Source organism: Apodemus sylvaticus, chromosome 7 (genome assembly GCF_947179515.1).
Source record: "Apodemus sylvaticus chromosome 7, mApoSyl1.1, whole genome shotgun sequence".
Taxonomy (NCBI): Eukaryota; Metazoa; Chordata; class Mammalia; order Rodentia; family Muridae; genus Apodemus; species Apodemus sylvaticus.
Genome location: NC_067478.1, coordinates 43,310,139 through 43,380,138, shown reverse-complemented (window position 1 = coordinate 43,380,138; position 70,000 = coordinate 43,310,139). Strand labels below are relative to the sequence as shown.

Here is a 70,000-nt window from a genome sequence, read left to right as displayed (position 1 = left end):
TGTTAGCACACATTGAAAATAAATGAACAAGAATGCAGATATGGCCATAGTTTAATGACACAGAAGATTAAAACAGTTAAAATAGACATGCATGACACTATTACACAAAGTATACATACACACAGTTTTTTAAAAAAAAAAATCTTAGAAAGCTTATAAACCTGGCAATAAAAATCCAAAGTTGCAATTTGTCATGTAGACTTAAAGTAATAAATTTTCCTCTTGTTAAGAAATACAGAGCACGGTGTTACAGGTCAGAAAGCTGCAAACCATCAAGCAGTGTCTGGGATTTGAACCAGTGTCTTAGTCAGGGTTTGTATTCCTGCACAAACTTCATGACCAAGAAGCAAGTTGGAGAGGAAAGGGTTTATTAAGCTTACAATTCCACATTGCTGTTCATTACTAAAGGAAGTCAGGACTGGAACTCAAGCAGGTCAGAAAGCAGGAGCTGATGGAGAAGCCATGGAGAGATGTTCCTTACTGGCTTGCTCAGCCTGCTCTCTTATAGAACCCAAGAATACCAGCCCAGAGATGATACTACCCACAAGGGGCCCTACCCCCTTGATCACTAATTGACAAAATGCCCCACAGCTGGATCTCATGGAGGCACATCCCCAACTGAAGCTCCTTTCTCTGTGATAACTCCAGCCTGTGTCAAGTTGACACACAAAACCAGCCAGTACAACCGGGGAACACTGGATCCGGGGCTGTTAACTGCTGGGCCATCAATAACCTTAGTTATCAGGGAAATGCAAATCAAAACAACCCTGAAATTCCACCTCACACCAGTCAGAATGGCTAAGATCAAAAACACAGGTGACAGCAGGCACTGGCAAGAATGTGGAGAAAGGAACATTCCTCCATTGCTGGTGGTATTGCATGCTGATACAACAACTCTGGAAATCAGTTTCATGGTTCCTCAGAAAATTGGACATAGTACTACCTGAGGACCCAGTTATACCACTCCTGGGCATATACCCAGAAGATGCTCCAACATGTAATAAGGACACATGCTCCACTATGTTCATAACAGCCTTATTTATAAGCCAAAAGCTGGAAAGAACCCAGATGTCCCACAACAGAGAAAAGGGTACAGAAAATGTGGTACATTTACACAATGGAGCTATTAAAATCTCAGCTATCAAAAGCGATGAATTTATGAAATTCTTAGACACATGGATGGATCTAGAAAATATCATCCTGAGTGAGGTAACCCAATCACAAAAGAACACACATGGTATGCACTCACTGATAAGTATATTAGCCCAGAAGCTCGGAATACCTAAAATATAATTCACAAACCACATGGAGTTGAAAAAGAAGGAAGAGCAAAGTGTGGATACTTCAGTCCTTCTTAGAAGGAGGAACAAAATACACATGGGAATAGATACAGAGACAAAGTATGGAGAAAAGACTGGAGAAAGTATGGAGAAAGGCCATCCAGAGACTGTCCCCCATCTGGGAATCCATCCCATATACAGTTACCAAGCCTGGACCCTGTTGTAGATACCAACAAGTGCTTGCTGACAGGAGCCTGATATAGCTGTGGCCTGAGAGGCTCTGCCAGTGCCTGACAAATACAGAGGTGGATGCTCTCAACCAACCATTGGACTGAGTACAGGGTCCCCAATGGAGGAGCTAGAGAAAGGACCCAAGGAGCTGAAGGGGTTTGTAGCCCCATAAGAGGAACAACAATATGAACCAACCAGTACCCCAGAGCTCCTAGGAACTAACCCACCAACCAAAGAGTGCACATGGAGAGACCCATGGCTCCACCCACGTATGTAGCAGAGGATCACCTTACAAAACATCAGTGAGAGGAGAGGCCTTTGGTCCTGTGAAGGCCCGATGCCCCAGTGTAGGACAATGCCAGGGCAGAGAAGCAGGAGCTGGTGGGTTGGTGAGCAGAGGGAGGGGGAATGTGATGGGGGGGGGGTTGGAGGGGAAACCAGGAAAGGAGATAACATTTGAAATGCAAATAAAGAAAATAACTAATAAAGTTATTATTAAACATAAAAAAGGAAATACAGAGCAGAGGGAGGTGTGTTTACTAATGAAAAACTTTAGCTGTTACTGTAAGTGAAAGCTTTCATTCCTTTAATTTCTACTGAAGCTAAATTATATGTCGCATGCTCCTCTGTGTATCAAAAGAAAAAAAGAAAGGAAAAAAGTAAAAGAAGTATAATTCTTTTTTTTTTATTATTATTATTCGATATAATTTATTTACATTTCAAATGATTTCCCCTTTTCTAGCCCCCCCACTCCCCGAAAGTCCCGCAAGCCCCCTTCTCTTCCCCTGTCCTCCCACCCACCCCTTCCCACTTCCCCGTTCTGGTTTTGCTGAATACTGTTTCACTGAGTCTTTCCAGAACCAGGGGCCACTCCTCCTTTCTTCTTGTACCTCATTTGATGTGTGGATTATGTTTTGGGTATTCCAGTTTTCTAGGTTAATAACCACTTATTAGTGAGTGCATACCATGATTCACCTTTTGAGTCAGTGTTACCTCACTTAGTATGATGTTCTCTAGCTCCATCCATTTGCCTAAGAATTTCATGAATTCATTGTTTCTAATGGCTGAATAGTACTCCATTGTGTAGATATACCACATTTTTTGCATCCACTCTTCTGTTGAGGGATACCTGGGTTCTTTCCAGCATCTGGCAATTACAAATAGGGCTGCTATGAACATAGTAGAACATGTATCCTTATTACATGGTGGGGAGTCTTCTGGGTATATGCCCAGGAGTGGTATAGCAGGATCTTCTGGAAGTAAGGTGCCCAGTTTTCGGAGGAACCGCCAGACTGATTTCCAGAGTGGTTGTACCAATTTGCAACCCCACCAGCAGTGGAGGAGTGTTCCTCTTTCTCCACACCCTCTCCAACACCTGCTGTCTCCTGAATTTTTAATCTTAGCCATTCTGACTGGTGTAAGATGAAATCTTAGGGTTGTTTTGATTTGCATTTCCCTAATGACTAATGAAGTTGAGCATTTTTTAAGATGCTTCTCCGCCATCCGAAGTTCTTCAGGTGAGAATTCTTTGTTTAACTCTGTACCCCATTTTTTAATAGGGTTGTTTGGTTTTCTGGAGTCTAACTTCTTGAGTTCTTTATATATATTGGATATTAGCCCTCTATCTGATGTAGGATTGGTGAAGATCTTTTCCCAATTTGTTGGTTGCCGATTTGTCCTCTTGATGGTGTCCTTTGCCTTACAGAAACTTTGTAATTTTATGAGGTCCCATTTGTCAATTCTTGCTCTTAGAGCATACGCTATTGGTGTTCTGTTCAGAAACTTTCTCCCTGTACCGATGTCCTCAAGGGTCTTCCCCAGTTTTTTTTCTATTAGCTTCAGAGTGTCTGACTTTATGTGGAGGTCCTTGATCCATTTGGATTTGAGCTTAGTACAAGGAGACAAGGATGGATCAATTCGCATTCTTCTGCATGCTGACCTCCAGTTGAACCAGCACCATTTGTTGAAAAGGCTATCTTTTTTCCATTGGATGTTTTCAGCCTCTTTGTCGAGGATCAAGTGGCCATAGGTGTGTGGGTTCATTTCTGGATCTTCAATCCTGTTCCATTGATCCTCCTGTCTGTCACTGTACCAATACCATGCAGTTTTTAACACTATTGCTCTGTAGTATTGCTTGAGGTCAGGGATACTGATTCCCCCAGATTTCCTTTTGTTGCTGAGAATAGTTTTAGCTATCCTGGGTTTTTTGTTGTTCCAGATGAATTTGATAATTGCTCTTTCTAGCTCTGTGAAGAATTGAGTTGGGATTTTGATGGGTATTGCATTGAATCTGTATAGTGCTTTAGGCAAAATGGCCATTTTAACTATATTGATTCTGCCGATCCATGAGCAAGGGAGGTTTTCCCATTTTTTGAGGTCTTCTTCCATTTCCTTCTTCAGAGTCTTGAAGTTCTTGTCATACAGATCTTTCACATGTTTGGTAAGAGTCACCCCAAGATACTTTATACTGTTTGTGGCTATTGTGAAGGGGGTCATTTCCCTAATTTCTTTCTCAGCCTGCTTATCCTTTGAGTATAGGAAGGCCACTGATTTGCTTGAGTTGACTTTATAACCTGCCACTTTGCTGAAGTTGTTTATCAGCTGTAGGAGTTCTCTAGTGGAGTTCTTTGGGTCACTTAGGTAGACGATCATGTCGTCTGCAAATAATGATAGTTTGACTTCTTCCTTTCCAATTTGTATCCCTTTGACCTCCTTATGTTGTCGAATTGCCCAAGCTAGTACCTCAAGTACAATATTGAAAAGATAAGGAGAAAGGGGGCAGCCTTGTCTGGTCCCTGATTTCAGTGGGATTGCTTCAAGTTTCTCTCCATTTAGTTTGATGCTGGCTACCGGTTTGCTGTATATTGCTTTTACTATGTTTAGGTATGGGCCTTGAATTCCTGTTCTCTCCAAGACTTTAAGCATGAAGGGATGCTGAATTTTGTCAAATGCTTTTTCAGCATCCAATGAAATGACCATGTGGTTTTGTTCTTTGAGTTTGTTTATGTAGTGGATTGTATTGATGGATTTCCGTATATTGAACCAACCCTGCATTCCTGGGATAAAGCCTACTTGATCATGGTGGATGATCGTTTTGATGTGTTCTTGGATTCGGTTGGCAAGAATTTTATTGAGTATTTTTGCATCGATGTTCATAAGGGAAATTGGTCTGAAGTTCTCTTTCTTTGTTGGATCTTTGTGTGGCTTTGGTATGAGCGTAATTGTGGCTTCGTAGAAGGAATTGGGTAGTGTTCCTTCTGTTTCTATTTTGTGGAATAGTTTGAAGAGTATTGGTGTTAACTCTTCTTTGAAGGTCTGGTAGAATTCTGCACTGAAGCCATCTGGTCCTGTGCTTTTTTTGGTTGGAAGACTTTCTATGACTCCTTCTATTTCTTTAGGCATTATGGGACTGTTTAGATGGTCTAGTTGGTCCTGATTTAATTTTGGTATTTGGTATCTGTCAAGGAAATTGTCCATTTCCTCCAGATTCTCCAGTTGTGTTGAGTATAGGCTCTTGTAGTAGGATCTGATGATTTTTTGGATTTCCTCAGTTTCCGTTGTTATATCTCCCTTTTCATTTCTAAGTTTGTTAATTTGGATACTTTCTCTGCGCCCTTTGGTCATTCTGGCTAAGGGTTTATCTATCTTGTTGATTTTCTCAAAGAACCAGCTCCTGGTATTGTTGATTTTTTGTATGGTTCTCTTTGTTTCTACTTGATTGATTTCGGCCCTGAGTTTGATGATTTCCTGCCTTCTACTCCTCCTGGGCGAAATAGCTTCTTTTTGTTCCAGGGCTTTCAGGTGTGTCATTAAGCTGGTAATGTATGCTCTCTCCATTTTCTTTTTGGAGGCACTCAGGGCTATGAGTTTTCCTCTTAGCACTGCTTTCATTGTGTCCCATAGATTTGGGTATGTTGTGTTTTCATTTTCATTGTGTTCTAAAAAGTCTTTAATTTCTTTCTTTATTTCTTCCTTGACCAAGGTATCATTGAGTAGAGTATTGTTCAGTTTCCACGTGTATGTGGGCTTTCTGTTGTTTCTGTTGCTATTGAAGACCACTTTTACTCCATAGTGGTCAGATAGGAGGCATGGGATTAGTTCGATCTTCTTATATTTGTTGAGGTCTGTCTTGTGACCAATTATATGGTCGATTTTGGAGAAGGTACCATGAGGTGCTGAGAAAAAGGTATATTCTTTTGTTTTAGGATAGAATGTTCTATATATATCTGTTAAATCTAATTGGTCCAAAGCTTCAATTAGTTTCATTGTGTCCCTGTTTAGTTTCTGTTTTCCTGATCGGTCCATTGAGGAAAGTGCAGTGTTGAAGTCACCCACAATTATTGTGTTAGGTGCAATGTGTGCTTTTAGTTTTAATAAAGTTTCTTTTACAAAAGAGGGTGCCCTTACATTTGGGGCATAGATGTTCAGGATTGTCAGTTCTTCTTTTTGTATTTTTCCTTTGACCAGCAAGAAGTGTCCCTCAGGGTCTCTTTTGATGACTTTGGGTTGAAAGTCAATTTTATCTGATATTAAAATGGCTACTCCAGCTTGTTTCCTGAGACCATTTGCTTGTAAAATTGTCTTCCAGCCTTTTACTCTAAGGTAGTGTTTGTCTTTGACCCTGAGGTGTGTTTCCTGTAAGCAGCAAAATGTAGGGTCCTGTTTACGTATCCATTCAGTTAGTCTGTGTCTTTTTATTGGGGCATTAAGTCCATTGATGTTAAGAGATATTAAGGAATAGTGATTGTTACTTCCTATCATTTTTGACGTTATTTTTTAAATTTGAATGCTTAACTTCTTTTGGGTTTGATGAAAGGTTACTATCTTGCTTTTTCCAGAGTGAAGTTTCCCTCCTTGTATTGGTGTTGTCCTCCTATTATCCTTTTTAGGGCCGGGTTTGTGGATAGATATTGGGTAAACTTGGTTTTGTCATGAAATATCTTAGTTTCTCCATCTATGGTGATTGAGAGTTTTGCTGGATATAGTAGTTTTGGTTGGCATTTGTGTTCTCTTAGAGTCTGCATGAGATCTGCCCAGGACCTTCTAGCCTTCATAGTCTCAGGTGAAAAGTCTGCTGTGATTCTGATAGGTCTTCCTTTATATGTTACTTGGCCTTTTTCTCTTACTGCCTTTAGTATTCTTTCTTTGTTTAGAACATTTGGGGTTTTGATTATTATGTGACGGGAAGTATTTCTGTTCTGGTCCAGTCTGTTTGGAGTTCTGTAGGCTTCTTGTATATTCATGGGCATCTCTCTCTTTAGGTTAGGGAAGTTTTCTTCCATAATTTTATTGAAGATATTTGCTGGCCCTTTAAGTTGTAAATCTTCACTCTCCTCTATGCCTATAATCCTTAGGTTTGGTCTTCTCATTGTGTCCTGGATTTCCTGGATATTTTGGGTTACAAGCTTTTTGCATTTTGCATTTTCTTTAACTGTTGAGTCCATGGTTTCTATGGAATCTTCAGCATCTGAGATTCTTTCTTCTATCTCTTGTATTCTGTTGTTGATATTTGTATCTCTGTCCCCTGATTTCTTCCCAAGGCTTTCTATCTCCAAAGTTGTCTCCCTTTGAGTTTTCTTAGTTGTTTCTACTTCTGATTTTAGATCCTGGATGGTTTTGCTTAGCTCCTTCACTTGCATGTTTGTGTTTTCCTGTAATTCTTTAAGAGATTTTTGTGTTTTCTCATTCATGAGCTCAGCCTGTTGACCAAAGTTCTCCTGTATTTCTTTAAGAGATTTTTGTGTTTCGTCTTTCATGACCTCAGCCTGTTGAGCAAAGTTCTCCTGTATTTCTTTAAGTGTTTTTTGCATTTCCTCCTTGTTGGCTTTTGTATTCTCCTGGATTTCTTTCAATGATTTTTGTGTTTCCCTTGCAAGGGCTTCTACCTTTTGATCCATTGTCTCCTGAATTTCTTTACGTATGACCTTCATGTGTTCCTGTACCAGCATCATGACCAGTGATTTTAAATCCAAATCTTGTTTTACTGGTGTGATGGGGTATCCAGGACATGTTGGTAGAGGAGAATTGGGTTCAGATGTTGCCATATTGCCTTGATTTCTGTTAGTGACGTTCCTGCGTTTGCCTTTTGCCATCTAGATCTCACTGGTGTTAGTTTATCTTGTCAGTGCTGGACTCACCAGTGCAAGCTGCCCCTTCCCAGTTGGCCTCTGGTGCACAGCTTACCTCCTGCACTGCTTGTAGACAGTGTGCTGCTGCCCAGGCTGTTCAGATCCCAAAGCAGGCACCCGAAGGCTCCCGCTGGGGCCCGCTGGATTCACTGGAGCACACTGACTTCTCCCAGCTGGCCGCCCGGAAGCCCAGCTAGCCACTTGCAGGACTTGGAGATGTAATGCTGCCGCCCAGACTGATCTGGATCCGGAAGCGGAGAGAGTAGAGCTAAGGCCTTCTGCCTGAGGCCTTGCCCCAGATTGTGTCTGTGGAGCAGATGGAGCCCGTGTGCACTCCCAGGGAGTGCCGACGGTGTATGCTACTGTGACCTCCCCTGAGTTCCGCTCACTCCGCTGGGCAGCCGATCTGCCAACCGGGCTATCGCACACAAGGTTAGCCTGGCCGCCCAGTCCCTGAGTCCAGGCAAAAGCCTGGGAGGCCAAGGTCCGAGCAAAGTTCCCCTACGGCTTTGACTGTTAATTGGGTTTGCCAGGTGACTAGGATGGCGGGCGTGTGCGCCCGCGCTCCCTGAAAGCGCCGGGAGAGTCTGCTTTGCTAACAATCACCTGGGCGGGTTGACTCACAGATGGCCCACCAAGCCGCCCAGTTCTTGGGGTCAGTCCTGTGCCTTTTGGGGCCTGGACCCCCGCTTTGTTAGCCTTAGGCTATGCCTGTTACAGGTCTGCCCGCCTGAGCTCTCTGTCGTCCTGCAGGCAAAATGGCGGCGGCGCGCTCGCAGGCCTGGGCAAAAAACCTCCTGGTTGGGTTGGCACCCCGATGGCCCCCCGACCCGCCCAGGGCCTGGGTGCAGGCCAACGCCCGTCGGGCTCAGACCACCGCGGTGTTGGCCTCGGATTATGTTTGTGTACCTCAGTCTGTCCGATTCCTGGAGTACGGAACCAAGATGGATCCTCCTCTCCTGACTGGTGGGAGGCCGAGTTCTGAAGAGAAGTATAATTCTTAACTGAAGCATTATCCCCTGGCCCAGTGTCAATCTGGGATATAGTTCCTTTCCCAGTTCTGGCAGTGCTAGCCTGTCTGTCTTTTATCTTAGATTATACAAAACAGGCCTGTCTCATGTACTCATTTCCCAGCATGTGGTCATTACTAATGCTCAGGTCGATATTTTCCCTCCCAGCATCTCTAGAGGGCTTTGGGTCAAAAAGCATTGTGTCCAGTGTAAAGACATAAACACTAGCTACGCTATTTTTCTTCTTACAAAGTTAAAATACATGAATTTTAACTTACCTATTTAGATTTTAAAAGTTGCATAGTAAGAGGAAGAAGTAGGGACTGCACTCCTTTCTAAGTTACTAGCTTTGCAGAAATCAAAGACAGAAGGAAAGCAAAGAGACAGAGAGCACTTTTAAGATTTCACTTTAACACACACACAAACACACACACACTATATCTGAAACAATCCTGAATAATAAAAGAGCTGCTGAGGTCTCATTGTCCCCAGTTTCAAGTTGTATTACAAAGCTATGGTAATTAAAACAGAATGGTATTGACACAAAAACAGATGTATTGATTAATGGGATTGAAGACCTGGATAGAGACCTATGGACACCTGATTTTTGATTAAAAAAAATAGCCAGAAATAATACACAATAGAAAAAGAAAACATATTCAACAAATGGTACTGGTCAAACTGGATGGTTGCTATTAGAAGAATAATTGCCATCACCCTGCACAAAACTCGACTCCAAATGGATCAAAGACCTTAACATAAAACCAGATACACTGAACCTGATAAGAGAGGAAGTTGAGGATAGCTTTGAACTTATTGGCACAGGAAAAGACGTTCTAAGTAGAATACCATTAGAGCAGGAAGTAAGATCAATAATTAATAAATGGAACCTCATGAAACTGAGAAGCTTCTGCACAGCAAAGAACAGCAGCATTTGGCCAAAACAGCAATCTACAGAATGGGAAAAGATTTTCACCAAATACACAGTGGATAGGAGGCTAATATACAAAATAAATGCAATAACTCGGAATATTAGAAAAGGACACTTAAGAATGGGATGTAGATCCTCTTAGAGTCAAAGGGGTGGGAGGATAGGATGGGAGTTTGTAGAGTAGAGACTTGGAAGGCGGACAACATTTGACATGTAAATAAATAAAATAATCAATAAAGAATAAAATAAAATGGGATGTAGATATAAACAGAATCCTCAAAGGAGGAGCTCCAAATGGCTGAGAAACATGTATATAGAGCTTGCTCTTTACAAATGGAGAGTAAGCCCCATTGATGAAGACAACACTTGCACAACTAATTGACTATAGAGAAGTAGAGCTGGCACCTACATAGAACCTTCACTCATACATTCCAGGTCGTTGGTAGAGTAAGGTACGTTAGCATCCTACCTAAGGAGAAATCTAAACACCAAACCAGCCACAATCCCTTTGATATACAATGGGGTCCATGGGGTACTACCTGCACGATATGCTAGGAAAATGGAGCCACAAAGTTTGTGGGAATAGTTAACCAATATCTGATTTAACTTAAAGCCTATACCATGAGATGGAACCCATGCCCAACACTGCTTGGGTGGCAAAGAACCTGACAATAGACAGCCCAGGGACCTAGGGTAAAGCCAAATACTACTATTTTTAAAAAAATGATTCCTAATGATAGTCTTCTGTATTCATAGATTAGCATTTTGTGTGGCCATTGTCAGAGAAGCTTCCTTCTATAGCAGATGGGAACAAATACAGACATTCATCTAAACTCACAGAGATGGAGGCAGCATACATAGGTATGTACAAGATGGGGTCCGAGAGCTGAAAGGAGAAGCAGACACAAGTCATATCCCTAACCTAGAAGTAATATTCAATTGATAACCACTTGCAAAGAAAATTTAGTTTCCTCCAAGGTAGTCTCACAAGGTAATTAAGGGTAGGCCATAGGCCTAGCAGTAGATGGCCAACAGGAAACAAACTCAATGGCACCTTTGGAGGCTCCGTGTCTCATAAAACCATATCAGGACTTTCCCTTTTTTTTTAATTTTATCTTATTATTTTTATTTTATACATATTTTGCTCTTTCTTTTTTTAAATTTTTTTTATTCGATATATTTTTTATTTATATTTAAAATGATTTCCCCTTTTCTAGACTCCCACTCCCCGAAAGTCCTTGCTCTTTCTTTTTACCCTACAGTTCTTTTGCATATATACTAGAGCTTCCAGTTTAGTGATTTATTTTTATGGAATTCATGAGTGTTCAAATGAGTAGGCCTCTGTTTCTTGTTCTGTCTCTCAGGTTTCTTGTTTATTTGCCTAATTCCAATGTGCTAGTGTTTACTTTATCTAATTTTATTATTATCTGTAAATTTAGCCTATCTGATTAAGATAAGAGACAAAAGGGTATAAACAAATGGAAAAGGACCTGGGAACGAAATGAGAGGAATGGAGGAAGGGAAAATCATAATTAATATATACTACTTGAGAATAATTTTTTCAGTAAAATGAAAAATATAAAGAAGTTATTCTGAATAAGCTTAGAAGTTATTCTGAATAAGTTTAGGATCACTGATCAAATCTTTTAAATTTTTTCCAGGCACTAGTGGAACATGTTGGGCCAATCTTCTGAAATTCTTGAGGAATTAAATGTGTAAGAGCTGGAGATACGCTAAATAGTGTTTCTAATTATACACAAGAAGACTTCAGTTTAAGAGAAAATACAGGAATAGTTTTTCTTAATGAGCTGCTTTGGGGTAGCGTTGTCCACTGTGTGTCTGGTTGCTCTCTTGGAGGCAAAGGACTGGCTTAGGACAACTAGCCAATCAGCTTTTGTAACTAACGATGTCTCACAGGAGAGCTATGGGCTATTCCATCATATCCAGGTACAGAGTCCGACAGTGACGCAGACATTGAACACACACTATGTCGTAGGTCTTTAGCCAGAAAAACAGACGCAAATGACTGCAAGGTAACACGCTCATCAGGGTAGATCAGCCAGTGGCAATGGGAAAACTCATCAACAATGCTTCAAGGCAGGCCTCAGGCCTGGGAAACATGAGCAGCCAGGAGACAGCCAGGTTCCAGGGACCAGCAGCCTCCTTAGCAGTCGGAGGAGTTCCCTAAGCTTGAGCACCTTCAGCTCAGGTGAAACCAGAGCTGTATCTTCAACACTAAAAGGCTTTTAAGACTAGTTAGTATAACAATGATATTTTACTGTAGACTGCAGCATAAAGGTTAAGAGAAGAGATGATCAAAGAAAAACGCAAGAGATATCCAAGTATGAGTATAGCTTACCAAGGGTAACTGCCCTTAATGAACAAGAATCTGTGTGTGTGTGTGTGTGTGTGTGTGTGTGTGTGTGAGTGTGTGTGTATGTGTGTGTGTGTGTGTGTGTGTGTGTATTAGTATCTTTCCCCCTGGTTCCTAAAGCAGGTCAGAGTCTTTTCTTTGACAGTGAATTTGGCTCTTTTAGGAAACAGTAAAAAGCCAGGGTCAGAAGAGATAGGAGTAGGGGTGTTATTCTTAAAATGTATCCTTACGTTTGATGCAATCGTTAAAATTTGTAAATTCATTCCTTATATATATTTAATATCTCCTTTTTACCCAATACATATTTTAGACCTTTTTAGACTTTTACATTACCATTAAAGAAGGTTGCTCACTTGAGATTTTTAAGATTTTTTTGTTACCTAGGAATCTTAGTTAAGCACAAAAAATAACATAAAAAAATAAGTGAGAGATAATAAATATGCCCCATGAAGAAAACGCAAATTCAGCTTACCTTTGACTAGACTTCTTTTACTTTTAAATACTTATAAAGTGAATTGATATACTAAATATTCAGGTACAGTACTAAATATTTACACACCCATAGCTAACAAAATTTAGATATTTCCCTGGTCATTACATTAGATATTAGGGAAGTATCCAAAAGATGATATTTTTAAAAGGACTGTCAGCAAGTTTAACAAACAAAGGGTCAGGATCCAAATGCCTCTTCACTTTATTCAGTGGAAAATACATGCCTTTCCAGTATGATTGAAAACTGTGTATGACAATGGCTGTCCACCTTATTTTTGAAGCATGGAGTGGCCCTGCTGTGACAGCAAAGCCAAACAACATTTTAAGCTATAAAGATGACACAGCCCAACTCAACACGTGGTCAGCATTGCATCACTTTGCATAGATGTTCACTACTGTGAGTGTCATTGTGTCTAATAACTATTATATATTCATGTGGCAAGGCTTTCATAAGATCAGAAACAAAAATATTTGTTATTACCTCCTTCAATCTCACTGTCTTTGAAACGATTTAATGTTTTCTCAAAGAAAATGATCCTCCAAATGAGAATAATTTCCAAGTTTTTTCACTGGAGTTGTGCATACTGGAACTTACCACTTTTGGTGTGGTGGTTTGAATAAGAATGGCCCCACAGGCTCATGTATTTGAATGGTTAGTGATCAGGGAGTTGGTAGTACTTAAGAAGTTATCTATGTGGCCTTGTTGGAGCAGGTGTGGCATGAGTATGGGCTTTAAGATCCAAAAATCAAAGCCAAGCCCAGCATCTAACTTTCTTAGAATCCTCAACTACTCCTCCAGCACCATGTCTGTCTGTCTGCCACCACGTCCCCCGCCATGATGACAATGGAGTAAACTCCTGAAACTGTAAACCAGACCCAATTAAATGCCTTTTTTCATAAGGTTTGCCATGGGCGTGCTGTCTCCTCACAGCAAGAGAACAGTGACTAAGACGTTCAGCAAGCTATCTTGAAGGATTTTATTAAGCACAAGTTCCATGAAAACTCAATGAATGATTAGTACTGCAATGGTTAGCTTTAATGGTGAATTTGACTCAGCCTAGAATCACCTGGGATCGGATTCTTAATGAGGAATTACCTACAATTTGTTGTCCTGTGGCTATATGGGAAATAGTCTTAATTAAGTTAACAGATGGAGGAACACTCAGGCGTGGGTGGCATCCTTCAACAGGAAGCTTGTCCTAAACTCATTGAGATCACACAAGCCAGCTAAGTAAGTAGCATGCAAATACCCAATTCTCTCGGCTCTTTTCCTTTTCTTTTTCTTTTTGTTGTTGTTTACTTTAGATTGTATTTTAAATACATCTCTCTCTTTCGTTTCCTCCCTCCAAACTATCTCATATACCTTTCCCAGGTTTCCTTCAATTTCTTGGCCTCTTTTTTTCATCAGTCATTAGAACATACAGACATGTATTTGCATATACATATATATTTCCAAATATAGCCTGTTGAGGCCATATAATGTTAATGTTAATTGTGTGTGTGTTTTCTGAGCTGACCATGTAGCACTGGCAATAACTTGGGGTGCTCTTCCCCATTTCACTCAGTTGATTGTAGCTCTTTGTGTAGCGTTGAGGTCTTGTGGGCTTTTACAGGAGTTTAGCATGTTTATTTGTCTCTTCCTGTGTCACCTCACCTTTCAGTGGTCAGGCTGATGAGACTGGACAATGTAGCCTCTGATGTTACCTGCCGATACAATCTTACAGACAAGTGCCTGATCCTATGGCTCTTACAACTTTTCTGCCCCCTCTTCTACAATGTTCCCTGAGACCTAGGCATGGAAGGATTTTATAGATGTATCTTTTGAGACTGGGCTTCATGGCTCTGCATGTTGATCAATTATAATTTTCTGTACTTGTCTCTGTCTATTGTAAAGATAAGGTGCCTTGATGGGGGTGAAGACTACACTTACTTATGGGTATAAGAACAAATATTTATAGATTATTGTTAGGGATCATGCTGGTTCAATTCATCACTGGTTATAGGTTTTCATCTAATAATTATGATTTCACTAATAATTACTTAGCTGGTCTCCAGTACCATATATCTCTCTTGTTGAGTAGAACTTAAGTCTAATTGCAGAGCTGTTGATTATTGCCAAAATATATGTGCCACTACTGAACCCGTAGGGTTATTGCGCCGTGCTGGTCATTTTATTTTACTTTTTTTTTGTTTTGTTTTTGTTTTGTTTTTTTGGATTTGTTTTTTTCAAGACAGGGTTTATCTGTATAGCTCTGGCTGTCCTAGAACTCACTCTGTAGATCAGGCTGGCCTCGAACTCAGAAATCTGCCTGCCTCTGCCTCCCAGAGTGCTGAGATTACAGGTGTGAATCACCACCGCCAGCATGTTGGTCATTTATATGGCCTATAGCTATTGTAGTTGGATTAACTTTTGGTTGCCTCTCTTCTTTGGAAATGTGCTTGGTGCCTTCTGGTACCATGAAAGCAAGTCCACTGCCTTACAAAAACTTTGTAATTTTATGAGGTCCCATTTGTCAATTCTTGATCTTAGAGTGTAAAATATTGATGTTCTGTACAGGAAATTTTCCCCTGTGCCCATGTCCTCAAGGGTCTTCCCCAGTTTCTTTTCTATTAGTTTCAGTGTGTCTGGTTTTATGTGTAGGTTCTTGATCCACTTGGAGATGAGCTTAGTACAAGGAGATAAGAATGGTTGATTTACATTCTTCTGCATGCTGATCTCCAATTGAACCAGAAGCATTTGTCGAAAAAGCTATCTTTTTTCCATTGGATGATTTTAACTCCTTTGTCAAAGAACAAGTGACAATAGGTGTGTGGGTTCATTTCTGGGTCTTCAATTCTATTCCATTGATCTACCTGCCCGTCACTATACCAATACCATGAAGTTTTTATCACTATTGCTCTGTAGTAATGTTTGAGGTCTGGGATACTGATCCCCCCAGAAGTTCTTTTACTGTTAAGAATAGTTTTAGCTATCCTGGGTTTTTTGTTATTCCAGATGAATTTAAGAATTGCTCTTTCTAACTTTATAAAGAACTGAGTTAATGGGGATTGCATTGAATCTGTATATTGCTTTTGGCAAGATGGCCATTTTTACTATATTAATCCTGCCAATCCACAAGCGTGGAAGATTTTTCCATTTTCTGAGGTCTTCTTCAATTTCCTTCTTCAGAGACCTGAAGTTCTTGCCATATAGATCTTTCACTTGTTTGGTTAGAGTCACACAAAGATACTTTATAGTGTTTGTGGCTATTGTGAAGGGTGTCATTTCCCTAATTTCTTTCTCAGCCTGCTTATCCTTTGAGTATAGGAAGGCTACTGATTTGCTTGAGTTGATTTTGTAACCAGCCACTTTGCTGAAGTTGTTTATCAGCTGTAAGAGTTCTCTGGTGGAGTTTTGGGGGTCACTTAAGTATACTATCATATCATATGCAAATGGACAAAGCAGCAACCAACAAATTGGGAAAAGATCTTCACCAACCTTACATCCGACAGAGGGCTAATATTCAATATATACAAAGAACTCAAGAAGTTAGACTCTAGAGAGCCAAATAACCCTATTAAAAATGGGGTACAGAGCTAAACAAAGAATTTTCACCTGAAGAATTTCGAATGGCTGAGAAGCACCTTAAGAAATGTGCAGCATCATTAGTCATTAGGGAAATGCAAATCAAAACAACCCTGAGATTTCACCTCACACCAGTCAGAATGGCTAAGATTAAAAACTCAGGAGACAGCAGGTGTTGGTGAGGATGTGGAGAAAGAGGAACACTCCTCCACTGCTGGTGGGATTGCAAGATGGTACAACCACTCTGGAAATCAATCTGGAAGTTCCTCAGAAAATTGGGCATGACACTTCCGGAGGACCCTGTTATACCACTCCTGGGCACATACCTAGAGGATTCCCTGGCATGCAATAAGGACACATACTCCACTATGTTCATAGCAGCCTTATTTATAATAGCCAGAAGCTGGAAAGAGCCCAGATGTCCCTCAATGGAGGAATGGATACAGAAAATGTGGTATATTTACACAATGGAATACTACTCAGCAATTAAAAGCAATGAATTCATGAAATTCTTAGGCAAATGGTAAGTGAGGTAACCCAATCACAAAAGAACACACATGGAATGCAGTCACTGGTAAGTGGATATTAATTAGCCCAGAAGCTCTCAATACTCAAGACACAATTCACATATCAAATCATTCCCAAGAAGAAGGAAGGAGAGGGCCCTGTTCCTGGAAAGGCTTGATGCAGCATTGTAGGAGAGTACCAGGTCAGACAAGTGGGAGGGTGTTGATTAGGGAATGGGTGGAGAGAAAAGGGTTTATGGGACTTATGGGAAGGGGGGAACCAGGAAAGGGTAAATCATTTGGAATGTAAACAAAGAATGTAGAAAAGAAAAAAAGAAAAAAGAAAAAAGAAAGAAAGAAAGAAAGAAAGAAAGAAAGAAAGAAAGAAAGAAAGAAAGAAAGAAAGAAAGAAAGAAAGAAAGAAAGTCCACAGGGAGGAGCATTCAGGGTGGTTCCAACTCAGGAGCCTCTTAGCCTGGTTTCTGAAGTGCAAGGCTTCTTCAATAATAGGGCCTTAGCTTCAGCGAGTAACTACTGGTAATAGCAATAACTTGTATGTTTAGAGAGTCTTCTCATGTCTGGGACTAGGAATTTGGTTAGACAGTCTTTGGGTCTTTGAAGGAAGCACCAACATCTCTGGTGACAAACATCTTTTAAAGGTATGTAAGTATGTTTATATGCATAATTGCATGTGTTGTAGCTTTTATGGTTGTTGCTGTTTTAAGTAAATAGCTAATAGCATGGCTCTTTGTGATTTCTCCTGACATCCATGTAGTTATTTTACTGATGCTCATCCTTCTCCTGTATATACCTTCCTCCCAGTCTCCCTGTCCCATAAGTTGCACTACCCCTGACTCTCAACTGCAAGTGTGTAGGTTCTTGCTTCAACTTCTCCACAGTGATGGACTGCCAAATAAATACTTTTCCCCTCAGATGCTTGTTTTCAAGATACTTTTTCACAGTAACACAAAGGAAACTAGGACATGTAGGTAAAGAGATAGGTAGAAATGCCACTTCCAGCTCTAACTAGAAACCCCAGCATCCTTTCATCCCGTCTCGGATCTCAGTGCATTGAGTAAGTACCTTATGAAATGAGTGGCAGATACTTACAGCACATGAATACCCAGACTTCAATTAAACCTTTTCTCACTGAAAATCTATCTCCTTTAAAGCAGAAGAGAAATTCCTTAAGAACAGATGATCATGAAGAAAACGTCATATGTGGCTACTCTAAAACTCCATGTGAGCCCAACAATCTTTCCTTGACTCCTAGGTGTCTGTCCTAACTGATATCGTAAATCTAAAATAGGAAAATAATTTATGTGACAAAAAACAACAAACATAAACAATTAAGTAATCTCATTTGAAATTCAAAACTGATGCTAGTTAAAGTAGCTCCAATATCAACCAAAAGCTTGTCCATTTATCTCAATTATCTGTTTAAGGCCACGTAGTAGAAAAGGTGCTAATATGCAGTGAAAAGGTGGCTAATATGCAGTCATTTAATGTTTTACTCACCCATAAATATCAGCAATGATAATTGGAAATAATACTTTAGAAATCTAAGTTATGCACACACACACACACACACACAGTCATACCAATTTGAATAACTGGGATCAGCTGTAGCTGCCGGGATTTACTATTAGGAAATTTTTCATAAGAAAAGTGATATCTTGACTGGGTATTTCCAATTTCAAATAAAATACTACAGCTGGAAAAATATACATACTGGAATTCATAAAATTCCCATGAAAACAAGAAAGGAAGTCTCCTTGCTTGAAGTCAATGTGGAAAAGGCATTAGATACTGTCATAATCTAACCTGAAGCCTGATATCTTTACCCTGTTATTAATGTGGAAACAGTGACTTAGCAGGGCAAAACAATTGCAGAAGAGCAATCTTCCACTTGTAAAATACTAGAAACTAGGCATCCAGAAGGAGCATTAAAAATAAGAAAATAGTATTGGCACCACTAAAGAGATGGCCTTTATATAATCTTTCTTTATAAATGGCGAAGAGGCTCCGACATGAAATAATCAGCAAAGGGAGAGAAATGCCTCTTTAAAGGATAAAACTGTCACAAAAATTAAGACATGTTTATCAAGCCCACGGGAGTCTAACTATGAAATATGTGTCATGAAATCCTGTCCAAGGCAGGAAGAAGGAGTAGGTGAAAAGGTGATTATTATCTCAGTAATTTGTATTTTGATTCTACAGCTCTCAAGAATTCAGTGACAACCACTTTTAAACATTAATAAAAGAATCTGAAATTCCCTGAAGGAATAAAGGCCACAGAGGAAAAGTAGTGTTTATGGATAACTGAGTATTGCCTATTAGACCTAGCCAAGAGCATCCCCCAAACTGAAAAGAAATAAGAGGAGAAAAACCACAGGTTTTGGATGACCTTTTTACCAAATCTCAGAAACTCAATGGTAGAAAAGAAAGTGGACTGAGGATAAGAATTCAAAAGACAAGAAAAAAAATCTACAAAAATGAGTCATAGCCTCCACTTTCAACCAAAAGGGTTGATTTTCTTCTAGCTTAAAAAAAAATCATTTATTTGTGACTCAAAAAAGTCATGTTAATAAGCCTATTTGACTCGAATTTTGCATACTCTTTCCAATTTTACTGAAATTCCCAGTCACCAATTTATAGATTATCTATAAAAATATTCTCTAGGATGAAATCAAGTCTTAGTATTAAGCACACAGGCTTCTCTTACAGAAGACCTGTATTCAGGTCCCAGCACCTACAGACTGCATACAAGCCGCCATACCAGTTCCACAAGATCCTCTGGCCCAAGTGGGTGCCAGACACACACACAGTACACATACATATATACAGGCACTCACATCTACACCTTATACAAAAGCAAATCTTTAAAACTATTCTCAAATTCGTATTAGTTTTGCCGAACTCTTACAAGCAGGCTTCCAGCTTTGTTTAAGAAACTATTAATAATGAGATTACATCCTCTTCTCTCCACTGTGGCTTATGCTGGCAGTGAGCGTGCTAACCAATATTTATTACTTATTTTTGTAATTTATTAGTTTCATGAGGAGAAATATGGCCTTTGTGTTATATAACCCAAAGATCTCCCTTTGCTATGAGGCAAGAGTTCTACACGGAAATCCATATACCAGCCTCCCACCTAGCACCCATGTGTTGGAAGTTTATTGCTTACTTCCATTTTTATCTGACTCTCTTCTGAAGATATGTCCAAAATGATTGAGTATTTAACATTAAAGAATCCTGCATTTTTCTTCTTTTAACTCAAGGGACTAAGTTTTCCCAAGAGTTTTTTTTTTTTTTTTTTTTTTTTTTTTCTGCCCTATAACCGTCCTTTGGGATAGATTTCACTGTTCAATTGTACCAACACACTTTCATGGTATTTTGCTTCTCCTTTTGTGGTGAGACAAATGCTGAGGCTTTTTTTTTTTTGTCCTGAAGAAGTTGATAAAAATCCTGTTGGGGGATGCGTTCTTTCTGAAGTGGGAGGACTCTTTAAGGAACTTAGTATTTCAATGCCTCCAAACAAGGTACTCTTCCTTAGCCCTCTTCCTTAGTCCTCTGCTAATTAGTATGGATAACAAGCCTATACTGGCTGGAAGGAGCCAAGAAGACTGTGTTTAAGTCTAAGAAAGATGAAATCTGAGTATTTGCCGAAGTGAATTCAAGATTTATTCATCTCTAAGCCCGTGGGATTGTCTCTCTTTGGAAGTTTCTACCCTGTGCACATTCAAACTGTCTATAGACTGAGGCTTTTTGAACTCCATCTTATGGACAATATCACAGGATTCTTGAAAATATTCTTTAATCTGTGGACATAATAAATTTACCAAAACTATAGATGGCAAACTATACAGGATTGTGATTTTTTTTTGCATAATGAGAATGTTCATTTAAAACAAAACACACATAGCATTCTGGTATTCTGTATAAATCTAAACAATAATTGCTTGAAAGTAAATGGTTGGAGGTATTTAGTAATCACATATAATTACAGATAATTATGCTTATCGATGATAAAACTGTGCAGGCAAATGAGTAATAACCAGAATCTTGTGTTTCCACAGGTGACTCAAACCATCAATTTATCAGGATTTTACTTCTAAGAAATCCACGTACATGGTATTTTGAAGTACACTATAGAGGAAGTTACCATGAGTCAGTCCCTGATGAACTCTGAAATCTTGAAGGAACAATTTGATTTCTCTAGACATAGCTTTCTTTTATCTGGAAAAGGGGAGCAATACCAAATTCATAGGATTATTCTAGAAATTAAATGATGCTAAGGCGGATGTTGTATCGAAAAGCCATTCATCAAGTATCCTATTTCTTTTCTATATTCTGTCCTTTTCTAAGATCAAAACTCAAAACAAAAACTATCTCTACTTTGGCTTAGTAGATGATTATGGGGCTTTTGAAATATTTAACTTGTAAGATCTTGGGCTTTTTCTCACTTGACTGAGGTATGGATACTGAGGCTGAAGAAAAATGTGAATCTTTATATATGCATTGCAGGGGTAGAGTACCAGAAGGTACACTTAACCCTGTTGCTCCCCTGTCACCATCCACCATCACTTGTCACCAACCTCAGCTGCATCAATGTCACTGCCCACTGGACTAACTTACAGACACCCGCTGCTTCCTGAGATCAGCTCAAGCCTTTTGACCTCATTCCTCACACTAGCTGCTGCAGTCCACTTTTAAGGTCTACATCACAGCCAATTTTCCCTCTTAAAATTGATTTGTCTCAGAATAGAGTTTCTCTATTCTGAAAGATTGACGTTAATCTTCCCCTTGTACCTCCCACTCCACTTCAGTCTCAAGGAAGTTTCCAATGGCTGCTGCTTTGTCAAATCCAAAGATGATTCAAATCATCGTGGTCAAGGAAAGAGTTGACTCAGTTCGCCTGTCCCCTCTTGCAGTGATATCATCCGGTGAATTCTAGAAGACCCACAGCAATGGCTTTTCACAGCTGGCTTTCTTAGCTTCTGAGATCAATTAACATCAATTCCTTAAACATTTCCGGTTCCAAAATTCTTTCCTTGATCTAGTGTGCAGCACCTTCCACTGGAAATCCCATTCAATCCTGGCATTAAATACTTTGTTGGGGCTTGTAATTTCAAATGTGAAATCCCTCCCCTGAACTGCAGACCTTTACATTCTATATTGTCTCTTCCCATTTGTAGAATCTTCACTTAGATGACTAAGCATCTGACTTAATTCACCAAAATTCTAACTCCTATTATAAACATGAAATTGAACCCCTAGTTTATCCCCTCTGGGGAGATGGCAGCTTTAGTCACACTGTTGTGAACACTTGGGATCCTTAAATTCTCTTATCTCCCTCCTCATATCTAATCTGTTGTGAACATAAAGAGAGAAGGAGGTCTGAGAATATGTTCTACGGAAGTGTGGGGGAAGGGGACACCTCATTGGGCCCATGCTGAGGCCTCCCTTTCCCCTGAGGGACCAGACACACACTGATATAGTATAGAATAGAGTTTATTCAGGGCATGGGGTAGGAGTTAAAGGGGTAGTGGAGGCTGAGAAAGGCAGAGAGAAGGAGAGAGTAGAGAAGCAGAGGCCGGCCATGGCCACCTGGGAGAGGAGGGAGATATGAGAGCCCAAGAGGGGCCAAGAGAGAAGCTGGGAGTGGTTGAAGAGAGAAGACAGTAAGAGTGGTCAGAGAGTTAAGAGATGTAAGAGAGGAGGGGCTGAGCAGCCCTCCTTATAGTAGACCAGGCCGACCTGACTGTTGTGAGGTAACTGTGGGGTAGAGCTTAGACAGAATCCTAACACAAATCCATCACCAAGTTCTGTTGGCTCTACCTTGGAGGACTGTCCAGAATCTGGCTACCCTCTTCAGTGCCACCACCTTGTGCCTAGGAATCATCATAGCACTCTTGGTTTATCTTAAGTGTGTTCTTTAATGGTTACTTCTCTGAACTAGATGATCCAGAACACATGGGAAGACTTCTGAAATGACATTGGCTCAAAAAGTTATATAAACTTTCTATAAAGATTAAAGTCTTTTGAAATGCCTTGAGGGAGGCTGTCTTCCCCTTGCAGCTCATACTTTCTCTCTTTCTTGGCTTGATTTTTGCTCCATACCATTACATAAATCATGTGTTTATTTGTTCACATAGATACATGTATACATGTATATGCACATGCACACGCACAATCCAGGAGTATTTGTCCTTTCAATATTTCAGTTCATCAGCATAGACTATGTGAAAAAAAAACAGGAAAAAAAAAGAAAATGCAAGTGTCTGGAATGCATTAGAAGTTCAGCAAATGTGTATGCAATTAATAAATAGATGGCTGAACTTTTGTTTAAAGAACTATACACACTATATACATTTGCATGCTTGACATTCCTGGTCATATATCAAATTTTTAGTAGCTTATCTTATGTAAAAATTGTATTATCCAAAACAAAAAATAATACTATTGTAAATTGGTTCACCTATTTTCTTTAAAGATTCATTTATTTTATATTGAATTATGTGTGTGCACATGTGCATATAAGTGCAATGGCTCTCGGAGACCCAAAGACATTGTGTCCCCTGAAATTGGAATTCTAGGAGGTAATTATGAGTCACCACACGTAATTGGGTAGGAACAGTGCACACGCTTACCAATGAGCCATCTCTCTAGTCCTTCACCTTAGTTCATATTAAAAAATGTATTTTATCACAGGAAATGAGTCAAACATCCAATTTTCTTCCAGAGAGGACAACAAAACCACAGAGCATGGAATTTACCAGAACTGAGTTTTCTGTGTGGCCCTACAAATTATAAATCTATTCTTTACATTTCACAGTCTTCTTCAGAATGCCTCAGTCCTCACCAGTCTAAAAGAGCCTCTAATCTCTAATACTCTTTTTCCTTGAAGGTTTCATATGTCATTGCTAATATTCCTCCAATTGAGTGAGCCTGTATCATCAGCTCAGTGTGTAAGTAAACAGTAACATTAACATTAATAGAGCCAACTAATCCTTACAGAGCATTTGCACCAAGCACACACATGTCATTTAACATTCACAAAACACCCAAAAGAAGGAAGCACCATCAACCTGATTTCACAGAAAAGCCACTCAATGCTTAGGCAAGGTCAAATAACTTGTCATGTCAGTCTAGTAAATGGCCAACTCTGTCAGTCTTCATAACTGCCAGCTGACATAAGTCTTACTAAAAAGATTAATTTTTCCATACACTTAGCAGAAGGTCCTCATTTATTAACATGTAGGTTGGATCTGGGGACATGTGCTTCTAACAAAGTACCCTACCCAGGTGATTATTTTATAATTCTCAAGGGGCTACCTTAATTATTGAGTTGGGCATTTTGTTCATTTCAAATGGTAGAGGGTTGGGGGGAAGACACAATCATAGAAAAATATGCTCTACCATGTCCATCAAGATTAAAAATCCTTGCCAACCTTTCCATGCTACAAAATTCTCTCTCTCATTCTCTCTCTCTCTCTCTCTCTCTCTCTCTCTCTCTCTCTCTCTCTCTCTCTCTCTCTGTGTGTGTGTGTGTGTGTGTGTGTGCTTTGCTAGGTTTCAGTTTCATTTCTTTTGCATATTAGCAGCAGTCAGCTAGTTCTTTCAACACATTCCACTTTCCCTTGATAGACTTAATTAATGTGATAATCAAAATTGAAGTTGAAAGGAATAACAATGGTTGTAAACCAGTGTTCTCACAGGAGTTAGTTTGTTTTTACTGAAGTTATATCTTTCCCTTCTGCCAGTGGGCAGCTTATGCTCTCCCATGCAGCACCTGGAAGGACTTGCATGATCAGCAGCAGCCCAAAGAATGGAGGACAACAATCTGTGGCCAGCCTGCCAAATCAGTTCCTCACTGTGTAGACATTGCAAAAGACATAGGTAGCTGAAAGAACACAGGGTATTGATTATGTAAAGATACACAACTATATAAAACATAATTAAACAAATAATTCAGTTAATAACTGACCAAAGGAATTTTAAAAAATCACAATCCATTATTTAAGAAAGCCAAAGAGGGAAGGAAGCAGAGCAGGAACCTGAGGCAGGAACTGAAGCAGAGGTCACAGGGCAACCACCAACACCTGAAAGCCATGTTTCAAAGAAATACTAATGGCCCAAATTATGTTTGAAAAGTATTCAATAATCTTTAGTCATCAGGGAAATGAAAATTAAAACATCACTGGATTTTCATCTTACCTCAGTAAGGATGAATAGTTTCAAGAAATAGGATAGCAACAAATGTTGGAGAAGATACAGGGAAAGTGAATTCATATATACAGCTACTGGGAACATAAATCCATGTGGCCACTGTGAAAATCAGTGTGCAGGTTCTTCAAAAACCTAAAAATAGAAGCTTTATAGGATTCAGCAAAACTTCTGGATATTACAAGAAAGACTAAGTGTACCATAGTGATATCTATGTATCCAAAGTTACTGTGGCAGTGTTCACAGTAACCAAGATGTAGAATTAGTCGAGATGTCCATCAACCAATGAACAGATAAAGAAAACCTGGTAGCAATGGGGTTTACTCAAAACTATGTAATTTGTAGAGAAATAGATGGAACTTGGACTCATCAAATTACAAAACATAAGCCCAGACTCAAAAAGATAAATATCACATTTTGTTTTCAGTCATATGCCAAACTTATATTTAAATGTATAGTATATATCCTAGCTGTGATAAAACTCTGACCAAAACCAATTTAGGGGAGGAAAGAATGTATTTGTTTAACACATCCAGATCACAGTCTATCATTGAGTGAACCCAAGACAGAAATGAAAGCTTGGCATGAACCAGGAGGCAGGAATGACACAGAGGCCATGGAGCATCTGCCCAGGAGTAGCACCATAGTGGTTAGTCCCTCCCATGTCAATAATTCACCAAAAATAACTCCTCCACAGACTTGTCTGCAGATCAATCTGATGGAGGCAATTCCGCAGTTAAGATTCCCGCTTCCCAGTTATCTTAGCTACTTTTAAATCTCTGTGACAAAACACCATGACGAAGGCAACTTAAAAAAGAATGTGTTTAATTGGCACTAAGGTTTCAGATGGTTAGAGTCCATAATGACGGAGCAAAGATGTAGTGTCAGAAACAGCTGAGAAACTCACATCTTGATCCTCAAGCAGGAGGCAGAGAGGGAACACTGGAGTTGGCTCAAGTCTTTTGAGACTTCAACACCCAACCCAGTGTGACACTTTCCCTCTGACAAGCCACATTTACTAATCCTTCCCATGATGTCAAGATCCTTCCACCATGGGAACAAGCTTCCGGGTGATGAGAAATCGCATGAACCAGAGGCAGTGGAACCAGAATAGTGGTCCCAACAAGGACCCTAGAAACATAACAAGCTCAGTTGTTGACCCATCACTGACAGACCATATACCAACCAGGTCTAGACCAGCAAGATTCATGGGCTCATAGATCAATGAGAAATGTCAGATGATTATGGCTGTAAGTTAAGATTTATGGCAATTCCTTACATAGTGAAAGGGAAATGATTCACATGAGAGGATTAAATATAATACTATGTAAGTACTTATATGAAAAAGAGACAACTTTAAAAGTGAACTGATCTTCCCAACTGGCAGCAACTTGAACTCTGCTAGCTGTGCTGGCCTGTGCGTGCTGGTGAGAGACAGTGTCCCAGGGGCTGGGTACTTTAAGCACTGAGACTCAGACCTCTGCAGTCCCCAGTTTTTCTATGCAAATGAGGAGCTTGAGAGCAGATGCTTGTCTAGTTCATGCTAAGACCTCTCCTTAACTTGCTAGATGGGATGAGATACAAACAATAAAGGACAGAGAAAGCCGTCATCAGTACCTTCTTCTCAGGTGCACAACTTACCATGAATCCTGTACATCACACAGTTCTTTTTCAGAGATGGTGAATATATTTTCTAATGAGCAGGAGTATCCTGGAGGTATTTGTTCTCCCCAGGCCAGTAGCTTAGAAGCAGCCACCCCACTTGGCCAGAAGCCCAACGTACTTATTCACATGTAATTAGAACTTCATATAAGCCACAATGTTATTGTGTTGTGTCTCAACACATATGTTCCTACTAACAAGAATGTCCTTTCCAATATATGGTAATGCAGGGAAATCGTCCTATGCCTGACTATGAGCTAATAGATGAGTATCTTGCCAAGTTAACTCGTGAATTTCATCACAATGCTCTTGCCTTGCCTTTGTTAAATTTAGTGCCTGGGTATTCCAAAGTCCTTCACAGAGGATCCATATGTGCTTTGAAAATAACCACACACATATTTTTTATGACTTCACTCTTTATGGTTAATGTTTTCTTTCATAGCTATGAAATTAATTACAAAACAAAATGGCTCTCTCTTGCTTTCCCTCCCTCTTTCTCTCCCTCTCTGTCTCTCTTTCTGATTGTAAGAAAATTTAAATTATGATTTCTATTCCAATATATTGTACTTTCTAAATAAATTTTCACATCCAAGAAAATGTTTGCCTTAAGTAAAATGTTTTTAAGGAAAAACAAAACTTTTTAAAAAATAGCAATAACATCTGTCATCACTTGAAGTACAGAACAACATCTGTTTTCCTTCACATTAGATTCTACCTCCTAAAATTTGGAAAACTATGTGTCTTCACACACATACAATATCTCTTGGGCAAATAACAATTAGGGGGATTTATAGTTATAGCATACAGAAATATATCTGTAAAATTGAGACTGAATAATTTAGTTCTGGAAACAATATTATATATATTTATAGGACATCTTTGCCTTGGAATCCAATATAATTCACCTACAAACCTATGTATAAGGTACTAAATTCACACAAACAACAAACGAAACCAAAAATCTTCACTGGCCAGCCTTTCATGGATTGGAAGAGATCTAACAGAACAGGATGTGTCTTTCATAAGACATTGATTTGCCCTGGACGGTTTACCTGCACTGAGGAAAGATATACAAGGATATTTTGTACACACACCACTGGATGTTCAACAGTTCTTCAGTTCTTCTGACACTCTGTGACCTTCCTTAAATTATTTTTAGAAATCCATGGGAAAGTGAAAGTTCAAATGGCCCCACTGACCTCCCATTCATGAATAATTAATTCCTACAGTCTGTCAAGCAGTTGATCCCAGGGATAGACCAAATGCAGGAGTAGGACTCTTTTGCCTGGATTAACAGGATGAGAACTAAGAGAGAAATACTCAAACATCTGAGAGTCCTGAGAGAGGTTCAAAAGCATCAGAACCTGACCCTATTATTAAAGGTTCTCCCAAATCACCCTTTTCAAATCTAAAGCCTTCAGGGCCCTGCCTCTCTGCCCTTCCTGCGCTTCCCTCCACCACCTCTAACTTTATTCTCTGTTAATTTCTTTTTTTTTGCCACAAAATACTTTATTTCCATATTTATATTGATTCATTTCACATCAGTTATGATACTATATAACTCTTTGGCAATTGGACAGTCTATTGTTAGAGCTTTGAAATCCAACAAGGCATAGACACAAAATTATTTTTAATTTTTAAATTTAACTTAACATTTAATGTACACACATGTTTGCTTGCATGTGTGCATGTGTACCTCATGTATGTCTACTACCCATGGAGGTTAGAGTATCAGATTCCCTGCAACTAGAGTTATAGACATTTGTGACCCATCACGGTGTCTATTCACAGCACTAGGAATCCAACCCAGGTTCCCTATAAGAATGATAACTGCTCATAACAGTTGAGCCAATTCTCCAGCCCCCGAGTTTATGTTTTATGTATAAATGTACATAACACACACTTCTCTGTGACAAATACATTGTGAGTTAACTATAGAATAATTTTCTCCCATTTTGGCTATTCTTTGGTAGGCTTGGTCACGTCTGCTTTTTTTTTTTTAATTCGATATATTTTTTATTTACATTTCAAATGATTTCCCCTTTTCTAGCCCCCCACTCCCCGAAAGTCCCATAAGCCCCCTTCTCTCTTTGCCTCTTGCCACACTTGTGCCCTTGTCAGGGCATAGTCCTACTGCATGGAAAAGGTCTAGAACATTTCCTCCTGCCCCATGCCCTTGTCTCCTTCAAGCTCTACTTCAAAATTTATTTTCTCAATAAGGTACCCCCACCCCAGTTTGAAAGTTCAAGCGTCTCCCCCATGAAAGCCATCTCCAGCAGTGGGTTTTCTGGAATAGTTAGCATTTATCATCTAGCATACCTTCTTCCATGTTTGTTTTGTTCGGTGCGCGGGTCTCCACAGAATGCCAGTTTCATGAGCCCCATTGCTTCCGTCTCTGCCATTTCTGCCTGCATAGCAGCTAACACTGCCTGGCACTTACAGATGGACACAGTGAATGAAAAACAGATGCCAGAGGAATTAACAAGCTACGAAAGAATCCATCTTAGGAAAGAGCAGCAAAACAGGACTAAACACTGATGGCCAATCGTAAGTCAACTTGAACCGGCTAGAGTGCTCTTCAAGGAGGGAAACTCAATTGAAAAAAAAAAATGCCTCCATAAGATCCATCTGTGTGTGAGTGATTGACGGAGGAGGACCCAGCTCATTGTGGGTGGGGCCAGCCTTGGACTGGTGGTGCTTGGTTCCATAGGATAACAGGCTGAACACGCCATGAACTGCATCAGTACCTGCCTTTAGGCTCCTGCCCTGTTTGACTTCCTGCCCCCACTTCCTCAGTGATGAACTATTACCTGGAAGTACAAGCTTTGGTTCAGGTTGCTTTTGATCATGGTGTTTCATCACAGCAATAGTAATCCTAACCAGGGCAGACATCAATCCATATCCTCTGTGTACAATTCAAGCAACATGGCAGAAGAATGTGAAAGACTTGTGAGAGTAATGAAGCCAGCCTGAAACCTAAGCCTACTCACAGCTCTGAAGACCTTGGCTACGCCAAACTAGACCTTCTCTTAATCTCTGATCAAGCATTGATTGGCATTTCAGTTTTATAGATAAGAAATGATATGCAAGTGACTAAAAGAAAAGGTTGAAGCTGGAAGCTAGAAAGATGCTAAGATCACCTTTTGAGGCTGGGGGTGTATCTCAGTGATAGGAGAGAGCACTTGCCTAACACCCAACAAGGGTCCTCCATCACTAGCTCTGTCAACAATTTGAAGCAAACAAACACCAAACTCTACCTACTAGATTTTTCAAATAGTTACACTCATAGAATTGTACTCAGTGTTAGCTCCTCTAATACCAAACTTTCAAAACACTGATCAGTGTGCCCACAGCCTTTCAGATAAATGCCCAGACATTAAAAAAAAAGTATACTATTAGTATCAGCTTATCTGAAGTCCATCTCTTGTTTGGCCTTATGCTTTTATAAATATTATTCTGAATTCTCTGAAGAGCAGTAGAACAAGATACTTTTTGATTACCTGTAAGTATGTGAGGTGGTAAGACATGTATGAGAAGTGGGTTTCTATGTGGAATGAGGTGCGGGTAGGGTACAGGTGAGGGGAATGGTGTGTGTGTGTGTGTGTGTGTGTGTGTGTGTGTGTGTGTGTGTGTGTGTTTCTTGGTTTGGTTTCAATTTGAGAGGAATATCAATCTTGAAAGGCTTCAGACTCACTTTGAACAAATCTGATCATTCTTTAAAAATATGCAAATTAAAAAGCAACCAATAAAGCAAAACACACACCTTAGGGGAAACTAAACAAAAAGAAGCAAGAAAGGGAAAGGAAGCAACTTTAAAAGATGAGCTAAAAATAGTCCTAAAATTACCTGTCAAATTCTAATAATTTTTAATACTGCCCTCCCTGCTGCTGTCATTGATTGCTCAAGGAAACAATATGTCTACAAATACAAAATCTTAGTAAGCAAAGAGCTTAGCCTCCCTCATTCACATTAAATCTGTAGTCAAAAGCATAAAGTGGAGAATTCCATCACTAAGTTCTTTATGTGGGTCCCTAAGGGTGCAGTATCTGATAAGCAGGGATCATGACAGCCCCAAGGGCCACCTTACCTTCTCATAGGCTAGCATCTGTGTAGAAGGTGAGCTTCATTACACTGAGGAAGAGTGGTGGGAGGTTTCCAAAGACTTGTAATCTAAGCAGTCTCTAATGTTTTCATTTGTCAAACAATTGGTTTATATGTCTTTGAGCTCAGACATTTATCAACCCCCCCAAAAAAAGAAACACCCCAGAGCCTGAGAACCACACTGCATGAGGACAATCATGTCTAGGAGAGAGAGAGGGGGGGGGGTTCCCCTACTCACCAAGATTCTGGTGAAATCATTGTAAAAGTTATCAATTGGTAAGAAAGTAAATTTGAGTTATAATAATGTACTTGAAAGAGAACAGTTCCTATGATACTAGCAAAAGGAAATGTCCCCTGGTTGGTTGTTCCAGGAATGTGATGTGCATTCAATTTGTAAAGTCTGACTTTCTCCAGTTGCTTAAATACTGCTTAAAACATGTCTCAGATAGAAAGGCGTATCTCCTCTTAAATACACTTCAGTGAAGGACAAAGACCTTAAGTGTTTTCGCTGAGACAAGCAATTATACGTACTTGTAGGACACACATGAGCAAGAAGAGACCTGAAATTCATCAGATCTGATGACCAAAAATTAGAAAACCTAGGCACATAAAATATATTCTAAATACTTGTTATAGTTTGATTACCTAATCTCCCCAAAATTCATACCTCAAAATGCACCCCCTCATGGTAATGATGTTAGGAGACAGAACCTTCTGAATAACTGCGTCATAGGTGCAACATTCTTTTGAAATCTAACTAGAAGTATCTCCCAGTCATGACAATTACAATAAGATCACAAAGATTCACAAAGGTGAACACTAAACAGAAGAAAAGGAAGAGGAGGAGGAGAAAGAGGAGAAAGAAGAGTTGTCATCTGGATTCTGTTTTACATTTAATGCATTTACCACAAAGTCAAGAGTCTTTCAGGTGAAGACATTAACTTGGGACAGTTTGTTTTAAGGTTAAGAATTTAGTCTGAGGCAAGGAAGTACATTGCACAACAGACAGGAAGCAATTTTGCCAAAGCTATTGTCATCAAACTGGAAAGCCAGTTGTGTTATAGGAAAGCCTCTGAGCAGACTGTTCACGAATGCCTCAATTAGAGAATGTAAGAGCACAGCAGATCATCTGCAAATCCAACAGCCCTGAATTTGTCTTTTACCGACTTAATCCATATGGCCATGGGTTGCAGTATACTTAGAGGAAATCTATAAATTTGGAGATCAGAAGCAGGTTTTGGTTGGGTGGGGTAAATTAGTGTATTTAGAGTCTTTTTTTTTTAAATTTGTTTATTATTCACTTTAAGTCCAGCTCAGTAACCGCCTGCCATAATCCTTCCCCCCATCCTGTCTCTCCCCTGAGCCAGTGTGGGCCCCCTGGGAATTCTCCCATCCTGTTACATCAAGTCTCTGGAGCTAGGTGCATCCCTTCCCACTGAGGCCAGACAAGGCAGCCCAAATAGAATCTTTAAAAAAAAATAAGGATTAAGGGGTGGGGGGTAAAATAAATAAATAAATAAATAAATAAATAAATAAATAAATAAATAAATAAATAAAATAAGGATTAAAAACATAAAAGAAAATCCCCTAGATCACAGACTCTGGCAAGGTCTCCTCTGGCCTCAGTACCTTACAATGTCATTATATTAAGACAATTTTGGAAGAGAAAAATCAGTTACCAATCATGGCAGACATTACTGGTTTGAAAGCCAGTAATGGAACAGTTGAAACATTATAATATTTGTTATAAAATTTTAGTTTTACAGTTATTTTCTTAAAATTATCTCATATTAAGATTCAGATAAATGGAGAGATATCCCTCCCCCCATTTTTAGAGCTGAAACACAGAAATTCATCTTACTGGCACACCTGATTGAAAGAATCTGATGGTATCCACCTTAAAAGAGTTAGAAGGAAATAAACATATATTTAATGAAATTTAAGCTTGGCATAGGAGAGAAAGGTAGAATCAATACCTTGAAGGTATCATGCCCTAACAACTGCATGGAAAGATGTAGAATCACAGGAACTCAGAAGAACACCAGCTATGCTTCATTTCCCAGACATCAGCATCGTTATCAGACCATGCATGAAGAGGTCTAAGACATTGATGGAGGAAAGATACCTTTGCTCTACTGAAGTTGATGGAACTGTAGCTGTTCTGTCAAACTTCAAAAAGAAAAGCAAATACTGGTTTACTGCTTTAATTTTTATTATACTTATAATCCTTATTGTGCATAATGAAATTTAAGAATTCCATTATATAGTTACATCTATATATTATAATTATATAATTTCATATCATTTTATGTAAATAAATATATTATATTATATATTATATACAATTTATATATATTATATAATTTATGTATAATAAAGTTCATATAAGTTTTTGTAATATATTATTGTATACTGTGAATTATAAATTTAAATTATATAGTTATATAATAATATATATTAATGGGCAAAGAAGAAATGTCCTGTTTTTTCTCACTCTTATATCGTACTCTAATGTATATTGCTATGTTTGCATAAATTTTCATTTATTATATATGCAATTATATAATACACATATATTGTTTAAATAATATATAATAGAATTATACAATAAAGTGATATAAGTTTATATGCAAGCTACATTTTACAAATATGATATATGTAAACCAGTAGAAGGAAATACTGTTTTAAACTATCAATATGGGAGATAGTTTGGTACATACCAATACATGAGTGGAGTACAAATTGTATCGCTAACCACAGAAAAATTTAAGCTTCATTTAAAAACAGCAAAATGAGGAGACTCAAACTTCTGTGTCACATACCCACAATGACTACTTATTGTATATTCAACGGCTTTATACATACTGACTACCCACATGTGCTACACATACATGTAAACTTTTATTTCTTAAGCTTTTATTATTTTTATTTCATTGTGTATGAGTCTTTTGTCTGCACGTATGCCTGTGTATCAGCAGACTCAGGGCCTATATGGGCCAGAAGAAACTACTGTATCCTCTGAGACTAAAGTTACAGACAGTTGTGAGCCATCAGGTAGGTACTAAGAGTCAACCCCAAATCTTCTGGAAGAGCAGACAGTGCCCTTACACTGAGCTGTCTCTCCAGCGTCAAATATAAGGATGAGAAAAAAGCAAAACAGAAATTCTAATACTGTCTCCAAGTTTCAAAATGATTAGCCTGCTCATCCAACTTTGAAAACTTCTGGCACCAGTTCGTGCGCAGTTTAGGTTTTGGTCCTGCAGCTCTAACTGATTAGATAACTTGTTCATCAGGAACAGATTGAAGGCACTAAGGGTGGAGGAAACATGTCATTTGTATAACCTTTTCTTTTAATAATTGATTTAGCAAACAGCAGACATTTAGAAGAGAAGACCTTTAAATGTTTAGCTAAAGATTTCTCAACTCCGATGTCACCTACGCAAGGAATATGTTACAAATACCAATGAAAAGACAGCAGTTTAAGCATTCCTCCTTTAATAAGTCCACGGATCTCAGGAACTCTCTGTAGCTGGTGATATCTGGTTGGTCTTTGCAGTAGTGATTGGGAAACAGTGATGTGCAGTGGACAAGGTCACCAGGTACGATGCTGTATCTTGGTGGTTAGATCTTCTGAAATGAGCTCTTTGCGCCTCTATTGGTTTAGTTTATTTTCCCAATGCTGTAATATAATATTGTGATAAAAGCGATTTAAGAGAGAAAGGCTTGACTCTTGATCACAGTTCAGGGACTCAATCATGACAGGGAAGTCTCAGATTCAGAAACCTGAGAGAGCTGGTCACAGCATCAACAGTCAAGGAATGGTGACAAATGTTTGATCATCTCGCCCACTTCACTATATACAGTTCAGTATTCCCCATCCAGAGGATCATTAGGCCCATAATAAAGATGTGCTGTCCTGCACCCCACTTCAATTAACATAATCTAGATAATCCCCCCATGGGTATGCTAGAGGCCTATCTCATCAAGTTGAGGACTAATGCCAGACTGGCCTGACCTTCAAAATTGAATGATATCTGAAGACTGAGAACCGATTTCTCATAGCATAGCTGTTGATGGGCTAAAGTGGAGGAACGAGAATAAAAGAGGTATAATTCCTCAAGGAGTGAAGAATGTTCTGCTCTGTGGGAGAAAGAGGTCAGGAGAGTTCTCCCATTCTTTCTCACTTCTGTATAACATTCTAAGGTACATCACTCCCTTCAAGACATCCTACAAAATCTTGCTGTTTGTGGGAGCCTGTTGAACTGCTGTTTGAGTCTTCTATAATATCCTAAGGTGCAGAAATTAGCATGCTAACACAATGTGTCATAATGAATTACATCTGCTTTTAAACTCAACATTTTGTGCTGGTTTCCAGCAAATAAACCATTAGAACAGTCATTGCTTCAGGCTCTCCTTTCTGGGGGGATCCAAGCCAAAGAGCATATATTCCACATGACCAAACCTATAAACTAGAGGTTCTCGGCAGAGTTGCACTCTAGAAATATTTTGTAAAAATTATAACTGATTTATCTCATCCAAGACTATTAAATAATAATTGATAAGGGTTGTGGCTTGAAATGCATGTATTCCCTTAGGCACAATTTTTAAATGCATCAGTTAAGATAAATAGCACAGGAGAATTAGATCCACATGTCCAATACCCCTCGTACCCTCCAAGGAACATGTCACCTACAAGGTAACAACGAATTTTACTGGTGCTGTGTTAAGGAAATATTGCTGCATCTTTGCATAGTTCCAGGGACTCCAACCTGGCTGTGGCTGTCAAAGCAATAAAGAAAAGGACAGACATACAGCCAGAAAGCTGGAATGGGGTAATGTAGGCTCACTGATGGAGAAACCACAGCACCCCAACTCAGTTGTTTATTATATCAAATTTAATGGAGAAACGGATTAAGTGTACATAGATGAAATAAGGAATCAGGTTATTACATACAGATAATAAGGACGTAGAGTTTGGGGTGCACAGTTGGATCAAAGGGGACATGCTTAGCTAATCTTGGTAGGAGTAGCCTCTGTCAGGGAGCAGTCTTAAGGTTGTAGACAGATCAGGGGAGAAAGTTATAGAGAGGAGACCTCTTCGCATACTGTCAGTATCCACACATGGACCAGAAGGGGAGGCTTTGCCATTTCTATCTGGGTCTGATGCTAGGGTCCTTGTCATGGCCACACCTATGTCACAAACAATACTCAGGACTTAACATGCTCAGGGGTTCTTCTACTCCCCACAGAAAGTCTATGTCATAATTAAGGGAAAGTCACAAACTATAAGAAAAGTATCAAGGAATGTGTTGGAGGCAGCATACAAAGCAGGTGTGATGGGCACACAAACAGGATTAATGAACACTTCAGAAGTTACAGGAATGCAACCTGAATTTTGTAAGAGATTAGAAAGACTCATTACACTCTTTACCTTTCTTTTCAGGCATTTTGTTTTTAAAAAAAATTCAAAAAATATTCAAAAGCACTGATCTCAGTTGAGTGGCATGTGAGTACGCAATGATGTGAGACAGGCTAATTGATCACTTTTGAAGATTAATTGGCCCATTCTCTGTACTATGGCCTACAGAACCCAGCCTTGTCAACATTGATGTGGTTTATTGAATTTTGACTGCCAAGTAAAAATTTAAATCACGCTTATTCTTCAGAAGGGAATCCACCCACAATAGGCAATTTGGGTGATCTCAGCTGTTAAGAAAAATCTGATGCTCTTCCTGAACCTTCCATGCACTATATGCTGTTACGTTTTGGATGTTATGCACCTGCGTTTTGGATGGATAATTGGTATGAAATGGGTTGTTGAAGACACACTTTGTTTGTGTGTTTATGACAGAAATAGACTTTCAGCATAATCACTGAATATGTTTAAAAACCTTTATATCTAAGCTATATACAAGCTCGGACTTTCCAGGGCTTTTTTATCTCTACTCCATGGTGAGATAATAATGTGATTTAATGTATCTTTTAGGATTATCTTGATAACTTAATGGAAAACATAACTAGGTTATCAAATCATTTCAAACATGTGCTTGCCTTTAAAACCTGTTGCTAATATCTGTTTCTTATGGCCTGGACTGTCTTCTATTGGAGTTGTAGAGGACTCAAAACAAAACGACCTTGATAATCCATCGGTCAGAAAGAGAAGAGAAGTGCAGGGTGGACACTTGAAGAATGGAGAAAAGAAGTATACAATTCAAGACTACCTTTGTAGTTCCCCTTGCTTTAGAAGAGTTTGGACCAATCCGACTCCGTTCCTATCAGCTTCCATTTCCCATTTACTCAGGCAGGAGAAGCAATGTCTACCACTCTTCTGGTTGGTGATATAGAGAAGCAGTTCTCATCCTGTGGGTTACAGCACATTTGGGGGTCACATATCAGATATCCTGCCTATCAGATGTTTACATTGCAATTCACAAAGTAGCAAAAGTATAGTTATGAAGTAGCAATGAAATGATCTTATGCTTGGAACTGTAATAATGAGGAACTATATTAAAAGGTCACAGCATTAGGAAGGTTGAGAACCACTGGTGAGAAATGTTCAAGTAACTACCAGTATCAGCCAGACAAGTATCTGCATTTAAGGATTTGAATGCTACCAAACCGCAGGACCAAAGAAGATTCTTTGGATGGTCTTGATATCAACTAACATATATATTTCTTTCTTCATATGCTTAAAACTATTGATTCAAAATTATCCAAGAACCTGAAGAGGCTCCATTCGTCTCTATGGGCTAAGGAAGTTTTGCAGTTAGCTATACATAGGGTTTATACAAATCAAGCAACTGAAAATATTAAAAAGCTCATTCACTGACTCTACCCAGGTGCTGTGGTAAGAGCAAGAATTCTTGGCTTGGGTTATTTCATGTATCAGAAAATGCAAACCCTTGAAGAAAAGATGCTGACATGATATTTTAAAATTAAATCTATTTTATGTGTATGAATGTTTTGCATATAATGTATCTATATGCATATGTGTGTGTGTATATATATATATATATATACATATATATGTATACACACACACACACACACACACACACACGTATGCATACCACATGTTGCCTGGTGCTCACAAAGGTCAGAAGAAGCCATTGCATCTCCTGGAACTGGAATTATGCATGGTATTGAACTGCCTTTTGGTTCTGGAATTTAAAACCTCCATCTTCTGTAAGAACAAGTGCTTTTAGCTGCTCAGCCATTTCTCCAGCCCTCAATGTTACTTATTAAGATTCATGTTGATGAATAAAATGAGCTCTTTGATTGAGATCAAAAGATTTTTTTTCTCCTTTCTTGAGGGTGTTGTATTGCCTACTGAGTAAGAGGTTTAATAACAAGAAATCAAATTAAGGCAAAAGAAAGATGCAATTTAAGGATACCTGAGAGTGTCAAAATGTCCACACCTGAAGCCACTGTGGCAAAATTAGTTCTGAAGAGGGCATCAGAACCGTCCCTTCCAGAAGTATTCACAATGTGATAGAGTATCACATGTTTGGGTGCAACCTCAGTGTCCAAGACAACCACAACCAATGAGTTGAGTATGTTTCTGCTTGCCTTGAGGACTGGTTTGAGGACATTTGTGTTTAGGTGCTCTCTCTCTCTCTCTCTCTCTCTCTCTCTCTCTCTCTCTCTCTCTCTGTGTGTGTGTGTGTGTGTGTGTGTGTGTGTGCAGGTTTGCATGTGAGTGAAGGTCAGAAGACACCTTGGGTATTGTTTTCTGGGTGTCATTCATTTTGTTTTGGAAACAGGCCTCCCACTGGGCTAGATCTTGCTAACTTGATGGAGTTTGATAGAAGGTGAGTTCCAGGGATCTACCTGTCTCTGCCTCCTCAGATCTGGAAATATGAGCATGTAGAACCATGCTCACCTGTGTTGCATATGTGCTGAGTATTGAATGCAGATCCTTGTGCTTGTGAGGCAAACAATTTACAGACCGGGTCAACTACAGAGCCCCTTGGACAATCTGTTAAAATAATTTATGGAATATTACTTACCAAACTTCTTATAACAGAGATTGTGTGAGCATGGATGCACAGATATGTTAACAGGAAATGTAAAAGACTCATACAGAAGTGGATAGAGGTATTTATTTCATGCTTATGAACATGAGTAAAGCTTAAAATAGATTGAAATTGATTCATTGTGTAGATTTCTATTTTGTTGCTGTGTCGTTAAAATAATTTTAATATCCCCAAACCACAGGGTACTTGCAGTGTTAGGAAAAAGATAAATTAGTAAAGTCTTAAATGCATGCGGTACACTGTAAGGATTATAAATGTTAAACTAAACAAATTACATAATGGAGGTGATTCATCCTTTGTGAGCAAGCTGATTTGGTCAAAAATTAAATACAAAGTTTGATAGAACAGGATGCTTCATTACATTTGGAAACTTGTACACCCAAACTTATATTCCATCACAATAACATGCCCATATGTTACTAAAGTAAATACACACAGAAAAGGGTGGTATATATAATCTATAAAGGTGCTAGGTTAAAGAACTTAATTAAAGTCTGATTCCTTCATATTTTTGAGGTGGCCAGAAAATATCACACAATGTGGAAATTTTGTTGTTGGTTTTTCCTTTTGTAAATATAAAATAAACTTATAAAATCAGAACCTTATATGTGTTGTTTTTGTTGTTTTTGTTGTTGTTGTGAGATAATTTCTCACTATGTAGCTCAAACTCACAGAGACCCACCTGGCTCTGCCTCCCAAGTGCTGGGATTAAAGTCATGAGCTACTAAGCCTGGTCCCTGGCATGTCCTGTAAAACTAATAGAGAACTGTCCATTTTTGGAAGTGACAAGTCTATACCTCGTTATATTTCCTCGTGTATTTCCTTGAGGCTCCTGAACACCAGTGAAAAGTCTCACGTCTACATTCTTCACAGCGAAAACATTACAGTGAAATGTGCAGTACTTTTTCCAACTCATAATAGAGAACTTTGCTGTGCTGTCCCAGTCTCCCTCCCTCCCTCTCTCTTGCGAGGCTCCCTGAAGTCAAGTATACAACAACTTTGGGCAGGCACATCCTCCCTGGCTTTTACATATACAGAAGCCAAAACTGAAGTTTGAGAGCCATCTTACAGCGTTTCTATCTATATTGCTTTATCTGTGAATTCAGGATCATCATTGCACCAGATTCATGACAACAAAGCAAATACAAAATAGCACCTGAACTCAAAATCATTACTCAGTGTGATACAATAACACAGAGAGGTCTGGCTGCAAGGAAGAAACTAGGACACCTCAGGGAGACCAACAATAAGTATAATTCCCCAGAGCAGGACTGCTCCCCAAGATTTGAATAGCTAATGATGCGCATTGCTGCTTTTCAAAGGGGGTGAGTGAGTTTGTCTTCTTCAAATAGCAGCAGGATCACAATCCTGCCAGCAGTCTCAGCCTTCACTCTGCACTTTTAATCCTAGAAAATTCTCTCAGAGATATTGTAGTTATAAGAAGCACAGGTAGCATATGATGATGAGAGAGGAGAATTGGGGATGGGAGGGAAGAGGTGGGGAGGAAAAGGAGAGGAGAGGACAGAAGGGGAGAGGAGGGGAGGGGAGGGGAGAGAAGAAGGGAGAGGAGAGGAGGGGAGGGGAGAGAAGGGGAGGGAAGGGGAGAGGAGGGAGGAGGGGAGGAGAAGAGGGGAGGGGAGAGGAGAGGAGAAGAGAGGAGGGGGGAGAAGGGAGGGGAGGAGAGGGGAGGGGAAGAGAGGAGGGGAGAGGAGGGGAGAGGGGAGGGGAGGAGAGGAGAGGGAGAGAGAGTTTGGAATACTGGCGGAAAGCCCAGCATGCTGGAAGATGTGCCATCTATCATTCTTGTCTCTGAGTATAATCCCACAACAGATATGGTCAACATAGGCTACCATAGGTTCTCAGCTTTTTAATCTGATGAACTTAGAAAAAATGATACTGCTTTCTTTGTAAACATTCTTTTTTTAAATAAGTTAATTAATTTAGTTTTTTACACTCCATATTTTGTTCCCCCCTCCCTGTCCACCCTCCAACTCTTCCACATCCCATACCTCCCTACACCCGTCTCCATGTGGCTGTCCCCCACCCCACCCCACCCCACCCCACACCTGACCTCTAAACTCCCTGGGCCTCCAGTCTCTTGAAGGTTAGGTGCATCTTCTCTGAATGAACACAGACCCTGCGGTCCTCTACTGTATATGTGCTGGAGGCCTCATATCACCTGGTGTATGCTGCCTGCTTGGTGGTCCAGTGTTTGAGAGATCTTAGGGGTACAGATTAATTGAGACTGCTGGTCCTCCTACAGGATTGCCCTTCTCCTCACAACAACAATAAAAATAAACTCCTTTGAGAATATCCCTTTCTTACAGTTTAGTGATGCAAATGCGATAAAGTCCGGAATTTCTCTATTTGGACTCTGTGTCTTGTACTGAACACAGCTCCTGGTCATTCTTCATCTTTTGGACATGTTACATGTTCATTAATGGTTATGAGTTGTTGACTTCCTTAAGGAATTTCTCCACAGGATGGAAGGAAACCCCTACATACCATGCAGTCAGCAGACAGACACTGACTCGAAAGAGAAGCTCATCGATAAAGTATAGGAGTTCAGGAACTAAGAGTGCAGTACAAAAGGAGACAAGTTTGAGGCTGTATTCATAGGTCAGGGGTTAAAGGCACACCACAGTCTTCTCAGCAGAAAATAAATTCAGCCAGATGGCTCAAAAACCCTGTAGCTCCACTTCCAGGGAATCCAATGCCTCGGGCCTCTACAGGCACCCCATACACACTTACTCATAATTAAAAGTAAAATAAGCATTGTAAAAATAAAAAAGTAAGTCACTATTTCTATAGAACATCATGCTAGGATGAATAATAAATCATAAATTTATAAAGTGATTTCAGATAATCATAAATGTGATTGTAGAATGTATTTTGAAATGTTTTGGTTTTGTTTGTTTTCTTCTAAAATTTTAAGTAGAAAGGTCAGGGAAAATCTTTGATAAATTAACATTTTATCAGTAATGAAAGCTTAAAAGAAAAAATGGAATCAAAAGATGTAGGGATGTAGGGCTCAGGATAGACTGGTGATGGTTACACCTATTATTATGTTTGAGAACCTAATGTCCAATCCCCAGTACCACTACTGAAAATGAGAGAGGCAGAGAGACAGAGAGAGACCAAGAGACAGAGACAAAGAGAGGACAAAAGAATAAATTTAGAAGAGGGCAGTATACATACAAAACTCACAAGTCTCCCTGTCCCTCTCTCCTTCTCTCCCTCTCTCCCTCCCTCTCTCCCTCTCTCCCTCTCTCCCTCTCTCCCTCTTTCCCTCTCTCCCTCTCTCCCTCTCTCCCTCCCTCCCTCCCCATGTCCCAGCTTAATTCTACATTGAAGTTGTTTCTAAACTTCCAGATTTCCTTCTGTGAAAGAGATGGCAGAAACAAGCACCTTTCCATGAAGGTCTGGCTTGCTAGCTTTTGGTCGCTAACCTCTATTGAGAAAATGCCTCCAGAATATTAGCTTATAGACTTGGGAGTAACATTGCCTTGATTAATAATTAATGTAAGAGCGTGCAGCCCCTGGAGGCAGCACCACCTATGGACAGACAGTCTTGGGCAGTAGTAAAAACAAATTGAATGAGCCTTGGAGAGCAAGCCAGTTCTCAGATTCTCCCAAGACCTTTGTATCCAGGTTTCTGCTGGAGATTTCACTCTAACTTCCCTCAAGGATGGCTTACGTCAGGGAAACAGAAGCCAAATAAACTGTTTTGTCTCCTACCTGTGTTGCTTTGGTCATGGCGTTTACCACAGCAGTGGAAGGCAAACTAAGACAGGCATGGAATACCTCAGATGCACAGAGTACAAATGAGCTTGGCCTTGTTGCTGTGGATTTGGCTGATAGGTCAATATCCCTGTTGCTTTACCTTGTTTTTGTCTGTATATGGGTCTGGGTCACTTTTCATTTACAGTTCATAGTAAAAATAAGCCAGGTTTGTGTAGTTCTAGGGCACCAAGAAATCTGAGTCTTCTTTAAATGTTTGCTAAGGTTGAGGATGTGTAATGATTTCTCTTACAATGCAGCTCAAAAGGCTGTATTAAAAATCCCTCTTTAAATAAGGCCTCTACTGACAGTGTCCTTTGCCTTACAGAAACTTTGTAGTTTTATGAGGTTCCATTTGTCAATTCCTGATCTTAGAGCGTAAGCTATTGGTGTTATATTCAGGAACTTTCCCCCTGTGCCCATGTCCTCAAGGGTCTTCCCCAGTTTCTTTTTTATTAGTTTCAATGTGTCAGGTTTTATGTGGAGGTCCTTGATCCATTTGGAGTTGAGCTTGGTACAAGGAGATAAGAATGGATCAATTCACATTCTTCTGCATGCTGACCTCCAATTGAACCAGCACCATTTGTTGAAAAGACTATCTTTTTTCCACTGGATGCTTTCAGCTCCTTTGTCGAAGATCAAGTGACCATAGGTGTGTTGGTTCATTTCTGGGTCTTCAATCTTATTCCATTGATCCGCTTGCCTGACATTGTACCAATACCATGCATTTTTTATCACTATTGCTCTGTAGTAATGCTTGAGGTCTGGGATACTGAATCCCCCTGAAGTTCTTTTACTGTTGAGAATAGTTTTAGCTACCCTGGGTTTTTTATTATTCCAGATGAATTTGAGAATTGCTCTTTCTAGCTCTATGAAGAACTGGGTTGGAATTTTTATGGGGATAGCACTGAATCTGTAGATTGCCTTTGGCAAGATGGCCATTTTAACTATATTAATCCTGCCAATCCACGAGCATGGAAGGTTTTTCCATTTTCTGAGATCTTCGATTTCCTTCTTCAGAGATCTGAAGTTCTTGTCATAGAGGTTTTTCAACGTCAACCAACAGATTGGGAAAGGATCTTCACCAACCCTAAATCCAACAGAGGGCTAATATCTAATATATACAAAGAACTCAAGAAGATAGAACCCAGAGAACCAAATAACCCCATTAAAAAGTGGGGTACGGAGCTAAACAAAGAATTTTCACATGAAGAACTTCGGAGGGCTGAGAAACATCTTAAGAAATGTTCAACATCATTAATCATTAGGAAAATGCAAATCAAAAGAACCCTGAGATTTCACCTCACACCAGTCAAAATTGCTAAGGTCAAAAATTCAGGAGACAGCCGGTGTTGGCGAGGATGTGGAGAAAGAAGAACACTCCTCCACTGCTGGTGGGATTGCAAGATGGTGCAACCACTTTGGAAATCAGTCTGGCAGCTCCTCAGAAAACTGGGCATGACACTTCCTGAGGACCCTGCTAAACCACTCCTGGGCATATACCCAGAGGATTCTTCAGCATGCAATAAGGACACATGTTCCACTATGTTCATAGCAGCCCTGTTTGTAGTAACCAGAAGCTAGAAAGAACCCAGGTGTCCTTCAACGGAGGAATGGATTCAAAAAATGTGGTATATTTACACAATGGAGTACTATTCAGCCATTAGAAACAAGGAATTCATGAAATTCTTAGACAAATGGATGGAGCTGGAGAACAACATACTAAGTGAGGTACCACAGTCTCAAAAGATCAATCATGGTATGCATTCACTGATAAGTGAATATTAGCCTAGAAACTTTGAGTACCCAAGACATAATCCACATATTAAATGATGTCCAAAAAGAATGGAGGAGTGGCGCCTGGTTCTGGAAAGACTCAATGCAGCAGTATAGGGGAATTCCAGAACAGGGAAGAGGGAAAGGGTAGATGGAGGAACAGGGGGAGGAAGAGGGCTTATGGGATTTGCGGGGAGTGGGGACACAGAAAAGGGGCAATCATTTGAAATGTAAATAAAAAATATATCAATAAAGAAAAAATAAGGCCTCTAGTGGAGCTAATGAAGCAGGCAAATTGACCACCTGCTTTGCAGAAATCGGGAGGGGGGATAAGGTTAGAGTACAAACAGTGCATTTGTAGCATTTAAAGCAACTAGAAAGGTAACTTTACCACCACAGAAAAGGCAGCACAGATTAAACTCTACTAATTCCAAGATGATAGTTAAACACATTGTTATGTAAGAAACATTCAAGGGAATTTAATGAGCTGCCCCAAACGGTATTATAAGGCAATAAAACCTCGAGGTACATTCTAGTTAAATCCTTGAGATTTCTGGGCCTCTTGGAAAATGGAATGCAATTGTTCACAGCCTCAGAATTGTTACTTCAGCAAAAAGTTGAAAATATCCGATGGCCTACTCATGTTACAAAACAAGCAGAAGGGCAAATACCTGGTACACAGGGGTCACCTTTGAGGGGCTCAGCCTCCAAAACCTCCCAAGAAGCCACACTGCAGGGGCTTTCTCATCTCAGAGTTTCCCTAGGCCACAGGGGTATAGCTCCTCAGTCAAGAGGAATTAACCTCGGGGTATCTGAAACAAATGAATTTTCGACCACTGAGTCCTTGGAAAAAGAGCCTACCTTTCTTTTTTTTTTAATTTGTTTTTTTTTAATTTATTGATATATTTATTTACATTTCAAATGATTTCCCCTTTTCTGGACCCCCACTCCCCGAAAGTCCCATCAGTCCCCTTCCCTCCCCCTGTTTTCCCACCCAACCCTTCCCACTTCCCTGTTCTGATTTTGCTCTATACTGCTTCACTGAGTCTTTTCAGAACAAGGGGCCACTCCTCCGTTCTTCTTGTACCTCATTTGATGTGTGGATTATGTTTTGGGTATTCCAGTTTTCTAGGTTAATATCCACTTATTAGTGAGTACATACCATGATTCATCTTTTGAGTCTGGGTTACCTCACTTAGTATGATATTCTCCAGTACTATTCAGCCATTAGAAACAATGAATTCATGAAATTCTTAGGCAAATGGATGGAGCCTACCTTTCTATAGAGCAGCATAGCAAGCCTTTCAATGCTCAAGTCCCAGTCTTATTTAGGTATAATACACAAATAAAATCTGTATTATTAAAGCTGTGTCTTGTATTACTTTGATATATACTACATAAAATGTAAATATGTTATGTATATAAGTAATTAAATATTTATACAATTTATATATAATAAAATAATTATGTTTTACAATAATTAAAATTACCATAACAATTATATTAAATATAGTATAAACAATATTTTTATATTATATAATTTTATATTTATATTATTATATGTATGTAACTGCCTGCAGTTACATCGAACAGGTTACCTGGAAGGGAAGCTGGGGATGTATGGGAAGGCGACAAAAAGAGATGGAGACCAAGATAACACCTGCTATTCAAGGTCTCAAAGTTTAATGAAGAACTCCAAATATATAGGCAGGTAAAACCCTTTCCGAAAAGGCTGGAAGTTTCTCAGCAGAACTGGTTCAGTTGTTCCACAGGTGGCTAGTGTTTCCCAGGAAACTGCAGGTCCTTGAAGAACAATGGGCTTCACCTTGGTCTGAGCGCTCTACCCTAGGTGGAGGGGATTATGGCTAACTCAGGAGTTCCCACTCAAAGGCTGGGAGGGAAACTTCACATTGGTGGATGTCAAGTTCCTCCTTGTGACATGGCACCTCAATAAGGCTCTCTCTCTCTCTCTCTCTCTCTCTATATATATATATATATATATATATATATATATATATATATATATATATATATATGCATTTACACATATACATATATATGTATATATACATATATATTTATATATTATATATAAATAAAAATAAATATATATTATATAAATAAAAATAAGTAGATGCGTACATGTTATATATATTAGATTGTATTATAAGTATTATTTTTATTGCAAAAATAAAAATTATAAAATAATTACTATATTTATTGCAATATTATTATATTTATATAATAGTATATATAATATATTATATGTCAAAGTATATATACATATATATCACAGTAACACTATATATATGTTTACTAAGGTTGAGGATGTGTAATGGCTTCTCTTAATAGGCCTCTAGTGGAGCTAAGTAGGCATGTTGTACCATGACAATACCTCTAAACTTCAAGTATACACACAGTAATTTTCATCACCATTTGTACATTAGGTCCTCATTTTCTGTATGTCTTATGTGAGAAGTAAGCTGTTGAAAGAGTGTTTGGTTTGGATGTGAAATGTCCCTGCAGGCTTTTATGTGTGAACACTTCGTCCCCAACTGGTAGCACAGGTTTGGAATGTTCTAGAACCTTCGGAAGGTGATGGCCCTGTTGAGGAAGTGGATCACTCTGATAGAGGCTGAAGATTTTTCCCTCTCATCACTTCCTGTCTGCTCTCTGCTTCCTTAGCAGAACAGATGTGACTGCCTGCTGGCTTCAGTTAATGCCTTTCGCCCTGCTATGGATGGCTTGTGCCCCTTCTTAACCGGCAGCCAAACGAAACTCTTCCTCTCCTAGGCTTTCCTGCCAGAGATGCTGCTACAGCAATGAGAAACATAAATCTTCCACTTAACATAAATGGGTCCACCTCAGCGCTCAGCACAAGGCTAAATGCATAAAAAGCATTCATTATCTATTAAAATGAATGAATGAGCCATGTTTCCGAGGGTTGACTGCTGTAGTGCTCTATGATGATGTCATTGAATGGCACACAAACATTAAGTAAAACAAACTGTAAAATATCCTTTACTCAAACTGTAGGAAACTCTGTGTTAGGTGCCGTGAGTTTAAAGTGGGTTTTCAGTTTACTTCAAGAAATGCAGGACTCTCAGTGAAGTCTGACTTTCAGATATATGTAGATAGTATAATAGTGTACGCACGAACCAAATGTAACTTTTCATAAAAGACCACTATTGATATGAAGTTTGTTAGGATGACATACAGGATATCCTGCAACTTCATTTCTAAATCTGACAACTCTAGCTTCAAGCTTTGAATGTAACTGGATTTGTTATTCTTTTATCTGGTGCCTGACACCTAGAACCCTATTAATGTACTTTAATGACTTTTAATTCTCTCCAGTTAAAGAGCACATAAGACGTGATCTCCTTGGCCTTGTTTGAAGAGATATAGAAAAAACTCCAGACCCTAATTAATGACGAATAGATGCATAGAACAAGCAGCATTATCTACCATGCCCACAGGAGCCTATTATACTGAATTCTGGTTTTAGAAAAAGGATAGCATTTCAGCCTTGTTCTAACGACATGGCCAGATAATGCCACAGAACCCTGGCATCACTAATAAGTACACACTGTCCTGGAAAATCAATAGTTTCTGAAGGGGATCCTGAGGGGATTTTCCACAACTTACCACATGCTCATAAATCCCTGGAGTTCAGGTGCATTGCATCCCCAAGCAAGAAAGCCTAGGTCTCAACCAGCTTCCTAAGCTGCTGGGCTGGGATGTCTTTTAGCTTTGCTAAAGGCATCTACTCATAGACACCATTTTTAACTGTTTCAAATTGCAATTATTGCACTAGGAAAGGAAATTTAAGCATAGACACTGCTCTCTCTAAAGAAAGCCTGCTGTCTGACGAGATAAGCATACATAAGCATATACATTTTGGTGTTGTTTATTAATAACAAAGAATAACCCACTACCACTCACACTCTGTTGTTCAATATTAGACTTGTAACACTGGCAACAATGTTATCATGATCTCTTGCAAAGAATCTCTAAGCAACCTTCAGGTGAACATTGCTGATAGTTTTGGCTTTCTTTAATTATATTCTCCCCTCCCCCAGAATGTCCAAGTAAGGCTTCTCTGACATGTTTGAGTGTGTGTGTGTGTATGCGTGTGTGTGTGTGTGTGTGTGTGTGCTCAAATATATATATGTATATATATATATATGCTCAAATATATATACTTAAATATATATACTCATAAATACTCAAATACATATATATACTCAAATACACACACACATATATATACATATATACATTATATTATACCTTCATATTATCTCAATATGATGTGAACATGGTCACTACAACATTCATTATCCTTTTGACAAATGGAATCATTGTATGGAACTAGTGAGGAAAGGCTGCCTGGTTTTTATAGTTCATAAACACTTCGGGAATAATTTCAGATTAAGAGAAGATTATGAAAATCATAGAGCTCTCCTAGCATCTCATGGACCTGTTTCTAGCTTCCCCTAATGTTGTCATCATACATCAACATGGTATGCTCATCACAGCTGGCTAAGCAGCATGGGAACATGACTAGTCCAGGATACTACACTCAAACTCACTAGGTTTTTACTTCAAGGTTTGTGTTTTGTGTTTTGTTTTGTTTTGTTTTCTGTTACAGGAACTTGTCCAGGATCCCACATTACATTTGGTGCCATGTCTCCTTTGTGATTTCCCATGCTTTGGGTAGTTTTCAGATTGTCTTTGTTCAGTGATGAAGGATTGTTAGCCTGGTACTAAGTAGAATGACTTCTCCTCAAGTTTAGGTGTCAAGTGTGCCCTATTGATGTTGACCATGATCAGCTGTTCCATATAAGGTTTGTCAGGTCTCTGTATTAGTTGTAGAGCACAGGTAGACTGTCCATGCTTAGGAGGTGGAGTTAATATCTTTTTCATTAAGGGTGCAGTATTTAACACAGATTATTTTGGATACGACATGAAGAACCTGCAAACTCACCTGATTCCCTGTGTTACTTGAGTCTTTCAGATCAGTGCTGCTGCTGCATTGATATTTTATTATGTTGGTTATTATCCAAATAGTTATTGATTTTGCTGTGCAATCCAACTTCATCTGCTGGAGCTCTGTCACCGCCCCCATCATTATAATCTGTTTTTAAACTTTCCATTGTTTCTGAAGTCCCATGTTCCTTATGCATATACATTTCCTTCTCTGTCTCTAGGCTTAGATCCAACCACTTCTATTGGAGTGCAGCATCTGAAACCAAGATGTAGGCCCTGGCTAGTGAGAGCCACTGTGCTCTCAAATGACTCCTCCGCCCACTCTCCTGCCTGAATGCATTTGTCAGGATATTCCTGTCATTAATTTAAAACTTTGTTCTGAGGAGCAAATTATGGTTTCATTTCAGAAATATACAATGGTTTTAAATTAACCATAGCAGTATGGCTTTAAAGACAAGTATAATTTCCATTTTGATTATTAATCACCATGTTTTCTTTTTCTTATTAAAGGAATTGAATATTTAAAAAAATGAGCTTCCTAGGGAAAAAACAGGTTAGCTAAGTGCAGCCTGGCATTCGAATAGAAATGGCAGGGTGTAGGCATAGGAGGAATTTAATACATACTATCCTTATCCAAGTCTTATTTTTAAAAGAACTAAGCTATGGCCAAAGAAACGTGAAGGACTAGTTGTGGGAAAATGAAAAGGTTATAAGAACGGAAGAAGAGAATGACACACCAATGCCATTATCTAACCAAATAGCTAAATAACTTGTGTTGTGTGTGCTTGATGTGTGTTGTGGGTGATGTGTGTGTGATGTATGATGTGTGTGATATGTGTGTGATGCATATGTGTGATGTGTGTGATGTATGATGTGTATGATGTATATATGTGTGTGATGTGTATATGGTGTATGTGTGATGTGCATGATGTTGTGATGTGTGTGAGATGTATATGATGTGTGTGTGATGTGTGTGTGATGTGTATGTGATGTGTGTATGTGATATATACATGATGTGTGTGTGATGTGTGTGTGATGTATACATGATGTGTGTCATGTATGATGTGTATGATGTGTGTGATGTGTGTAACATATATATGATGTGTGTTATGTGTGTGATGTGTGTATATGTGTGAGATGTATGATGTGTGTATATGTATGTGATGTTTGTGTTATGTGTATGATGTGTATGTATATGTGCGTGATGTATATATGTGTATGTGTCGGTATGATGTGTGTATAAGGAAGGTGTTTTTAAAACCAGAAGTGCTCCTTTCATAGACAATATCAACCACGTGTTCTATTCACCATCAAGGCCTTGCCAGACTCTTAGAACCACACATACGTCCTGTTGTAACACAAGTTTACCAAACTCTCATACTAGTTAAACAAGGCTCCAAACTCCACAAAGAAAACCTATACCTAATAGTGTACAACCCCCACTAATCTTTAGAGAGTTCTTTAGTGCTTGCCCAAAGGCTAGTATTTAGTAATCTAGCACCTAGAGAAAACTTACATGAGTGTGTGCATAAATGCATACACACACATACACATACAACTCTTAATCTTTTTTCTACTTCCTCTTCCCATTGTTGATTATCAATATTTATTCCTTACACAAATTAAACATCCTATTGAATATCATAATTGTGCATCAGATAAATGATATTTAACTAACACTGATAATGGAATCAAAGTTGTTGGGGGACTCATAAAGAGCCAAGCCTACTCAAAACTGCCAGAATCCTGAAGCTCAGAGCCGAGAGTCTGGAAACTGCTGATACTGAAAACAGCTTTGTCTTCTGGGTCACTTAACCCTGCTAAGTTTATACCCAGACAAACATTTTTGGCATCGAATAGCTAGTTTCTTTTGAAGCTGTTTGAGTCATTTAGATGGCCTGGCTGGAGGTTGGACACTGTCATTTCTTAAGCTGCAATATGCTTTGGAAGGCTGGTCTGCTCCTTGTGTATGCCTCATGTTTGACAGTGTACACAGTTTGGGGTTCAGAGGACATGATCTTTAGGACATTAAACACCAAATAGAGCAGACACAGATCAATAGAAAAAAATAACTTCTTTTTATTTACAAAAACAAAAAAATCCAAATATTGGATGCTGTAAACAAAATTCACAATCTGTTCCCTCTAGCACTGATACAAACATGTCAGTTTTGAAGAGTCCATTTCCCATCAACTCCTTTCACTGCCTGTGACACACAATTGTCAAAACATTCCAAGAGTGACCCAGGGTGCGGCTTGCGGTAGCAGAACAACTCAGAGTAGGCAATGGTTGTAGGGAGGTGGGAGGGTGGGTCAACAGTACACAGAGCCTCTTACATTCTGTGAAGCTTTGCAGCAAGTCTCCCCAAGCCCCTCAACACCGTCCACTTCGTACGGTTATCACTTATTTCTTAGCAAGCCATTACCATGACAACACGTGACACGGAGATCCCTCCACAGCACTGAAATGGTGATGCTAAAAGAAATATTAAAGAAAGAGTATATTCAAATAGGTTCTATATATGAAAACAGGATATTTTTGGCTTTTTTTTGTTTTTGTTTTTATCTAACACACATTTTTCTTTCACAACAAAAGCTTATTTTTGACAGCTGCTGACAGCTTTTTAACATAATACATTTCATTTACAAAATAGTTCACAATATTTATTTAACAAGCATTGCATTAAAAACAAGGATATGCACGGTAAAGCAACCAACAACAGCAAACGGAAGGGGTGGCAAAAACCGGTATGCTCACTTCTCATCTCATGTCCTGCTTGGCTTGAATATTCTGCCCATCCTTGTGTTTTTTTGGACCCAGGTCAAAACAGTCTAACTATACCAAAGAGCGCCGCAAGCTCTCTGTTCAATATTTGAAAGTCCATCCCCCTGCAAGAGTTCTTGAGGCAGTTGAATTTACTGCAGATGAAGTAAACTTTAGAAAAGGACACAGTCACAGGCTAAGTGTTCTCTGACATGCCACACTGGACGCATGAGAAGCACCTCCAGAATGCAAAACTTCTCCCTGTTCCAAAGTAACAGGACACTAGGCCAGACAAACACAAGAGCAAGCAAACTGTGGGCACTGATTAGATGCAGAGAGAGCTGGCCTTTGCCCTGACATTCAGGCTGTTAGGCCACACATCCACAAAGAGAGACATACATTCCCTTGCATGTTCAACTACAGATGCACAGGACTATAGTATGCACAAAATAGAAATAAATTATATAAGGCTTAAAGTAAATGCCACAAGTTGCCTTGAACACTGCCTGTTCTAGCTGAATGCCATGTGCTGGTACTTTTGATTAAGCTACCAGCCAGAAAGTAAGCAAGCAAGGAATAGAAATACTTGAGAAAGTAAATGAAAGACAGATTTCCTAATAAGGCCCCTTCAAACAAAAACCTGTGCTGTAAATGAACAGCAGGTCGCGACTATGGCAGAGCCCAGGGTCTCCAGACTTTTCAAAAACAGTGGGCAACTCATATACGCAGAGTTAGCAGGAGTAGAAACTAGGTCACCAGATGAGCCTCTGCCCCCCCCCCCCCCCCAGCAGTCCAGGAGAACTTGCAGGAGAGCTAAGCAGGGCTGGATTGTGGTTTCTGATAGGTGAGTTCCAGGCTTCATCTGCAAGCTGAACAAGGTTTCCTGGGACTTTGCATATGATCTTTCAAATGCAAGGAAGTGAAGGGGAAACCTGGACCACCAGGGAAGTAAGATCAGTTCCCCATAAAACAGAGTGGCAGTGTTGGGGACAGTGGCAGCTTGGTGAGGCTTCACAGGGAAGCTGTTACACCAAGCCAATCTGGTTCCTCGTAAGGCTTCAAATACATATACACAGAAGGGTGGTCCAGAGACATCAACCTGGACTAACCTGGCCAGGAGAAGTTGAGAGATGCTGAGAAATGACATCTTTGCCAATGTGAGAGTGTTAAGTTTACCCCAGCTTCTCTGTAACTGACTGGCTCTGCAGAGGAATTACCATACTTAGCACTCATTCATGAAGGTTTGAGGGGGACTGTGTGATTGTTTCACAGGAAAAGGTTTTTAATGCATTTGTTTTGTTTTTGAAATGTATGTTTTCAGAGACCAGTGTCTACAGGGCTGGGAAAGGAGTTAAGTTTAGCTGTCCCTGAACATGAAAATATCAGTTCATGTCACAAAGGTAAACAAATGGTCTCTTGGGAGAGAAAACTAAAGTTGGATTTGATTGAATACAAAGTGATTTAATTTATGGTACAGTACTAAATATTTCTATGCAGTGTGACAACCAGATCAAACATATTTCATATTGGATAAATTTATAAAATGTATATATATAATATATATATATATCCTATATATAAACTTTATGTAGTTGTGCAAATACTCTTTAAAAAGGGTCATTTCACATTTATTAAATTCTAGTGGTCCAAAATGTAGAATGCAGTCATTTGTATTTTCATTTAAATATTAAGAAGTAGTGTTCAGAATTTTTTCCCCCGCAGTCATGGATTTAATTATCCTATCTCGGGTCCATGATCCACAAGTTCTAAGCCTTAAAGGCATGTGATTCTATTTATTTAAGGGGGAGGGGCTCAAACTCTCAAAATGTCAGGTCAAGTCAATTAAAAAGCATGCTACCAAATATTCTCCCATTTGTGAAGTTCTCTGGTACACTGAAAATTAGAAAAAAAAACTCACTAAAAATGTATAATCTCTGCTTTTCCTATCAAATATATTACTCATTTTCCTCCACTTGTCTTATTTTTGTGGGTTTTAAATTGTCATTGCAGTGTGCCCATGTCTTCTAAGATTCTACCAAAAACATAAAAAGCACTGTATTTAAAATTTTCCTATTTGATACATTATTTTAGGTCATAGACAAAGTAGTGTGTATATATACATACATATCACATATATATGTGTGTATACACACAATATATACGTACCTATGATGACATCACACCAAACAATATCAACTTTATATAGGTATTTGCCAAAAAAAGGGCATTTCCTCCACCATTCACAAGCTTATATGTTCTTTTAGGTTTTTTTTCTTGAGTCCCTGATAAAATAAAATAATTATTAAGCCATAAAATAACCTTTTCCACTTCAAATCTTCTGAAAGCAACAGGCACTTTGATGTGTATTGGTGTGTAACAAATATAGTAACTCTTTATATATCCTATTTTATCTCTTCTGCTTGGGAATTTTTATCTGTTAAATCTTTGGTCCTTGAGCATATTTTCTTGGCTACAGCTGTTTTTTGCTTGCGTCTTCACATTTAAAATAAAATAAAAAAACAAAACAAAACAAAAACACCGCAAGCTATGCACGAAGCTGGAATTAATGGTTCGTGCCATCCTTAAGTCCTGCTGGGTTTGTTATAAGGACAGCATCGACCTACCTACTGTTGATTTGGATTGATCTGTTCCTATGAGGAAAACAAGATCATTCCAAAGAGAACACTCGGTTCAAGACAGATGGTAATCCCTACCAGTAGCCCTGCTTTCTCCGGGTTACTTTCCGACCTCCTCAAGTGACAGGCAAGGTTCTCTTCCTCTTGTGTATTTAGCCATTTGTGAATGCCATCTTAAAAGTGTTTCCACCATCACCCTTCCCTAAGGCAGAGCTATGGGAGTAGCTACTGCAAACCCATATTGTCAAGAATCAAGCCTTTATTTTTTTCTTTTTTTAAATTCTCTTATTATTTTGGGAGAATCTGGCTGCTTTTACTAACAGGCCTCTTTTGTTTCATGACACAATCCAATTGGGTAGAGACCATAGGTGGGGTGGGTGGCTGGGGAGGGTGACGAGTTCAAATCATGCTCCCTTACCAATGGAAAGAGCATTACCAACTTTAAAATCAGGAGGAAGCCCTCAGTGCATAAAACACATCCCTAATTAGGACTGGGTCACTCCCCTTTTTGGTGTTGTCATAATTTTTCTTCCTTTCTTTTTTTTTCTTTCTTTTTTTTCTATCTTATTTGAAATGGCTTCCCCCATGGGACATTTTTTAAATGATTCTTAATTGCAGGGTAACCAAGTAGAATATGTCTGCTGCTGACATGTGAATACGGGCTGAACTTGTGCAATGTAGTAATTGCTAAAGTTAGCATCTGCAACGTAGGGGGCCGGCTGGTAGTAGCAAGTGACATTAGCCACATTAGGAATGACATTTTGGTCAGCTAGCACCCGGATTGCCAGCATGGTGATAAGGTTTAAAGTCTGCCTCCTTTCATGTCCCATCAGGCACACCGTACTCTCGTTTACCACTCCATGAAGGGTCATGAGATAGTCATACTTGCGGTCTTCCAAGCCCACGAAGTGGTTCTGCAAGTAGGACTCCAGCTTTCTCTGCTGCTCGCCGATGTCCGAGAAGTCAATAAAAAACCTGGAACACATGTACCTCTGGAGGGTCTTGATCTCCTCGGAGGCAGGCCTGAAGCCCCGCACTAAGAGGTTGCAGTACTTGAGCAAGCCTCCCCCTCTTATTTCCTCTGGGTTCCTGGTGGCAATGATCTTGTTGCAAAGGTGATCAAAGGCTTCGTGGAAATCACCATAGACACTCTCGCCGATTATGGTGGGGTGAAATGTCTCAGTCATTGGGTTCTCTGAACACTCGTAAAAGAGGAGAAGAGAGTCTAATTTGATTTGAAAAGAATCTACACTGAATTCAAACTGCCTCCGGAGGGAATCCACAAACTTCAGCTCCACATTTTTGCCGCTGTTGTTTGACAGGGATATAAGACTCCACCGGTCAGAATCATTGCATACTTTAACCATTTTCTGCACATAAGCTTCCTACGATGTAAAAGATAAAACGAGAAAATGAGCAAAGGGACAATAAAAGTGTCTCAGCTTCTTTGCTGAGAATTATTTTGCTCCTTCCTGTTTGTTTTGTTAAGTTTCAGCAAAACGCTGCCTACAAGCTTAAATAGTCTTCGGAAAACAGGGGGAAAAATACATTTAACGAGTAGTTTTGCCGTCTGGGAAAGAGACTAGAAGTAATAGTTTGAGGCTTTTGGCAGACGCAGCAGCATACTAAGACGTTCTGTTGTCATGTCTGAGTTCAAATGTTATTTTTTGAAGATGGTCTAATAGGCACACTATTCACCCAGTATCCACAGAGGCAGACAGTGCCGTGAGTCGGCGGCCTCTCTCGCCCTCCTCTCCAATCACCCAGTTCTCCTCCCCTTTAGGCAATCAATCTTATCAGTCTGGTGCGTCCCTCCAGCGACACTCCACAGTTACAGCCAAAGAGGAACTAAATTGCCTTCAGACAACTTTAATTAATTATACAAAATGCCACCTAAACCTAAGGGGAGGGGCCCGCTACTACACCCTCAACCGGAGAATTAACAGGGAAAAGCATCAAATATCTTAAAAGCTGAAGTCAGTTGAATCCAGAGTAAGGATCTATTCACATTTTCCAATACAATAAAAACCCATTGACTCAAGTTCTGCTTCAGGCTGCTATTTTCCCAAAGTCTAGATCACAAGATGACTCAAAAAAAAATTGATTTACATCATTCCATCCTTCCACCAATCACGTTATACTCTTGACAGGAGTCCGGCAAGGAAAGCCAAGAGTTAAATTAAACCGTACAGAGAAGGAAGAGAAGGAAACGCAGAGGAGGAAGCACAGAGTTGTGGCGCTGGAGCTCCCAGGAAACTAAAACACTCCACACCACTTACTTCGCTCGTGAAAAAAATAATAAAAGATAAATAAACGTACTCACTACGGCCATACTGACCGCAGTTCAGGCAAGCCGGGGGGCTTGCTTTCTCGCCTTTCCCCCCACCCCCACCCCACCCCCCCACCCCCACCCCCCGCTGTGCCCAAGCCCATCAGGTGTCTTTACCTTGAGAGTGAGCGGTGTGATCTTCTCCTTGTTCACCCCTTCGGGCAGGAAGTCTAACAGGCAATCCAGCACCACGTCCTTCACAGTCTGAAACTCCTCTTCCCCACGCAGGTCAGCGCAGAAGATGAGGTCCAGGTCCTTGTAGCCCAGGCCACTGTCCTGGTGCAGGACGTGACTGGCGGCCGAGCCATTGAGGCGCACGTCGCGCACACCTATGCTCTTCTCTTCCAGGCGCCTCCGCACCACCTTCACGATTAGGCTCGGCTGCAGCTCGAGCGTGGGGAAGTTGCCGCGCCCGTGGATCGGGATGGTCTCGCTCAGAATGCCGTCCAACCGCTGCACTTGCTCCCAGTTCAGCACGTTGCAGTGCGCGGTGGGGCTTTCGCAATAGTCCAAGCAGCGGTCGCCGAAGCTGCCGCCGCCACCGCCGAAGTCACCACCCAGGGGGATATAGGGGCCACCGGTCAGCTCGTTCTCTGCCATGACAAAGTACCCTTCTCCCTCGGCCATGTAGTGCCCGCCGAACGCCACTTGGCCTTGGTCAGTCCTAAGAGGAAAGAGTGGGTTTAGGGGAGCGGCAGGGGGGTGTGAAGGTGCGGGGACAAGGGTCCCGCCGAGGGGCCTGGGCTCCCCCTCCCCGATCGTGATGCCCCATAAGCTGCCCATAGTAGCCCTCCTCCCCCAACCCTCACGGACCCCAATGCCCAGCCGCGCGCCGCGCCCCGCAGAGCAGCCCCGCACCAAAAGTATCTCTGATGCATCTGGAAAGCACAAGCGAGAGTCCCGTCTGTGTCACCTGGAGGCGGCCGCCCCTTCTAGGAGCGCAGGCGAGCGAGGAACCGCGAGGCGGACACACTTCGCAGGAGGTGCGAGTGCGCTCCGGGCAGCGGCCGGCGACTTCTCCGCGGCGACCCCCGCCGCGCCCTGAGCGTTCCCGCCCCTTGCCCGCGCCCCGCCCGCGCCCCCGCTGCGGTGGTCTCGGAGGTGGCGGCTCTCGACGCCGCCGATGCCACCGCGCACACTCGCGTCTCTGGAGCTTTAGCAGTTGTGCGGGGGGAAATGTCTTCAGTACTTTTTTTATACCGGGCTTCTCCGCGCTTCCGGGGCCCCAGCGCGCAGTGCTCGCCACACCCTCTCATTTGCATAGAGCACCGCCCCCAGCGCTGGGTGGACAGTCGCCGGAGCTCAGAGCTACTGGAGCCAGGCCAGGGTGCGCAGCCCCTGGCTATGTGCACAGACAGATGCCTGTGGCTCCTACGTGTAGATTTATCCATTTCTGCACGTCCACACACTCGCACACACCCCTAAAGAGGACACACTTTGCCTCAAATGTGTTAGATGGCCATCAAAACTGGATCAGGGTTAAAAATCACGCAACTGCAGAAACTTCCCAAGCCTAGCCTTCTGGCTGGGTGTAGCGCGTCATTGCCGCGTAACTCTGGGTCTCCTGGAGGTTCCCCCAACAGTGTCCGTTTGTGGCTAGACCGCTGATTCCACTAAGGACCCTGGACCAAGTGTGGTCTCCGGAGGCAACTGGTCACGCACGTCAGTCTCTGTGCGGGAGGGGGAGGGGTTTGCTGAAAACTGAGTTTCGATTCTCGAAACCTCCAGAAGTGCTGGGGAAGTCGGGTGCCAGCCAGCCAGCCTGAGTGCACGTCCAGCTGCCGCGCGCGAGCTGGGCAGGCGCGCGTCGCCTATCACACTGCTCTGCCGGCTCCCGGACAATCGTGGGGGTTGGGGGGGGGGGTGTCTCGGAGCGCAACCCCAACAGTGCAAGAAAGTCGCCACAAGGGTGGCGGTCCTTTGGCTCAGACTTGGGAGGCGAAGCGCGTTGCTCGCAGCCGCTACGCGTCTCAGTTCTTAAGTGAATAAAACGTCAATGATCTAAGTAGGGTCTGACTTCTTACCGGCCATAAAGGACAAATTTAAAAGACGTGAAGTTTCTCCCCCTCCAGCTTCAGTTGCCAGTGTAGCGCTGAAGGATTGGAAAAGGTTATCTCAGCGCTCTGGCACCGCGGTGTTTGCTAGAAAGCTCCCTGCTTTTGCTTGTCCACCTCCTCCGCCGCCCCGCTGCCTCCTTTCAAAGCAAGGCTTTGCAGTCCTTGCTCCAGGTAGAGGCTGTGGGCCGAGGCAGTCAGGGTAGAGATGAGAGGCCCTCAGACGAACAGCCATTCCCCCCATGACCCTAGGCAACTTCAGAGAACCGGCCTCAGAATTTAGGGAGCCCTGGCCTAGCAGCCCAACCTGTGAGGCTAGGAGTTGAGGGATGGGATGCCGGGGTGTCGCCCACGCAGATCTAGCTGCGTGACAACGCCGCCCCCTGCTGGTGCCCTGTGAAGCTGTGAGTCCACAAAATGGAGAAACTCGACTAGAGGCCAGGCTTTTTTTTACCATAGGCCTGGCCTAGGCCAAATTGGATTGAGCAATTAAAAGGAGCCCTACATCCCTACATTGTTCTCAAACGCCACTGCGTCCTTTCAGGGCATGTCCAACCATGAACGCTGCCTAGCAACACATTTCATATATAGGAAAGTCTGTGTGTGTGTGTGTGTGTGTGTGTGAGAGAGAGAGAGAGAGAGAGAGAGAGAGAGAGAGAGAGAGAGAGAGAGAGTGTCTCACAGGGACGTACATGTGACAGTGGTAACTGTGTAACTCAGACTGGCCTAAAAATCAGCATCTTCTGGAGTGATGTGATTACATCTGTGAGCAACCACCTCCACCCTGCGCTCTTCCTATACACCTCACAACCTTCAGGTCAAGGCATTCTGTGCCATAGGGGGATGGAAATAAAGCGATTAAGAGGTAATGATCGTTATGGGGTCAGGCCGTGCAGAGCCATTTGACTGTGAATGCTATTTAGGCTTCATTGCCCAAATGAGATGTCAGTGGCTTAGTTCTTCCTTCTCAGGGGAAACTGAGGCAAGCAGTCGCAGCGGGGGGGGGGGGGGGCAGCAAGAGAAGAATACTCTGGATACAGCTCAAAGATAAAGTGTTTAACTAGCTCTGAATTTAGCTCCAGAGAGAGAGGAGAGAGAGACAGAGAGAGAGAGACAGAGGGACAGAGACAGAGACAGAGAGAGGGAGAATAAAAATATTTTCATGCAAAAGAATCAGGAATTATTTTCTTCAAAGGCTGATAATTCTGAGTTTTCTTAAAATAATGTCAAAGTGGCTGGTCATATATTAAATACATTGCCTTTTTCTTTAAAGGCAATCTTTCAGCCCCACTCTCATTTACTTTGTACAGTATTTTAAGCTTCCATCAAAAAGCCTGAGAAAAATAGGAACCAAAACTAGAGTCACTTGTGAGCAGGTGAGTTCTTCGCTCACACCAGCAATGTGTCCCATGAGGCTGAAGGGCTCAGCTTCTTTAGAAAGCTGCCTGGGAGGGGACCCTGACAAGAGCGCCCAGCCAGAGCCTCCACTTTTCCACTTCACAGGCAGTTACATCCTGCTCTCAAGTGGGGACACACACCCCTCCCTCAGGAATGTGCACCCTTCTCTGCACAGCTGCTCCCAAGGCCTCTCCCAAGAACAGGAGACTTGGCTGAGACAGGCAGATCATGGAGGGCCTGCTGTGCCATACCACGTGCTGGAGAGCAGACGAGTTCCAGGCAGTGGCCACCGGCACGGTGGGGACACCCCCTTTCCTCTAGCTGGCAGTTCTTTGCGGATAACACTTCCTTAATGACAGTGCATTCCACACTGCCAGGCTTAACTAGACCCTCCTGCCTGCCTCCCACACTGGGACATCTGGGGCAACTCACTCTTGGCCGTGCCAAGGAAGGCAATTGAATTATTGGATTAATATATGCCTGCTGCATAGAAAGGCTACTGGTTACACACTGCTGAATGGAAGCATATGTTCTTCATTGTTCCTCCTCTGTCGTCAAACCGAGGTAATATTTATATTCTGGAAAGTGGCAGCCATCCTTACACGAAACTGCAAAGTTGGCAATTGTGAGCACCCACTTGCTTTCTGTGGATGGCCAATGGAAGTACCAAATAAGAAATCCTGTATTTCCCAGCCAAGACACTTCACAGCATAGTTATTCCGGTATTAGATTCACATGGACTTGACGTTTGGAGAAAGGATAGAAGGCTTTAGCTTCAGGGCTTATTTGGTAATTTAGTACCCCCCCCCTGCCTTAAAATGAAAAAAGAATGAAGACCAATGGCAATATGATAAGGTTCCAGACACCACAAGGAGCTGGAGAGATGGTTCAGCATTTAAAAGCACCTCCTACTGTTCTTGTAGAAGACACCCCCACACCCCCAGCTTAGTTAACAATACCCATGTCAGGCAGCTCACAACCACCTATAACTCCAGCTCCAGAGGATCCAAGCATTTCCACATGCATAGTAATATACACCCATGCATGCTGCACACACACACACACACACACACACACATACTTATAGAGAGATGGGGGTGGGAAGAAGAATTCAAGTAATTGAAAGAAATTCTGGAAATATTGCAGCCACCACAAAACTGAAATCATGTATTCAGACTACTTCTTGAGAAAGCAAAATATCTTTATCTGAATTTTTTAATGGAAAGCCTAGTAGAGACATTTGAGGAAAACATATCATTTGCCACTAGCTGTTCTTAATTTGCAACTTATAGTAACAATCAATGCAAATTTAGCACAGAAAGAGAAAGTTCAGTATTGGTCTTAATAATATTGAATATGCTAGTGTATACCACATAGTATGCTCAATACTTTAAATATGTTATTTCTTAAACTACGTTCTTCCCAAACCACAGTTCTGCATATTATATACCTATTATCTGGATTGGAAAGGCAAAGCATAGAAGGTCAAGTGTCTTAAAAGGTGGCAGAGCCTTGGCTTACCCATCCATCTGTCTGGGAGTTTCTTGTATCCTATGGGCTGGCGGTCCCCCTGCCTTCTGATGCTTTTTAAACTTGGAATTAACCTGGAATTGTACTCTGTCTATTCCTTTCCAAGTAGTAGATGTTCATCCTGGCATAACAGTGGGAAGGCACATGTTTCATCTTGAATCAACTGCTAAGAGCCAAACTGTACCATGTACTGACTGAACTGATGGGGGTGACTCCTCCCAAGCCCTGAAAATAACCTCTACAGTCATGGAGAGCTAACAAGCCAGCAGCTTCAACGGGGAAGTTTGCAGAAAACCCTCACAAAGGGAAACACAGTGGGAGGTTTGGAGATGGCCCAAGAACACTAGTAGCTAGCGAGTCACTTCTCTCTTCTTGTTCTCTCTGATTCCTATCTTCCCAAAGATGGCTTCTGAAGATAAGAAGTAAACAAACAGGAAACAATTCCCCAAGCTCATATTCAGAAGAGTCCGGAAAACCACTGTTATTATCTAACTTTTCTCTCACAGCCCTCTGTGGAGTCTTCCTCCCACTACTATGTTGCTCTCTCCACGCCAGCGTCTTCCTTCTCTTCATGATCCTCTAACTTTTGCTGCTTCTATCCTTTGACCCTTCCACCAGCTGTGGCAAGCCTGTGGAAGCACACTGCAGTGTTGCCAGAAGAACACTGGGGGCTGGGATGTGAGCGCTGACCATCTGCCTCACTCAGAGGGCAAATCTCAGTAATTGATGACAGCCAGTGAGGGACAGCTTCCTTTCCAAGCATGGACACACACACAGGTGTCATCTCACCTGTCCTGATCCCTCTTTGATCCTCAGGTAGCGGTGGCTCAATAGCAACTTCTCAGAGCATTCTGTGTAGAAGTTAAAATGTCCAGAGGGAACTATTTCTAAGAAAACTAAATGGTGCTCGTAAAAAAAAAAAAAAAAAAAAAAGATTTTTATTGTTTTTCTTCAAGGAAACACATGCTTCAAAGACTAGCAACATCCCAGGATTATAACATTTCTAAGCTATTTCAAAAATCATGTTATAAGTTATTATTTAATATGTTATTGGTAACTTTATTAGTTATTTTCTGTAGTTGTGATAAAGGTATCATGGCAATTTATAGAAGTGAGGATTTATTTTGGCTTATGGGTCTAGAGGGTTACAAGCCCATCATGATGGAGAGGCATGGCGGCCAGCAGGAATGGTGGCCCATGCAGGAAGTGAGTGAGCATGCCTTGAATTGTAAGCACAAACCAGAAAGAGCAAACTGGATGTAGGTGAGGAATTTTACTGTGACTTCCTTCAATGTCGTTGGAGCACCTAAGCCTCCCACAAACAGCTCTAACAACTGAGGTCCAAGTATTCAAAGGCTGAAGACTCTGGGGGAACATCTCTCATTCAAACCCCCTACAGTAACCAGTAGTTGTCATTAAAATGGTAACAAGTACCATTTAAAAACTTTTGACCCTTCTTCCTCTAAAGTACATCATTGTATCTTCAAGAATTATTCTGCTGCTTCTAATGAGTACAAATGAGAATAGACTGGGTGATTTCTGCCATGTCTGTAAGACTAGTCATAGAAGAATTAAGGTTGCACAATTTCCCATAGAGGCCACTTTGCAGTTTCATATTTGTGATAGTAGATTTAAAAGCAGTAATGCTCACTTACTTTTAAAAGGACTCTTCAGCTACTCAGATAGTCCTCTGATTTGGCTACATCTCACTACTGGATTGCTGAGTTTCCTAAGGTGTTATTTTCAAGTGTATACCTTTAATCTATCTGGCCACCGAAAAATAACTCCATTCACAGTTGTAGATCAATGAATTTACAAAATTCCACAAAGAGGCACCAGTATAGTTGGAATGACTGATGGCATCACATTAAATACAATACTGATGGTCCCTTTGTAGAAGTCTTCGTCAGAGCTATCAGCCTGAATTTTCTGATACTGCCATTGATGCTGATTTTGCCAATGTCTATTCCCGTGTGGACATCTTGGTGAAACACCGACTGTTTCAGTCAGTGTCGTAAGTAACGTGCACCAGATGATTGTCCTCATTCCAGACAAGAAAGGTGTTCAGATTTTACATTCATTTGGTGAAATATAAATTTGAAATGTATGCATGTTATCTTCCCAAATGCCAGGTGTGGATAAATGAACTGTTGTGTGTGTGTGTGTGTGTGTGTGTGTGTGTGTGTGTGTGTGCCGCAGTGGTTTCCTTCTGTATGTTTGCAATGAAAGATGCAGGGCTTCTCTGAGAAAAAGATGATGACTGTGTGATGGAACACATGAAACACTGTGGAGGAGAGAACGAGGAACTACCACTCGATCATTCTGCCTTTTTAAGAGGAATGCATCCCCAAACATTTGGGAGCTTTGCTTAGTAGAAAATAATGTTATCCTCTACAGGTGTGCTCATTTCATCTTGACGTACATCAGCCAGTCCTTGCATGAAACCTGAAATGATATATTGGAGGTCCAATGGAAGCTGATTTCCTTCACATATGCTCCCAATGTTTAAAAGATACGTTTACAAGTACCAAACAGGTATTGTATCAATCAATTTTTCTCATGACAAAACAACATAGTCGAAGCTTGGTAAAGAAAAGAACTTGGCTAACTCACAGTTTGAAATGCTAAAGTGGATAAATTCTGGGATCTGGTGCCATTTATTTGACTCCCAGAGAGGTCTTCTTGCTGTATCACAACAAGGTTTACTGCATCTCTGGGACAGGAATGCTTACAGAGGAGACCTTGAGGACCAGAAGCCAGGTGATTGACTCAAGGGCCTGAGGCCTAATCATCTTCCATTACACCTTCCTCCTAAAAGACTTCCATCTACACTCTACCACACTGGAGTACGGCCTCCACCACTTGAACTTTGAAGGGACAGCCTCAGACCTTATCCAAATACCAACACTTACCACCTATCACCAGTTTTATAGACTTAACCCTGAGAGTGTATGACTAACAGATGAATCCATGCACGCTGCAGATGACACATTTTCTCCTATACCTAAGTCATATATTATGTCAGCATGCATGTACTGCCTTGTGTGATATGAGAAAAAGTTAGCATGGACTATGGTTATCAATTTTTAAAAAAAAACAGAAGTTCTGAAAATTTGAGTGCAAAACATGTGCAAATAAGCTTTGAACTTATTGAGTTGCAGAATGTTAATTAAAAATATATATTCTGCTAGTCAAACTCTGAAAGTTCACAACCTTGACAAGCCTAAGGTCCTTAGGTGGGAATAGATAAACTAGCTGCAGACTCACTGTGTGTAGTTTCCCAAAACACCAACATTTATTTTACTAATGTGATTCAAGGAAACTATTTTTTTTCTTACATAGACAACATTTCATTGGGGCTGGCTTACAGGTTCAGAGATTCAGTCCATTATTATCCAGGCAAGAGCATGGCAGCATTACTATCCAGGTTGGTATGGTGCGGGCAGAGCTGAGAGTTCAACATCATCTGAAGGCTGTTAGTGGAAGACAGACTTCCAGCCAGCTAAGGTGAGGGTCGTAAGCCCACACCCACACTTACTCCAACAAGGCCATACTTCCTAATAGTGCCCCTGGGCCATATGTAAACCATCACATTCCCCTTCCTGGCCCTGATAGGTTTGTCCAAATATATGAGTCTATGGGGGTCATACCCAAACATAGAATAATGCAAAATACATTTAGTTTAATTTCCAAAGTCCCCTTAGTCTATTGCAGTCTCAACCATGTTCAAAGTCCAAAGTTCAAAATCTCCAGTCGCTTAACTGCATTCCCCAAGGTAAGACAGGAAACCAGCTGGGCAAACTTCAAATTCTGCAACTCCATGTCTGATGGCAAAGTGGTCTTCAGATCTCCAACTCCTTTTCACCTTCGTTGACTGCAACAAACTTCTTTCTCTTGGGCAGGTTCTACTCCCTGTTAGCAACTTTCCTCAGCAGATAGCCCACAGCTCTGACAGCTCAAACATCTTGGGGTCTCCAAGGCAATCTCGATGTTACAGCTTCTTGTTTCAATGTCTGGGATCCACACATGATCTTCTGGGCTCCTCCAAAGGGCTGGCATCGCTTCTCCAGCTCTGCCCTCTGTAGCACTCTAAGCTCAGGTTGATCCACTCCATTGCTGCTGCTGTTCTTAATGGTCATCCCGTGGTATGGCATTTTACTTGATCTATTGACTGAAGCAAAGGACTCAGAATCCAGAAAAGGATGCCTTAGTTTAAGACATAGTGGGAGGAGCTATAGATCTGTACACAATGAAAACATCTTATCAGGAGATCAGCTTCTAACAGGTCTCTATCAGGAGAATCAAGATTAACACTCCCAGGGAAGCTGACTGAAGTTTCCATCAGTAAGATATTTCTGAAAAGTGGGAGAATCATACTTCCAGGGTTTGGGAACATGGTCAGTGTGAAGGAATTGAGTAACTCATTAGCATGATAAAATGGCATGTTCAATTTTTCTTAGTATAAAAGCTTATTAGAACACAAAAAGAGGAAAAAATAAGGCAACTGGGAGTTTTTGGTTTGGGGGTGCAGTGTTTTTGCTCTGTAACATTCCGCAGATTTCCATTAAGATTACAGAAAACTTTGCATTATCACTGGCAAAGTGGGGGTAGTCAAATCCCACTGCATCTGCTGCCTGGAGATTCTCTGTGGGCAGGATCTCAGAACCTTCACACTGACCATGAAAACGGCGAGACACTGTGTTAGACAGAAATGCTTCTTTAGAAGGCGTATGTCTTCTCTTCCCAGCATGCCTAGAGCACTGTTTGTGTTCTGTGACTTGCACGGCCTCTTGAGAAAGTCAAAGTACTCAAGGGCTGGAGTGGAGTCTCAGAGTGAAAATGCTTGTGTCACATACTTAAGGCCCTGGGTTTCATTCCCAGCATTGCCAAAAAAGGAATGTTAAAATATTCAATCTAGATGTATCATTAAAAGTAATAACATTATTCAACTTAATAGTACATTGCACCATGTTTTTGTCTTTGAAGGGTTTGTTTTGCTTGATTTTTGTTCCATTTTGTTTTACTATCCTCTCACTTTATATTTGATTCCACCTTTACACCCATTGTGACGCTCAGGTATACATTGAACTCAAAATGATCCCCCTGCTTCAGCCTCTCAAGTGCTAAGATGACTGGTATGTATCCTCCACAGTGCCCAGTCTGTTTTAATTTGTATGTTACTGCCTCTCGAGGAAGTAGAGAGGGGACACAACAGTATTTCTAATGACCCTTGTCAATATGTTATGACTGCTACATTGGATAAACTATTACATTGAGTCACAAAGAACCTGGTTTATCAAACTAATTCTTATACTACTTTGTGTCTAAAGAGAACAAACATTTGAATTAAAAACAATAGCTGAAAACAAATGAAGTACTTAAATGTTTGCCTCTGGGTTTAACAGCCAGATGCCTGTTTAAATGTCCCGCTTTTAACAGAATATAGTGGAGGCTTCAGTTGCCTTTTAAATTTAATTGAAGACCAAAATCATGTGTATGTTTGCCCTCAATCTGGCCTTAAAGGTTTTAAATGCTTATATTGATAAAATTAACCAGATGTATGAAAAGTTCCAGTTTCTGCTGTATGGCAACATGAACAATCCTAACTTTGATCCCTTCAATTCCAAATACGGTTCAGGACCCTGTATGCTGTAGTAGAGATGGAGGCAGTGAACTGCTCAACCAGGGGGGTGTATTGGGGTACATGTGTAAATGTGCTGATATCTCTGAATGTCCGATATCACCTTCATTTCTCTCCCTAGTTTATTTACACACCCCGTTTCTTATCCTCTGTTTATTAGAAGCCAGTTGGCTGTAGAATCAATGATATCAGACACTACACTAGATACCATTAGTAACTCACTATGATTATCCACAAGACCAGCCAAATGGAGCGCATAAAGACCTGAGAGTATATACATCTACACACAGATGAAATAAATATAGTCTGAGTTATTTAAAAGCCACCTCACAATAATCTAGATAAAGTATATATGTTCCCTGCATCTGATACAACTAGATTGCAAGCTAGTCTCCAGAATTCTTTGGGCAGGTATGAGATCTCATCCACAAGGCCTTGATCTTAGGTACCTGGTGAGGCTTTCCTATCTAGCCATGTGGCTCTGGCCCTGACCCACCCTCACTGGAAGTCAGTGACTCTTTCTTTTATTTTGCTGCTGCTCATTTTTTTTTGTTTGTTTGTTTGTTTGTGGTTTTTTTTTTGGTTTTTTTTTTTTTGGCTAATAAATTCCCATGACATACTTTAATTATCAGTTGCATGAGAAAATAAATCTTCAGTTATAATTAAGAACATATGAAATGTAACATGAGAGAGTAACAGTGAGTTCTGCATGTATACGATCATGCTATCCAGCCACATGCATAGGTCAGCAGGTCATCACTTGTGGCATTAGCTGTTGTTTCCTTCCTGCTGAGGTGTTTCTGGTTTACTGCTCTAACTGCTGGTGGAACATTCTCACAGTTCTGGAAGTGCTGATGAATGCTCACTGGATTCCTGTATTTATCAGTTACATTTTTCCAGAATAAAATATTTACAAATAAATACATAATAAAATAATAATGTTGCCACTTGTAGACAATCACACACATGATTAGTCAGTTTAGATAATAGCTCAAATCCTAGCGCCAAAGTAGCCAATTCACTTTGTCTTAATAAATTGTGCAATTTGGCTTCAAGAAGAAATTGAGTTTGTTGCAATGGTACAGAGGCCTTTGGTAGCAGCTATACATGTTCCTGTAACCCATGGCAAGGTTTTCTTGGTCAATGATACCTCCTCCTTATTTATTTCTTGGTGAGAAGCCAGCAACTGCCCTGAGAAGAGCAGTATCAACCGCTCCAAATTAAAATGTTTAAACATTTCTAAAAAAAAATTGTTTAGGTCTTTAGGTCGAGGACTGGCTGCAAAAGTCCTTGCTATGAACCTTTTTTCATTCCTTAAATAGATTCTTCTTATGAGAGCTTATAACAACCAGTTTTTTTTTTTTTAATAGCACACTACACTTCATTACGCAGGACCATATGAGACTCAGGGAAAAATAGAATAGTCATCACAACCATTTTTGAGGAGTTGTAGGGAACCAGGAAATGGGTACAATTGGGGGCAATACCTGGTACATGTACTTTAAGGAGTATTTCCCTAAAGCTGGATTGAGAAGGCATAAGCACAAAACTTTCACCAAGAAACATATTGGGAGAGCACTTTTCAGACACATAACCCACCCAACTGTGCATTCATAGCTGGAGGGCAACATTATGTTTGGGAGCAGAGTACAGCAACAGTTGAAGGAACAAATACAAACCACCCAGCTTCTTGCAAGGGACCAGGTCTGTAAGGCATCAAATGTTGCTCTCTGCGGAGTTCTCTCTCAGGACGTCAATATTATTCTTGTAAAGTTGCCTTTTCTAAATCCTTCCTGAACTCAAAGACAGATATATTTCTGAATCTCCATCTTTCAGTCTGCTGGTCAGGAGTACACAGATAATCTCCTTATAGACCTAGAATTGTTGGGACACAAATATTAACTATTAGAACAAAAAGACTTATGGGTCCTTAAACAGTACTATGCTTGTGCAAAGCCAGAAAGTTATCCATGATCTTCACATCAGGAAGATTCTCCAAGCTAGGGTATGAATGGTTCAAGAATGTGCACACCCTCTAATTAAGTTCTGAATCAACAACATTACGTCACTAAAACCTCCAGTGTGGGAGCTATCTCCACCAGCAATCTCCAACCACTGCCTTTCTGCATGTAGGGTTCTATAGCTTTGATTACTACTACTACTACTACTATTGCAACTTTTAGGACCTGGAAGTCTATTAGTCTTTAGCTTTTGTGAAACTAACCCTGCCTTTTTTTTACCCATCTCAGCAAAAACTGTCACATGTAGAATTTTTTAAAATAGAAGTAGCTTAATATTAGACCAGAAATGGAAAGGTAGTCATTACAGACAAGATGAATCCTATAAAGTCATATTTGTCAAGTCCAAGTTCTTGATCTTAAAATGAATGTGATCCTGCCTCAAACGACTATTTCCTTGCCAGGGAAGACCTTGCCAGTGACTTGAACAAAATTTTCTGGCTAACATATATTTTCCGCATGTTTCTAAGTGTGGTTGATGTTTGATAATGGGATGAGGTAGATAATTAAAAAGGGATGATCTACTTAAACCAGAATG

General features: G+C 40.4%; 1 protein-coding gene across 2 annotated transcripts; it reads right to left on the bottom strand.

Annotated features, from left to right (window-relative positions):
- Positions 1-51,148: 51,148 nt before the first annotated feature.
- Positions 51,149-57,865, bottom strand: Tent5a (terminal nucleotidyltransferase 5A). 2 transcript variants are annotated; one of them, XM_052187723.1, is made up of 3 exons: positions 57,680-57,865; positions 56,939-57,485; positions 51,149-55,877 (listed from the first exon to the last, which is right to left on the bottom strand). In XM_052187723.1, exons 1-3 carry the CDS (start codon positions 57,697-57,699, stop codon positions 55,101-55,103), a joined length of 1,344 nt encoding a protein of 447 aa, XP_052043683.1. In that variant the 5' UTR covers positions 57,700-57,865; the 3' UTR covers positions 51,149-55,100. The 2 variants fall into 2 exon arrangements, with proteins under 2 accessions (XP_052043683.1, XP_052043684.1); XM_052187724.1 differs by having other exon boundaries at positions 57,735-57,864.
- Between the last annotated feature and the right edge of the window lie 12,135 nt (positions 57,866-70,000).

Excerpts from the sequence above, each read along its gene's own strand:
- Tent5a (XM_052187723.1), bottom strand. The coding sequence starts at position 57,699 with ATGCATCAGAGATACTTTTG. Across the intron at positions 57,486-57,679 it reads ATGCATCAGAGATACTTTTG|GACTGACCAAGGCCAAGTGG; the intron begins GTGCGGGGCTGC and ends CTTTCCTCTTAG. Across the intron at positions 55,878-56,938 it reads TCACACCGCTCACTCTCAAG|GAAGCTTATGTGCAGAAAAT; the intron begins GTAAAGACACCT and ends TTTACATCGTAG.